General features: G+C 37.2%; 4 protein-coding genes and 2 non-coding genes across 9 annotated transcripts; 2 read left to right on the top strand and 4 right to left on the bottom strand.

The window, feature by feature from the left end:
• The first annotated feature begins 3,666 nt into the window (after positions 1–3,666).
• On the top strand, positions 3,667–23,546 carry LOC104589833 (ubiquitin receptor RAD23b-like). 4 transcript variants are annotated; one of them, XR_734026.3, is made up of 14 exons: positions 3,667–3,967; positions 4,368–4,529; positions 7,758–7,796; positions 7,886–7,956; positions 8,057–8,101; positions 18,077–18,257; positions 18,334–18,489; positions 18,571–18,633; positions 20,862–20,909; positions 20,986–21,095; positions 21,989–22,067; positions 22,157–22,276; positions 22,596–22,643; positions 23,158–23,546. XR_734026.3 is itself a non-coding variant. In XM_010248269.3 (13 exons), the coding sequence occupies exons 1-12, from the start codon at positions 3,902–3,904 to the stop codon at positions 22,271–22,273; spliced, it is 1,137 nt and encodes a 378-aa protein (XP_010246571.1). In that variant the 5' UTR covers positions 3,667–3,901; the 3' UTR covers positions 22,274–22,276; positions 23,158–23,546. The 4 variants fall into 4 exon arrangements, 2 of the variants coding, with proteins under 2 accessions (XP_010246571.1, XP_088754757.1); XR_016082714.1 differs by having other exon boundaries at positions 3,670–3,967; positions 7,758–7,814; XM_010248269.3 differs by lacking the exon at positions 22,596–22,643.
• Positions 23,547–37,011: 13,465 nt separating this feature from the next.
• On the bottom strand, positions 37,012–39,202 carry LOC104589834 (Tetratricopeptide repeat (TPR)-like superfamily protein). Its single transcript, XM_010248270.3, has one exon. The coding sequence runs from the start codon at positions 38,820–38,822 to the stop codon at positions 37,284–37,286; it is 1,539 nt and encodes a 512-aa protein (XP_010246572.1). The 5' UTR covers positions 38,823–39,202; the 3' UTR covers positions 37,012–37,283.
• Positions 39,203–43,187: 3,985 nt separating this feature from the next.
• Positions 43,188–43,260, bottom strand: TRNAK-CUU (transfer RNA lysine (anticodon CUU)). Its single transcript has one exon. It is a non-coding gene; the product is annotated as a tRNA-Lys (tRNA).
• Positions 43,261–44,954: 1,694 nt separating this feature from the next.
• Positions 44,955–47,364, bottom strand: LOC104589835 (peroxidase 46-like). Its single transcript, XM_010248271.3, has 4 exons — positions 46,492–47,364; positions 46,212–46,391; positions 45,962–46,127; positions 44,955–45,523 (listed from the first exon to the last, which is right to left on the bottom strand). Exons 1-4 carry the CDS (start codon positions 46,741–46,743, stop codon positions 45,108–45,110), a joined length of 1,014 nt encoding a protein of 337 aa, XP_010246573.1. The 5' UTR covers positions 46,744–47,364; the 3' UTR covers positions 44,955–45,107.
• Positions 47,365–48,512: 1,148 nt separating this feature from the next.
• On the bottom strand, positions 48,513–48,599 carry LOC148802088 (small nucleolar RNA snoR14). Its single transcript, XR_016083321.1, has one exon. It is a non-coding gene; the product is annotated as a small nucleolar RNA snoR14 (small nucleolar RNA).
• A 4,756-nt stretch (positions 48,600–53,355) lies between these two features.
• LOC104589837 (protein TIC 55, chloroplastic-like) lies at positions 53,356–56,307 on the top strand. Its single transcript, XM_010248273.3, has 3 exons — positions 53,356–54,098; positions 54,890–54,992; positions 55,108–56,307. Exons 1-3 carry the CDS (start codon positions 53,635–53,637, stop codon positions 56,224–56,226), a joined length of 1,686 nt encoding a protein of 561 aa, XP_010246575.1. The 5' UTR covers positions 53,356–53,634; the 3' UTR covers positions 56,227–56,307.
• The last annotated feature ends 1,521 nt before the right edge of the window (positions 56,308–57,828 follow it).

Genomic DNA, 57,828 nt, shown 5'->3' with positions numbered 1-57,828 from the left:
TTTTTTTAGAAAGGCTCTTTTCATAGAGGTCGACCATGGACAGAGGAGACCTACAAAATAAAAAATATAATGTTCAAAGAAGAAGATGATAAGTTACCATTGACGGAACCCTAGGAGTGACATCTCTCCTCTTGCTCAATTGATACAACGAATAAGCTTGTTTACTTCTTTATCGCATAGACCTGTTTGTATCCAAACAATGGATACATAAATGAACTATCTTTATCGCATAAACCTGTCAGGAAAAAAACAAAATTTTTGCTATCTAAACCGATGCATTTGTGTATGGCAAACAAATGCTCACAAATCCAAACCGAGGTACATAAATGCCCCAATTCGGTGTGTGTATCGCAAACAAATGGAGCCTAACTCTTATCTCTTAAGAGGAATCTTACAACTTTAAGAGGAAAATGGGTGCTCATTTCCTTTTATTTATTATCTCTTAAAGAGGAATTTTATAACTTTTTGTTTTTCAGTGATACCCCCAAAACACAAACAAAAATTCTAATATATGGGGTTAAAATGGACATTTAATAAATTTCAAAATTCAGAACAATATTCTCTACTTTAGAGTTTAAAGGGAAGAAAAGTTCACTAATACCAATATTCTTCTTAATGCCAAAGTAAACAAACATGCCCTTATTTGAACCAATATTTTAAACCTAAAGTCAACCTAGAATCCATTTAGCCATGTATGGTTTAATTTGGTCAATGACCTATTAATTTGGATGATTGAACCACTGATGGTTTAATCATTAACCCACCAACCACCACCGAAGAGAAAAATGTTTTCCTTTATAGTTTCTACATTATTTTTTCAAAACATGAACTTGGAATCCAAATCTACTAGCCCAGTTATATTAATTCACCTATCCCAAAAACCAATGTGATTTTATTTTTGTGTGTGACCTAGGTACTTCAGAAAAATCAGGTGGGAAGGTGATTGTTTCCCAAAAATTGTTCAAAATGATCAATGAAGAAAAAGATTCATGGGGAATCCATGATTCTAAGTCGAAAAACCCTCAATCCAATTAGAGAGGTCCTATTAATTTTTAGTTTCTAAACTAAATTCATTTCTTTCTTCTTATTTTTTAACCATTAATCCTCTTCTACTTTGAGCTGAATGTAATGAGGGAAAATGTTACCATTTTAAAGCTGATTTGAACTATATATGAAATGGGAATTTCCATGAAAGGCTCTTTTATTAAGTGTTCCTTAAATATCTATCCTAGAAGGCTTTCTACCTTGTTGGACTCTTTTCCCTATTATCTGTCTCCCCGGTGGACAAGTAACTTTTCCACCTTGGGGGGGGGGGGGGGGGGGGGGGGGAGTTGCCAAACACTTGGATGGGACAAATTGCCTCTTTTAACAATGAATTTTTATAGTTAAAATTGTCATTATTTTACTTGGCAGTTACGCATGTAAGTGTTTCCTATGAAATACTTACCTACGTGAATAAATTACCGAAAAGCAAATGGGGCCTAAGTAATTTCCCCTATAAAAAACATTATTATAAAAGTGTAATTTGACTCATTTGTTGAACATGCACAACACACATAATCCAACCCTTTATTTAAGCCATAAATGCATAATTTATTCATAAATGCTCAAGTTACAAGATAAAAGAATTCGAACAATGCAAAGAAGATACACACTAAAAACAAACTTTATGAGCAAAAGAGCACCAAGAGAAAAGAGAAAATGACTTAAGAATTCTCTACAATTGGCACAAAAAACTAAGAGACGCCCAAGCCTTTCTTCATATCATTGTATAAGTTATCCATCTAATACATATATTGAATAGGGATAAGTTTAGCCTAACTTTGCTTCATACTCCTGACCTAGCCCAAATCAGACATAATCGAACTTATAAGTAGGCCTTGGTGCATAAATGCCCAAATCCTTTTTTTTTTTGGCAAACACCGAAATAAAATGCATTCCTGCTAGAAGAGTTTAAGGATTTAGTAACATCATCCAATCCATCAAAAAGGAAGGGGGACCACTAATCCACTCTCCCATAGTAGAAAAAGAAAGACTAGCTAGCCAATGATCAATTGCATTTTTCAAACTTGCTTAGACATTGAATTACAAAGATCAAATGAATTAACTAAGAAATAGAAGCCATGATGAATGTCATGAATCTCCCCATGCAAGGCATAATTCTTGCACCTTAGGCTATGTTTGGTTTGAAGGGAAAAGGTAGGGAAACCTTTACAATTCCCTTCATTTATTTCATGGTTAAAAAAATCTCAGGTAACTGATTCTATTTCACCCCAAAACAACTTTTTGACCTCAAATCATTGATTTGGTCAGTGACTCGTTGATCCGAGTGGTCAAATCGTTAAACCATCCACTCATACAACAGTTTTTGGCCATTTCTTATTTTTTATTTTAATTTATTAAGTTAAGAATGAGCTATTCATTCGAACCAAACAATCAGACTGTTCAACTTGAGAATCGGCCCCTATAACGGTTCCTTGTGCAGTCCAGTTTTAAAAACCCCGCTTTCCCTACCTTTTTCCTTCAATGTTTCAATAATCCTTTGCAGTTTGAAAATACATTTGCACACCGAATAGAGATCTTACCTGCAATGTATAGACCAAAAAGGATACAAAACCTTCAAGACTTTGAAAAATACTAGCAATGCTATGAGATCTATACAAGACTTTGAAAAATTTTTAATGCTAGTTGCTAACTTGACATGTGCCAACCTGACATAAATGTCTTTTGTTGATAATATAGGACAAGCTCAAATTTCCAAATATGGAAGTTACTATATCCTTTTTGTACTCTCATTATTATTTCATTCATTCTTTCCTTACCTCATCACATTACATGGCTATCATGAGACTAACCAAAGCATGGAGTGATTTACATGAAAAGACCCACCAATCAAAATAACCGCCATTGGATGAATGGAAGAGGATGATACCAATAAGACCACCTGTGACAATCTCCATAACATCATCATCTAAACCCCTCCCAACTACATGGGATTTACATGAATCCTGTCCATTAAGTTTTATTTTGTACCATATCCATCCTTAAATTATGGGCACTTAGGTTAAGTTTGGGAGTCCTTAAAGATAAGTGTTTTTTCAAATAATCACTTATTTTGGATAGTGACTATACCAATAAATATTTATTTACATTTGGGAAATAAGCTCGAATTTGAGAAACCCAAATTTTGGGCTTATTTTTAAGTACTTATTTCCTTTTTGGCTTATCTTGGCCCTATTTAAAATAAGTGTTTTTTCACCAAATGTTCATAAGTACTTTTTAGAAAAAATACTTGTTTTAAACCTTATTTTTCAAATAAACACTCCCAAATTTGACTTAAATCATTTCTTATTACTTCCACCATTTTGGATCTACCCCTAAGCTCTTGTAGCCCTTCAACTTGTAATAAATAATTTCTTATTTCTCATTTCTCATTACTACATGGCAATAACTTATAAATTTAAGGAGGGATGTTTTATTATGTTGGCATCTCATCTCCAAACATTAGAACAGCGTTTAGGAAGAAAGTTCCAAACAAGGCAGCCCCTAGTAATTTTCGCTACTTGGCCTGTTGGCCAAGTGATCGATCGTTACTTCGTTAGGGACCGTTTATGAAATTGTCAGAAGCTAAGAAGATATATTGAGCGTCGCATGTTGCATATGTCCGTATATGGCAAGCGGAATATCCCATGTGTGTGTGAACTGTGAACTATATATAGCTTTCATTGCACTTCTTCACTATCTTTTCTTTCTCCGACCATTTCTCCAATCTCTCTCTTTCTCTCTCTCGATCTCTGAGATACTCTAGGGTTTCCTTTCTAGGGTTTTTGCTTTTCTGGCCTTTTCTTCTCACATAGTCACATTCCTCGAAATTGATATTGGCTTCTGCAAATTAGTCGAGATGAAGCTGACTGTAAAGACATTGAAAGGAACCCACTTTGAAATCCGGGTTCAGCCCGGCGATACGGTGAGTCTTCCTCCCTCTGTTTATCTCTGTACTCTATAATCGCTTTTCTCACTTGGCTTCGCTTGTTGATGGATTTTGAGGGCTAATGTCAATGGAATGCACTAATACTTAAATTTATTGAACGAATTTGCTGAAACAAAGAGAGAATTTTGTTGGTAATGCGAGGTTGTTTTCTTGGGACAAATCAAATATGGATTTTGAAAAGAAAAGGCTAGGTACGGATGACTAGAGCAAGTATATGTTAAAAGGAAAATAAGGAATCTTGATTCATTTCCTTAACCAATGGTATATGCATTATATGGTTATAGAACTTTTCATGTTTTTGTTGAAATCGAGCTTAACGACATTGTATAATAATTTACATGTAAATAGTTTAATTTTTGTGGCATCTTTTTCTTAGGTTATGGCGGTAAAGAAGAATATTGAAGATGTGCAAGGAAAAGACAGCTACCCATGTGGGCAACAGTTATTGATTCATAATGGGAAGGTGTTGAAAGATGAAACTACATTGGAACAGAACAAAGTCAGTGAGGATGGTTTTCTTGTTGTCATGCTTAGCAAGGTACTAGTTTTTTTTTTTCACCTTAAAGTGTTATAACAACAATATGATTTTGCAGTAATTCTATGTCCAGCCTTTGTATTTTTATTAGTCATGTTTGTAGTCAAGAATATGTTTTTTTTTAGAATATTTTATGATAAAAGAGGTGGAGATCATTGGCCTCAACAATAAGGGTGGTAGCCTGTTGGATTTCCATGATCACGAGAAGAGTTTTTAGAGCTGTGATCGTTGATTCTGTCATTATAGGTTAGCAATACGTTTCTACCTGCACTGTCCCTAGAAAGCTGGTTATGCATGAATGGGTTCCTTCTCCCTGAGGGAGTGGAGGAGTCCTCAATGGACTAATGTGACATACTTGGGCATGATTGTGAAAGGACAATTATAAGGTTCAAAATATTTTCCGTGCTACAAGGGGTTAAAAACGAGCTTCTCCTCAGGTCTATGGAGACTTGAAGTGGAAGGGGATTCTTTTGTAGTTATTTGTTAAATGAGATTACTTATTGATGTCCACATACTATAACACGCTTTACAGGAGGGGAAAGGTTGATGTCAAGTGGCAGTGGTGTTGAATGTTTTGCTTGTTTTGTAGGTCATCCAACATCCTAACTGAAGTTTAGTTGGAGGAGGTAGAGGAAACCTTTTATTTGTGGGGATGGGTATGACAGAGTAACACTACTGAAGTTTAGTCAGATTCAGATTTTCATAGGGATAGGGTCCAGTATGTCAATCCCTACCTATAGTTCAGCATGAGGACAGAAGCTGCAAATGAATGTAAATTACACAAAAGTCTGTTTTGGTTTGAGGCTACGGGAGCAGTAATTGTGTCTAGGGTCCTTATAACGTGACATGTGTTGGTTAATATCATAATAAGAAGATCATAACTAACCATTTGAGGAGCCCACCCAAGAAAGTGTCCACATGAAAAATGAATTATCCGAAAACTGCCAATTATCTATGCATGCATTATTTTGCTTAGCTGTCTGTGACTTTTGATAGAATTGTTCTTTGTCATTTAAATACTGGCAATGAAAAAACAGTTGGGATTACATGTTAAACTGATTTTCCCCAGGTAGCCTTCACGAAAGACTAATCAAATGATATGTTCAAATCGTCCAAATGTGGCAAGTGGCAAGTTACATCTGTTTTGTACTTTTATGAGTTAGATTTAATAAATTTATCTTACCTTTTCAAAAAAAAAAATTGTAGAGGCCTTGTATCCCCATAACCAAGCCTTTTTCAGTATTGATAATCTGGCGTACATCTTTTCTTTCTTTATTGGGCTTGTTATGCTTTTATTTTTATTGTTATGTCTTATTAGGAGGCTGTTAGAGTATTCCTTTATTGGGTCCATGGGCCATATTTCTTTATTGTTTTATTGTTACTGCCCCACTAAGGGTACAGATGTAATTTTATCTTTTATTTCAGCTTTAATATAAAACATAGTGGGAACTTTCTACCGCCCATGACTTGGAGTTATTTTCTCTCCACACTTACATTCTTTCTTCTCACTGCCTCATCTCTTGCTGTAGTTCTCTCCTTTCAATCTTTATTTTCTGCATCAAATTTAGACTTTTTTATTTTTGAAATTAATCGTGTTCCAGCTAATGCCTGCATGCCTTATTGAGTTCCATTTGGAGCATTCCTAGCATGTTACAAGAAGTGTTGTCCCAAGCACCTAAGTTTGGCATGGTATCTGGTCCTGGCATAGCTAGGCTTATTAGTTTCTAGCTGTCCTTATAACTGAAAAGTTATGCTATCTCTCCTCATTGTGGATGCTTTGGAAATTTGATTTCTTTAGGTGCTTGAGCAAGGTGGTGGAAATGGATGTTGCTTCCCCTCATTTTTGTCTCTTTTCCTCTTTATTTTGGATAAACGGGCTTTATTTTGTAGAATTTGGATTGTGGATTCTGATCCTCGAGTCAAGTGGTTGCTTCCCTCTATTTCCTTTACTGAGAAGAAAGGATAGGATGTTGACTGGAGGCCCATAGGATTATTGAGAGAGGTCATAAGCAATTGGGTAGATGATGGTCTAAGAGCATTAGAGCTATGGGCAGAGGTTAGAGAGGCTATGGCCTACTATCCCATTATTCTGCTGGGGGGGGAGGCGTCACAATTGCATTTAGCGTTTTATTTTTTTGAGTTGGCTGGTCCTGATTCTATATGAGTTGTTGGGAGGTCTTGAGAAGCACTTGCCCCTTCTTGTATTGAGATGTTGGTAGGAATTATTTGGGAAACCAATTTTTTTGGTTTGTCAGGTCCTATTGGGAGAGGCCTGCCCTATTGTAGGTAGTTGAGCTGTTGCCTTGCCCCTTAAACTTTTTTTTTTTGATTTCTTTTGAAGGGCTACACAACAAGGGGTAGCCCATCCCCCAACCCAGGTGCAGGCGGGATTCTATCCCAAGTCTCCGCTGCAACCAGCAGGAGACCTTACCAACCTGCTGGTTGGCACCTTGCTGTTGCCCCTCAACTTTGCTGGACAGGGATCTCTCTTGACATAGAGCAATTCAAGCATCATTATGAGCTGGGTTGAGTGGGCTTTGCTGGTAACTTTTGAGACATGAGTAAATTGAACATTGTTTAAAGAAGCATACTTTGGACATTTAAGATGATGAATATCATCTTGAATGGTGCATTGGTATTGAAGTCCTTCTTTATGGTAAACTTCTAGTAGTTTAGATATATGATACCTGGATGTGGATACAGACATGATGGGCCCAGATATGGGGAGTAGGGATATGACTCCATTTCCAAAAATATTGAATACAGATATGGGTATGGATACCCCATGTATTATGATCATATCATGTCTTTATTATCTAGTTTTTGAAGGTAAATGCCATTTGTCAAGACTTATGTTTTTCCAATTTTATTAAATTTATAACATGTGCAGATATTTTTAATAGTATAATTTGTTAAAACATACCACTTTACATATTTTAAAAGTGATAATGTTGTGGAGTACACCTAAAAGTATCCATGCAGTATCTGGTTTTATATTTAACATTGGTACACTAGGCATGCACAAGTATCCAGATATCAATAGATTCAAACAATAATTTAAAATGAAAGTATCTTATAATTAGATGAATCGTCTGTTACGATCATGTAAAATATATTTTGTTTGCCTGATATTTCAAGACAATGGTTTGGTAAGACATTATGCTTGGACCATATCAGAAAAAGCTTTTCCTTGCTGTATGTAAAGTTCTAATTCTCTTGTTATTTTGGCAGAGTAAAGCCATGGGATCATCTGGGGCCTCATCTACTCAGGTCTGTCTTGCGAAAGGGGTTTGTAATTTCTTTTCCTTGATTGCATTGTTTTATATATTATTATAAAGACTGAACCTACTTTTGAACAGCCTACAAAAAATGCCCCAGTAGCTGAACCATCTCCTCCTCCTGCTGCAGCTGAGGTTCCTTCAGAGGCACGGTAAGTTAATACCATGTGCATCCTTATGTAACATTGGATGTGGTAGTTTTCAGTTTTGACTTATTTGACTTGCATGCTCTTATGGGTTCTCATATTGCAGTGCCTCAACGAGCACTACATCTGCTTCAGAGAGAGCGACTTCTGAGTATGTCTTCTGTCTCAAATTCACAATCTTTCTCTTATCTTTTCAATGTTTTATTACTGACAAAGTTCTTTATGAATTCATGTGCCGAGTGACTGTGAAGAATCTAAGTTTTGTGTTATTGATCTGCAGACTGCACACTGAACAGCTTTCTATTCAATTGTTAAATATTTTACTTTGATAGTTTGTACTTGACATTTGAGAGTTGATTGTTATATTGCACATTGTATCGCTGATTGGCTTCTCTTGCTGCACTTTATTGTCATGGATTCTGCTTCAACATCAATAAATTAATTAGCAAACTGTTAGCCCTACCATTAGGTTCAGCTAAAAAGATCCTGTCCTGGGTTTCTAGTCTATTAGGGCCGTATCTTCTCATGATTGCTGTATTTGCTTGTAGCTTGTGGAATGAAAGGAAAAGAACTTCAGAGAACAAGTTAGGTTTCTCCAGCCAGTTGACTTGTTAAACCTTTTGCCATGGCCTATTACAAAGTAGCTTAACACTAAGGTCAATTGTTAAACCTTTTGCTAGGGCCATATCTTCTCATGATTGCTGTGTTTGCTTGCAGCTTGTGGAATGAAAGGAAAAGAACTTCAGAGAACAAGTTAGGTTTCTCCAGCCAGTTGAATTGATAAACCTTTTGCTATTGCCTATTACAAAGTAGCTTAACATTCAGGTGGTCAGAAGTGATGTGCATGTCAACTGTCATTGGAGCCTGAATGTGAGAAGACGTTGGGCCTCCTTTTGGCTTAAATAAGTCAAGTTTTCTTTAGTATATTTTTAGATAATTTACTCAATAAATGTATTTTCCTACTCATCCGAAAAGAAAATGTTCTTCTCATGATTGCTGTTTTTTTCTAAAGTACTGTTTTTTCTCTAACTTGTTCTCTAAAGTACTGTTTTTTCTCTAACTTGTTCTCTAAAGTACTGTTTTTTCTTATTAATAAATCTTTATTTTTATTTATTACCAAAAAAAAGAAAAATGTTCTTATTGGGGGCTCTGTAGTTGTGAGCTCCTGTCAGTGGTATGCTGTACGATTATTCCTCTCTATCAATAAATTTTACTTGATCTTTTCTCAGAAAAAAATATTTTTATTGTCATATGGTCCTAATTGGAACATTTCATAGTCAAGGATCAAAATATCAATATGATATTGGGCGTATTGTATCGGTATTGGTGACCATGGGGACACATGGATACAATGATACATACAGGTTTTGGTAAATGATACACACAGATTTTTAAAATTTTAGAAACCTGGGATGATAGACTACATCCCTCTAAAGCTGATAAAAAAGTATGGTATCAGTCAATTTGATACACACCAATACCCACTGATGGGTATCGGGCGTATCGATACTTTGATCTATAGCTTAAAAGCAAAACAAGAAGTAAATGGGGAAAAATGTTCTTATTGGGGGCTCTGTAGTTGTGAGCTCCTGTCAGTGGTATGTTGTACGATTATTCCTCTCTATCAATAAATTTTACTTGATCTTTTCTCAGAAAAAAATATTTTTATTGTCATATGGTCCTAATTGGAACATTTCATAGTCAAGGATCAAAATATCAATATGATATTGGGCGTATTGTATCGGTATTGGTGACCATGGGGACACATGGATACAATGATACATACAGGTTTTGGTAAATGATACACACAGATTTTTAAAATTTTAGAAACCTGGGATGATAGACTACATCCCTCTAAAGCTGATAAAAAAGTATGGTATCAGTCAATTTGATACACACCAATACCCACTGATGGGTATCGGGCGTATCGATACTTTGATCTATAGCTCAAAAGCAAAACAAGAAGTAAATGGGGAATAATGTTTGATTTTTTTTTTGGGTGGGATAACCAATGAAAACTGTATGCAACTATGCAACTTGTATAAGCAGGTTGCAAAAGTAAAGAGTGGGGTTATTCATCAAAAAACAAAAAAAGTAAAGAGTGGGGTTAGGTAACAAAGGCTAGCCTAACAATGGGGGCAATTTCATTGTTCATAACATCCTTTTATCATAACCAAAGTTTCAATGTTAACCATAAAAAGGCGTTTATATGGTTCATATATACATGTTTCAATGGGTAAAGCAACGACTAGTTGTTTTGGTCTCTCTAGTTGATATCGGTGCCTAGGCACTTAGTTTGTGTAAACTCCACTCCATACCAACTCACCACTGATTGGAGGAAAACTCAAAATAACTCCACTGCCTTCCTTTATATTATGCTTTTTTTTTCTTTTTTCTTTTTGATATCTTGTGAAAGGCTGCAAAACTGGGGAGCCCATCCCCCAACCCCCAACCCAGGTACAGGTGGGATTCGATCCCAAGTCTCCGCTTCATCCAGCAGGAGACCTTACCAACCAGCTGGTTGGCACCTTGCAGCTTTTTTTTTTTCTATTTTATATTATCATCATTTGACCATATTCTGTTAGCAAGCAAGACCCAACAGGATTTTTTCATGCCCAAGGCATAACGTGTTCTTGACCCATTGTCTCAGCTGACCCAAGATTCCAGAGAGTATATAGGCGAAAGGCATGTCAGCCAAGTAACTGAAAGAGGGTCTGGCTCGTGACATTCTGTTATTCTGTTGATTGGAGCAAGTAGCATTGATCTGTGGGAAATAAATCAAGGAAAATTCTCACTAGACTCTCCTCCTCCTTTGTTTTCTCTCTTCCCCCCTCTCTCTGGTAGGAGGCTGGGTTGAGCCTCGAAGCAACCTCTGAGTTATGCAGTGCCTAACAATTCCAGAAAATCTGATTGCCTTATTATGGGGTTGGCAGTTGAATGGTCTATCAAAAGAAGGGAAGGTTGTATGGGGAGTAGGACCTGCTATGGTGGTTTGGGCAGTATAGTCAGAAAAAAAAACAAGACTGTTTGAAAATAAATATAACACAGAAGAAAAGTTATTGAAAGGTTTATAGGGGTAGTTTGCATTTCTTGGGTAGGAACACACACTTTTCAGGAAAACTCATTTTGAGGTTAAATCTCACCTACCTTAGATAAATCCTTATTTGAGTGAACTAGTAAGCATGTACGTGCTTTGCATGTGGCAATTCTAGATGATGATAATGATACTAATAATGTATCTAAAAATTTTTATAAATATGTATTTTTTATTTTTTTGTTTATATATATATTTTTTTTATTATTAACCGGATGCAGATTGCAAAATGCAAATCTGATTACACAAACACCTCATCCAAATATGTGATAATCGGATCAAGTTGTGAAGTTTCAAGTACCATTGACAGACCTACTTGCTTGGCAAGATTCTTCTTTTTATAATGTTTTTATCTTTTTGGTATGTCTTTTTCTATTCATTTATTAAAGAAATGTATGATTTAAATAGAGGGAATTGAATGAGGAGAAAAGTACTAGTTCAATTTATAATTTAAACCTCACAATTAATAGGGACAATTAAAAAATGAGTATTTTAGTCAAAAGCTCCACAATCTTATTAATATTTTAATAGCAGTGTAAATATAGAATTGTAGATGTGTTCATTTTTTCTATAATTTTTGTATTCTGTGTGCAAAAATAAGGGAAAATTCCCAATTAGTATCTACTTTGAGCCTAGTGCCATTTTGGTCCTTGAACTTTAAAATGCGACAATTCGGTACTTGAATTTTCAAAAAACGTGCCAATCCAGTACTTGCTGTTAATCAACCGTTAACTAGCCATTAAGTGGCATTTGAAAAGACACAAATGCCCTTTGAGTGTCATCTAATTTTCTTTATCAACCATCCAAACATTGACAAAAAATGAATAGTCCCAAATCCTTGCCTCTTCTATTCAAGAAAGTTGGGGTCATGTCTCAGTGGGCATTTTGGTGGCCCAAACTTTCTTGAATGGAAGAGGTAAGGATTTGGTACTGTTCATTTTTTATCAATGTTTGGATGGTTGATAGAGAAAATTAGATGACATTTGAAAGGGCATTTGTGTCTTTTTAAATGCCACTTAACGGTTGGTTAATGGGCTGGTTAACGATAGGTACTAAATTGGATGTTTTGAAAGTTTGAGGACTGAATTTTCGTGTTTTAAAGTTCAGGGACTAATGTGGCACTAAGCCCAATGTACAAGGTACTAATCAGGAATTTCCCTTATTTTTGTTTAATACGATAATTATATAATATTATACATGTGCCTAAATGTATTTTTGCAAAATATATGTACTTTTTTTGTATTTTTATATTTTATTGATTTTTATTTTATCCCCAAAAGTTGAACTATTGATATTTGCCAAATAGTAAAATAATTTCATGTTTGGTGAGTTCTAAATTATGTATTTCATTTTCATTATCAATAAGAATAATTCTTGTTTATTACACTTTCTTTTTTTAATTTGATTAACAAAAATATCATAAATGTGTTTAATTTTTTCTACATTTTTGTAATTTTTATGTTTATTTCTATTTAAAAAATTTTATTACCTAACTATGACTTTATAGGTTGATCAATTTGATTTGGATCATTGAATTGCTTAGCCATCACTTTGATAAAGAATGGTTTTGTTTTTTAGTCAGTTTTAAAATATATGTGTTTACATTGTTAAAATATTGACATATATCTAATTAGTAGCATTTATTAATGAAAAATAATTTAAATATAAGATTCAATAAGAGAAAATGGGAGTTAATACCTCAAGTATAAGACTTAATGAGAGGGGATTAAATGAGGTGGAAAGTAGTAATTGAAGTTACATTTTCAACCCTTACAATTAGAGATGGACTAAATAGACAAATATGGGCATTTTAATTGCCATTAAAGCTGTAATAAAATGACTTTATACCTTTTTTCAAACAAAGAAATAGAGGGTAATTTTAATCCAAAAAAACTTCCACTTTGCATCCACACTTTTATATATAGTATAGATAAAATCGACAAATTTCCTTTTCTCAACTTGTAGCAGTGTTGGCAGCCGATTCTTTAGAGGATTTATCATCTTCATCCACTGGCACCTCCATCTCAATATATAAGGAAACTGGCTTCACTCGACATAGGTTGGATCACAAGAGGGTTCAGCTTGCAGAGCAAGTTTAGCCACTATTTCCCCATCTGTTATCAAACCCATTTGAGAATCCCCAACAAAATCGCTATCTTCTTGATCTCTGCTACTAGAAATAGCTGTTTGGTTATACTTTTTTTGCCGTCATCTCTAGCTCTACAATGTCTCTATAAGCACAAACTGATTATTCACCTTGGGTTGCCTTACTACCAGCTTCAAACTCCCTGTGTTCGGCCAGCTGATTTTTTTAATGAAAATCTTTGGTTACTTGATTTGTTGTACTGCTTCAAACTCACAATAGGTACTGTTGTACCTTATTTTTTGCTGCCAACTCTAGCTCTACAACGTCTCCATAATCACAAACTGATTATTCACCTTGGGTTGTCTTACTACCAGCTTCAAACTCCCTGTGTTTGGCCAGCTTTTTTTTTTTTTTTTATAATGAAAATCTTTGGTTACTTGATTTGTTGTACTGCTTCAAACTCACTATAGGTACTGTTATATCTTATTTTATTATTGAATAAATGGATTCTGTTTTTTGATGAATGAATGGGATTTTATTTAAAGAGGAGGCACAAGGTGTTACCTCCCCTTAAAGGTGGTTCCAAACCCAACTCTTTTCAAATTGCAGTTACAAATTAGCCAAAAACAGAGAATCCCTTGAAGCCCCTTGTTTAGCTAAAGAATCTGCCAAAGCATTTGCCGATCTACTAACCCACTGAAAGTTAACTGACATGGTTCTCGTAAGCCATTTGACTTTTTTGATGATGCCCCTATATCCCCAAACAACAGTTTCTGGGTCCGACATCCATCCCACTATCACCTTAGAGTCTCCTTCAACTATCAAATTAGTCACTCCAAGTTGGTTGGAAATCTGTAGTACTTGTACCACAGCTAATACCTCAGCCCTTGTAGAGTCTCCATAACCCACTGGACCTGAGAATAAGGACAAAATGTTGCCATCCTTATTTCTCAAGATTCCTCCTATACCCGAAGGTCCTGGATTGCCTTGACTGTTCCCATCAAAGTTCAACTTTACAACTCCTTCCAGAGGGGGTAACCAACTTGCTTGTGTTCTATTTTTCTTGGATGATGTGGGTTCTGTTAAATGGGTAACCAACTTGCCATAACCCACTTGGCCAGGACTGAATAAATGGGTTCTGTTAAAGGTCTATTTTATTCAGGCCTTATAATTTTTATTAATAATAGTCTCCTACCTGAAAGTATGAGTTGAAAGGAAGAAGTACAGGGCAATCCTTGATTTGATAGCTATAGTATTTAGAAACAGAATCTACACATTCAATCCTGGCCAAGTGTTCCCCATAAAAGACTATCAGTTGTTACTAGATCTGGCAATCTGATTCGGGTCAGGTCAGGTCAGATTGAGTGGGGATAAAACATTTTTGGGTTATTTCGGGTTGGGTCAGCAAAGACTAGACCCTAGCTCTAAATATTCAGGTAGGGGGTATCCATGGGTCAGACAGTTCAATGGTTCAACTTCCTGGGTCAGCTGTTTTTTGACTAAGTCAACGTTTTTTTTACCAAAAATACGGGTTTAATTGTCTGGCTCAAATGGTTTGGACGTTTAAACCAACCAGGTCAACATTGGCTTGAAAATGTTGGTATGAAAATAGGTGACCTAGCAGTGACGTGTGGCCCAACCTGACCCGACCCAGATTCTCCTCAGGTTGGGCCAGCTTAGGCTGACTTTTAGTTCGGGTCACTGCATAGGGGCTCTAACCCGTTTTTTCAGGTTGGGTCGGTGGTTGGGTCAGGTCTGGTTGGGTTCATGTGTTGGGTCGACTTTTTGCCAAGTCTAGTTGTTACCCCTGTTTTAGCTAGAGCATCAGCCAAGATATTTGCAGACTGTGGTATGCACTTGAGCATGCTGTTCAGTTCTAATTCTTTAGCCTGTCTTACAAATGGCCTGAAAATCCAAAGAATGTCCCCATCAGCTTGCATCGATGCTATGACTGTTTGACAATCTCCCTCCACTACCGCATCCTTCAACCTTGCATATAAATAAGGTTTAGTCCTTGAACAAAGGTTAGGATTTCTGCTTTTAGAGAGATGCCTGGCCCAAGCCGGCCTGAATCACCAAGACATGTTTCTGTTGTTGTCTCTAACAACCCCTCCAATTCCAGATTGCCCTGGGTTGCGTAGGCTGCACCCATGAAAATTGAGTTTTAGCCTTCCTGTGACCCCGTTTCAGGTAGGGGTGTCAATGGACTGGTTTTGGATTGGATCCTGTCCAAGCCAAAATCAATTTGGACAGGTTGGATGGACCAACAAGACATTGAATTGAACCAGTTCAGAGTTAATGGTCCAAAGTATTTATTGGATTGGATTGGACCTGGTCCATCCATAATGAATTTATATTGGATTGGGTTGGATTGAGCCAATATCTGGTTCATTTATAGAAGATAAGAATATAGGTGTCAATGGACCGGGTTTGGATTAGAATTAATCTGAATTAAAAAAATCTGAAGAGATTGGACAATCCAGACATTGAGTTGGACCAGTCCAAAATATTCATTGGATTGGACTGGACCTGGTCCATTTGTAATAGACTCACATTGAACTGGATTGGATTGGACCAAATCCAGTCCAATTGACACCCTTAGTCTCAGGTGCTGCCCATTCCACTTGTCTCTGCTGAATTCTAGGTTCTGGTCCTTTTGGTAATGGGTCAGTCATTTGGGCCCAGTGTTTTAAAAGCGAAAGGCGCACAAAAAGCGACAGTTTCCAAATGCCTGAGGCGCAAGGTGCAAGGTGAGGCGCACAAAATAAAAAAAACTAAAAAAATATAAAAAAACATGTAGAAATTCTAAGAAATCAGGAAAATATCAACTAGCAAAGTTAATTACTTAATTATTAGCTCCTATTTTTCTTGAACAATATTTCAGAAGAGAAGGGGGCAGAGCCCCTGTTTTACTGTAAAAACATTTCAGAAGAAAGACAATGAAAAAAAACAAGTAACAAGAGTGGGCGGAGCCCCTGTTTTTCTGTGAACAAGAAGAACTGAAGAAGAAGGAGGAGAAGAAGAAGAAGGAGAAGAAAAGAAGAAGAAGAATGGGTGGCCCCTGTTTTACTGTAAAAATATTTCATAAGAGAAGGGGGCGGAGCCCCTGTTTTACTGTAAAAACATTTCAGAAGAAAGACAATGAAAAAAAAAAACAAGTAACAAGAGTGGGCGTTTTTCTGTGAACAAGAAGAAGAACTGAAGGAGGAGAAGGAGAAGAAGGAGAAGAAAAGAAGAGGAAGGGGTGGGGGCAGAGCCCCTGTTTTACTGTAAAAAAATTTCAGAAGAAAGACAATGAAAAAAAACAAGTGGGCGGAGCCCCTGTTTTTCTGTGAACAAGAAGAAGAACTGAAGAAGAAGGAGGAGAAGAAGAAGAAGGAGAAGGAGAAGGAGAAGAGAAGAAGAAAAGAAGAAGAAGAAGAAGGGGGCGGGCAGAACCCATGTTTTCAGTGTAAAAAAAGAAGAAAAAAATACTGAAATACCTGATGCTGATTGCTGAAAGCCTGTTGGTCGTCCAACTAAGAGATGGCCTCTGATAGAACGTCGAAGGTGGCTGTTCGATTGAGAGATGGCCTGAACTTGTTGATCCAAGAAGAACGTAGGGGCTGAGGGCTTGAGACTTCGACTGATACTGGGAGTCTGAGAAGCCTTGCATGGCAAGTTTTTTTCTCTCGAGAGGGCCGTGACTTTCTTTTGAATTTGCTATTGGCACATAAAAGGAAATAATCTATACACATAGCCATTATAATCTATCTATAAAAGTCAATTTAAAAACAAATTAAAAAACAAAAGGCAACAAATATAGGCGCGCGCCTGGACCGCCTGGCGCCTGGTCTGAGGCGCACACCTTAGGCACAGAGGTGAGCGCCTTGACCCATGCGAGGTGCCTACTCTCGAAAACGCCTCGCCTTGCACCTCAGGTGTGCCTTTTAAAACACTGTTTGGGCCTACTTTAAAGCTCATTGTGACTCTTTTAAATAAGAACATATGATTGGGTCCACATGTGACTGGGCCAATAAAAAGACTTAAGTGGTCTCAACAAATCTCTTTTTCACTACTTAAAAATTAAAATATCCCCAAGCCTGTCCCTCCCTCACTTTGAAGTGGGGTCCTAGGTTTCATTCTTTTAAGAGAAGGGGAGGTTACAGAACCACCCAAAGTGCTATAAAGTCTCCTCTAAGGAGGCTGCTCACCTCTTTATTCTCTTCTACTTGCTCCTAGCATACCTACTATTTATTCCAAAGCAGCCCAACTACCAAAGAAGAGGAGATAGAAGGGATGAAAGCACCCCCAGAGCATGGAGAAGAGAAAGAAGGAAAGAAGAAGAAGAAACAGGAAGGAAAACAACAAGAAGAAATATCCATATGGTTGGAATATTCTCTATGAAACAACAATAAAAAATTTCTATTTACCAGTTCAAGAACAGTTCCAGCAAGGGAGGAAGGAAAAACCCAATTTAATTGAGTGAACTATGCTGCATGAAGATTTATTCAAAACTTTTATACCAATAGTCATGCTGGTAGAGTTGCACATAATTTATTTGATGAGTAACAAAAGTTCATTAATGTATAAAACTATATCTAGGGGTACACCTGATTGGTCCTAAATTTTAAGCTTGTAACTGGAATTAGATTTTAGCATGTTTATTTCATGCAGATGACTGCATGCTCGTACTTCCATGTCTGCATGCCAACACTTAAAATTCAGGCTTCTACATGTACGTTGGTTGGTTGACATATGCATGCTACATGGCTACCATTAGATAAAATGTTAGATCTTTTCCATCTTATCTATGTTTATTTACTTTTTTTGTACATGTACATTTGTTTGAGCTTTATATAAGTATACTAAATCATGCCCTCTCTCCAAATTTTTCTATTCAACCTTTCATAATTTAGGTTGTACGATAAGTTTGTCATATTGACAATTTGAAATCTTAATTCCAGGGTTCCTGCATCTGATGTCTATGGTCAAGCTGCATCCAATTTGGTTGCTGGTAATAATCTTGAGCAGATTACTCAACAGATAATGGATATGGGTGGTGGAAACTGGGACAAGGAGACTGTCACACGTGCACTTCGTGCAGCTTACAACAATCCAGAGCGAGCTGTGGATTATTTATATTCTGTATGTTCAATCTTTATGGTGTTTCACTTTATGCTTTTATTGGGTTTTAGTAATTGACTTTGGGCCTGTTCTTCAGGGTATTCCAGAAGCAACAGAGGTTGCTGTCCCAGTGGCTAGCTTCCCTTCTAATCAGGCATCTGGTGGGGCTAATCCCACAATTGACACTGGTGTAGCAGGGTCTGCACCTCTATCTGGAGCACCTAATTCTTCTCCTCTAAACTTGTTTCCTCAGGTGAGTGCTCTTTAACTGTCATTACTTGTGATTCATACATGTTCCTTTATAAGAACTTTATTTTGAAATAAATTATACCAGGAGACACTTAATCCCAGTGCTGCTGCTGGTGGATCGCTTGATTTCCTTAGAAACAGCCAGCAGGTGCGGTTACTATTCTATGAAGCCTTATGTTGGATTGGAAAATCAATTATTCCTGACTTGTATACATTTACGTAATATTTGGTCCTACATATTTTTACAATTAAAATGCAAATAATATTTCATTTAGAAGCAAATGAAAATGGTGGCAATTCATAATTGGATGTTTAAAACTTCATAAAAAAAGAAAGAAAGACTTGCAGAATCCTACATAGATAGAGTACAAGGTTGGTAAGGTATCTGGCTGGTTGTAGCAGAGACTTCATGAAAATGGTGGCATTTGCTGATCTCTCCACCCATTGTGTACTAACAGACATATTCCTTGTCAGCCACTTAAATTTTTTGACTTCATTTCTGTAGCACCATATGGTTTCCTCGGGGTTCTGCAACTGCCCCACCACCACCTTGGAGTCCCCTTCTATAACAAGCTGTCCTACTCCTAATTGATTTGCAAGTAGCATTCCTTGTATGGAAATATTATAAAAATTATACATTTTTGGAAACATTGTGAAATATGTAAAAATATAAATAGCTATTCTATGCAATGATATAAGATGCATAGGTAGACCCTTTTAAATTATTAATTTATTATCTTGTTCCAAATCATCAAAAAAGAAAAAAAAAACTAAGAAACTAAGGTTAATAGGTAAAATAATACACTAAGGTGTTGTCCTGTAAACTTTAAGAGTCATAAGAAGTGCAATAAATCAATCAGATAACTTTTTATACAATAAAAACTAAGATTTATCTTCAGGTTTGAAAAGAATTTCGAGTTGGCTCATAGCAGTATTCATGTCCATTAGGTGGGCAAAAACACTGCTACTACACATATCTAAAATGTTGTTGCAAACTAATGTTATAATACTTTCTCTTGTACTCCACATAGCAGTAGTAGTTTTCATCGAGTACCTGTGGAAATGGAAATATAAGGAAATATATGGACATTTTAAACCATGGATATAATTGTCTCTTTTCTTCGCCTATAAGATGCAAACTTGAGGAGAAAGTTTCAAAATGTACCTGTGTCTCAAGTGTTAATTTTCATAATATCCAATCCCAGCAAAAATGCCCGAAGTTTCTGGAGTGGCAGGGTTAAAACAAGTAGTTTTGGTTGGCAAGGCGCTGGGGGGATTAGCAAAATGTGCAATCCATCAAAGAAAAAAAAAAAAAAGCAAAATGTGCAATCTACACCAGAAGAATCAGAAAACGAATGATCCTTCATACCACTAAAGGGCCATTACCCAATATTTGTCCTCTCTGTCCGGGGTCTTGCGAGAGGCGACTGGATGCAGGTCTAACCTATATTTTTAAACACAGTAACACATAGTGGCTGCTCTCATACTCTCACACTGTCAACTTGAGATTTTACCATTTCACCAACCAATGGCCACTATCATCCTTAAAAGTTAAAACCACAATAATATGTTGTAACATTTTGAAACATTGACAGTTTCTTCAAAAAAATGTGCAATCTACACCAAAAAAAAAAAAAAAAATTCCAAGTAATCTGATGAAGCATTGACAGTTTCTTCAAAATTTCAGATGAACCAATCTAAAGCATTGCCAGTTCTTCTAATATGTTGTAACAGAGAAAGAAGCTATTTTGCATGGAGCCGTGTTCCTTCAGTTGTTAATATCAACTTTTAGTTGATGCAGTTGCTGGCTTTATTATATGTCCTTATCTAAAGTATTAAACCATGCTGAGTCATGAACTTTAATTGTGAGTTCCAAGTGTTCCACTGCAAGTTGATGGTAATGATAATATCTTGAAGTTATAGAAGAAATAATTTTTAGGGTGACTAAGCTTATTTTGGCAGGCATGCAATCCAACTTCTCTTGTACTCTATATTGTTATTTTGATTTTATAATTTGGTAAAGGATGAAAGATTTAACATCTTCTCTTAACCCTGTGTTGCTTGCAATCGAGTACAGATGCTGCAAGACTATTTGCACTAGAAAACAAAACTGAATATCTACCTTTTATGGTCATTGCATGTGCTTAGACACTAACAATAATATATATATATATATATATATTCTTTTTTACTGTTTTTTAGGTTTCCTTTGTATACTTGTTTCTTTTTTATAGCATTTGCTTTATATACTTGGTGTTGTTTGCAATCTGGTTGACATGCAAAACTTTTGTTCTCTTGATGCACGCACATTTCATTAGTTAAGATTTATACCACTACTGATCTTGAATTGTATTTCTTTTATTTGAGTGCTTCTAGTTCCAAGCATTGCGTTCAATGGTTCAAGCCAATCCACAAATTCTACAGGTCTGTATGTTTTCCTGAAGGGGTTGCTTTCTTACTATTTCAGAATTCTAGAGCTAAGCTGCTTCTTCTGTTACAGCCAATGCTCCAGGAGCTAAGCAAGCAAAATCCTCAACTTCTGAGACTAATTCAGGAGCACCATGCTGAGTTCCTTCAGCTAATTAATGAACCTCTTGAAGGTTCTGAAGGGTGAGTAATTCAGACACATTTGACTATTAGTAAATATAAGAAATTTGGTTCTGCTGCTTGTCCTATGATACATTGTTCTGCTTCACATCTCTGCTCCATACTGTAATTACTCTTCACCAAATTACCACAATGATTAATTCTTTTGCTTTTGACGCTGTCTGTTTATCATGAAGCTTTTGCTTATTATGATTATTGCAAATTTCTGATATATTTTAAGATAGCTTGAACTTCCCTGCTCCATCTTTTTCTTTCTGTTGGCCAAAAGTATGGTGCTCCTTACAGAAAACTGAAAACTGATGGTGGTCCACTTGAGATGGATGTGCTTTGCCATGTCTAAGTTGTTCTTGTGGCAAGAGTAGACACTGCCACAACTGGCCAACTGAAACTAAAGAATGTGAAAAAACCAAATTTTCTGATAAATTCTTCTTTCCATATTTAGTTTGCTGTCTAGTGGGGCATGAGAGGAACACTTTATGCTGGATTCTAGTCATGGATGGTCTTCAGATTAAACATCTGCGGAAATATACTTGTTTTATGCTTAAATTCTAGGCAGCTATCTACCTGACTGAATTTCCAATATGAAAGATGAGAGCATAAAAGATAGCTTGCTCTATAAATTTGGCCTGCCATTTGGTAAAGCCTATTTTAGCTTAATAGCTCTGTTGAATCATGAATGTGGGGCATCTTTTGAAGGCTGGCATTATTCGTTCCTTTTGATTCGAGCTATATGTCCAATTGGGTTGCTCTTCTTAATTTGGTGTCTATGACTATGTACTATGAATTCTTGGGCTACATTAGCATCTTTTCCCCGTGGGTGCCTTAGTTTGTAAACCCTATGATACCTTGTTTAAAATCTGCTGATTGAAGAAAAATATGTAATTATTTGGTTTCAGAGATCTTTTTGATCAGCCTGAGCAAGATATGCCCCATGCTATCAGTGTGACACCAGCCGAACAAGAGGCTATTGAACGCGTATGGTTCTCCATTATTCTTTGTTCGTGCCTCCTTTTTCCCTGTGTTTCTTTCTTAATGATTCCCTCACACGTTTATTTCTCTTCCAGCTTGAAGCAATGGGGTTTGATAGAGCCCTTGTCATTGAAGCATTTTTAGCTTGTGACCGTAATGAGGAATTAGCAGTCAATTACTTGCTGGAGAATGCTGGTGATTTTGAAGACTGAAAGGTAACCTTAGGTGCTCTACTCTCTAAAACTGTACTAATTAGCCAGATGTGGTATGTACATTCTTGCTTTTTTTCTTAGTTACTGAGACATTTTGATCTGTTTCTATGCTCTTAAGCAGTAGTCAGTTAGATTGGTTTACTTTTTTATTTTATATGCATTTGTAGTTTTGGTATAATGCGATCCTTTATTGGATTGAACTATTCCTACAATTTTTAATGGGAGAATTAAGATGAGGATTTCCTTGTACTGGTTATGAGGTACTTGTCTTCAATCGTTAAAACTGATCCTTGTTGGTTTGGTCTATTTCTATTTTATTCAGGTTGTAGTTCCTTAGTAGAAAAGTCAGAATTGAACTATGGAATCTGAGGTACCTTCTATGAGTATGAAATCCTATAAATGCATTCTGGCTACTATTACTTACTGTTTAGAGGATAGTGTACATTAGATCTTCTGAGGAAGAGCATTTTTTTATTATATGGTCTAAAACTCGATGATGGGCTGAGGTGATAGCTATAGCACCAACAACAATGGTTATTTATTTGGTTAACAATCTGGACCTCACTAGATGGGTTACTGCTTACTATATAGCCTATGCCAAGTAGATGGTCTGAATCATCCTAAGGAATAGCCATATCCCTTTAGATCAACACAAAATTGGCCGTTAGATGACTTACCCCTTTCTGTAGCGGTGCTCTTTTATGACACAATATGGCTTGACACACCTCTTAATTATCTGGTGTTTGTTTTCTTTGTGAGGAGTGGCAGCCAGCTCCAATGGACATTTGACATTTGCTGTCTGAGTGGAACAGTTTTAGGCAGTTGATCATTTATTGTGATACCTATGTGGATATCACCATATGACATCTTATTGTGTTGTTCAGCCTCAGGAATGAAGTAGGGTGTGGTGGATCATATCAGATAGCTTTCAGGGGATATGACCATGGTGTCGAGAGTTTTTTGTGGAAGCGGCACAATATTCCCCCTTCACAAAATTCGGAAGCATTTAGCACATTGGTCCTGCAATTCCGGGTTTTATTTGGATGGTGATTTCACTTGGGTACCTTCTGATCCATTAACGTGAGAGCCTTCTGAGTCTGCATGGGGAAAGCTTATTTGGATGCTGCAGTGGAACCGTACAATGCGTTTAAATTTATCCTTGATTCTTTCGTGGTGTTCATGCGTGTCCTATGACATGGGGAATTGCCACTCTCTCTGATAATACTGATAAGACGTGATTTTTTTCTTGTGTTTTTTCTCCTTTGGCATCTAATCTGTGGCTCACAATATTTGTCATACATATTATAGGCTGCGTTTGGTTGGACGCAAAATAAAACTAAAGGAAAATGAAGGGGATTGATTAGGGCACTTTACATCCCTTGTGAAAAGACAAAAAGATAGCCGTCTTTTCAAAGCATCACTCTTTTCTATATTCACTTGGGGAGTCCCCCTTCGTAAAAAGAAAGGGATGTTCTCTAATCACAAGTTAACAACTCAAAATGAATCCTTGGAAAATAATATTTGTTTTCTAACCAGTCTAAAAGTTTGAAATATCAATATGATGAGATACGTTTGATATAGGGCATATTGTATTTGGTATCCAGAGGGACAGGTATGATATACACAGGTGGAATGGTTTGATGTTGCACCATTCCTTCCGTATGATTTGGATGAATCCACGTTCTTTGCACCCATGGATGCACTGGACGAGTGCACAAACGCCCACGTTGGCGTGTTTAAAACCAAATTTGGAATTTGGTTTGCTGGAATTCTCCCAAAAAACAGTCGTTTGGACTACAAACAGACAAGACCCGTCATTGCCAGGAAATACTACAATAGTCTTGCAAAATGACGGTAGACTCATCACTCATCTTGTAATCCGCACAATACCAAACCATCAAATCCATCGCTGAAGGTGCCCAATCCGCCTCTTTCGCTTCTATGCTTGACTCCGGCAACTTTGTTCTTTTATACTTCAAGCGGGGAGGTCGTATGGCAAAGCTTTGACAATCCGACGGACACTCTTTTACCTGGTCAGCGTCTGAAAGCTGGAACAGAACTCTTCTCTAGCGTCTTAGAAACCGACCACTCGGGAGGAAGATTTTGGCTCAAGGTGCAGCAGGATGGAAATCTGGTGCAGTACGCCAGTACCCCGTAGACACCCCAGACACGGCCCCTTACGCTTGCTTATTGGGCGGGCTTCAGGTACTAATGGCTATCAACATTGATGGCCATCTCTACTTTCTCAATGGAACCAGTTTCAACGTAAAGAATGTAACTAACGGTGGATTTGCCACCGGAAGGACGACGAGTACGGTTTACCGCATGACAATCGATGTCGATGGGCTTTTCCGGGTCTATTCGACCAATTTGGATGTAAATAGCAGTGATTGGTCAATGGAATAGAATTCAACGAATGATTTTTGTGATGTCAAGGGGGTATGCGGCATGAATGCATATTGTATTCTCATGGATCGAAAAGCTGATTGTAGATGTCTACCTGGTTTCGATTTCATTGACAGAAATCAACGTACTTGGGGCTACGCGAGGAAACTTAGTGCAGAGAATACTTGTGGAAGTGAGAACCAAAACATCGAGTACAGCGTGTTCTCTTTGGACCATACCACATGGGAAGATGATCCGTATGCTATTTCATCGCCCATCACCGGTGAAGAAGAATGCAAAAACGCCTGTTTGGAGGACTACAACTGTGAAGCTGCAGTTTTTAACAATGAAGATTGTAGAAAACAGAAGCTTCCGTTGAGATATGGGCGAAAGAATCTTGGTGATATGCTAATTTGTTTATTTTTATTTTTTTTGAAATTTAGATTTAAATGTCAAATTGCAAGTCTCACGAGCTGAGAGTTTTATGAAAAAGCTTTGAAAAGCTTGAAATAAATAATGCCATGTGAATGTTAAATTGAAAAATAAAAGAATGATAGTTAAAATCTTTATTTTGTAAAACAATATATATATATACTTAACTGATGTATTATCTGTGTTGATAATCATAGAAATCATTTCTGCAATTCTTTTTCTAGATACCATGTAGTATTTCATACTAAGGTTCAGTTTGAAAGGAATACAAATATAAATATGTGATATGTCAGTGCAAATAGAGGTTTAGAAATACAAAATACAAGGCTTTCTATTGTATTTACTCTCTTTCAAAACTGAGTTCAAATACATACAATGCTTTAAATTTTCAAAACTCAGTTTGGAAAGAGTACAAATACATACAAAATAAAATGTTTTGCAAAATAATACAAATTATTCTCCATCGTAATTTTGTAATATTTGCATCATTATTTTTTTTTTTCATGAGCCTAATACCCAATCCGCCCTCCTGAACCGGGGTACAAGCCTTTTTCCAACTTACTAGGTGCACTGTTTTTTATCCCTCTTATTTCCCCAAAAGATTTTTTTTTTGGTATTTATCAATTTGATCTAGATTATTCTTTGAGAATTTAAAGCAATTAGAAAGAGATATTCTTTGATATATTTTTTCTTTATAATCTTTGTTCCTCATTTTATGTAATAGAAGGTCAAATCCATACATGAACTTTAAATATGAGAGAATTTGAAAATTGGTGCTTAAGGCAATGCTAGGTTAAAATTCTGCTTCAAAGAATCACAAAGGCTGTGTTTGGTTTGAAAGAAAAGGTAGGGTAACCTATACCAACCGAAAAAAAAAAAAAGATTTAAGGCAAATCAATTCTTGAAATGAGATTTGTGCTTAGAAAAGGAATTAGTTCTAAAAGTTTTCATAAATGCATACTTAAAAGTGATTTTATTTCTGCAACATTAAAAGTGATTCTTAGAATCACAAAATTCATCAGCATTAATTTTCAAAAGCATTCCAAATGCAATATCTACTGTTTCAATCTTGGGAGCCTTATGTTCTAGTACATGTTCCAATTCATTGTTTTACTTTTAATTGGAACTCTATATAAAGCTTTCAGACAGGAAGGATTCTCCTTCGTACATGGGAAATTGAGGCTAATATAGGGATTTCACATGTTTTGGGATCTACTACTCGCGATATTTCTGAGTTTGGTTTTCTATTTAATTTAGAAGATTAAATCAGGTTTAATTTTACACAATTAGAAAATCTTTATGGTTAATCTTTTATTTTTGTGGCAAGAAAGGCTCGTTAACCAGTACATGAAGACAGTTAACTAGGGGTGCAAGTTGGGCGGGATGGGCCAACAATTCATCCAACTGGTGCAGTTGGATTGGACCTGGGCTAATGCCAGGTTTGGCAGCCTGGCGGCCTGGTCCTGGCGTGAGCTGGCAGCTTGGCACAGGCACGAGCTGGCAGCCTGGCACTGGTGCGACCTGGCCCTGGCGGGACCTGGCAGCCTGGTGCAGGCACGAGATGGCAGCCTGGCACAGGCGCGACCTGGCGGCCTGACCCTGGCGCGAGCTGACAAACTGTTACAGGCACGAATTGGCAGTCTGGCACAAGCGCGACCTGGTGGCCTGGCCTTGGTGCGACCTGGCCCTGGCGCGAGCTGGCAGCCTGGCACAGGCACGAGCTGGCAGCCTGGCACATGCACGAGCTGGCAGCCTGGCACAGGCACGAGCTGGCAGCCTGGCACATGCACGAGCTGGCAGCCTGGCACATGCACGACCTGGCGGCCTGGCGGCCTGGCACAGGCACCGACCTGGCAACCTGTGAGACGTTCTCACCGACAAATTCGGCATGCATATCCTAACTCTCCCACAATCCTTGGAAGTTGGCCCACGTGCCAAACGATCCGGAGGGTGGTCAATGTGCATGGTGGTTACCTCCAGGAATCTCGAACCACTTAGACAACCTCGCAGAAATCTCGGATATGGTGCATGAAGGCCACACCAAACAATGCCTATATAAAGGCACCAACCCCAAAGGCAAGTAGGCATATTCTAGCTCTCATACTTTATGATTTTTTAGCTCGCAGTCTACTATGAGAGTACTGACTTAAGCATTAGAGCGACTTCGCTGGGTTAGCCACCCCGGGTCCTCTGACATTTGGTTCCTTGCAGGTCTCTAAAGAGCAAGGAAGCTCGTCAATCTAGCTCGTCACCAGGCAGCTCGACACCTGGTTAGTTCGGCACCTGCTCGGCACCTCACAGGCAGCTCGACACCCGGTCAGGTCAGCCCGACACCTCACCACCAAGCAGCTCATCAAGGTAGCTCACCACAAGGCAGTTCGCCACTAGATAGCTCACCACCAAGCAGCTCATCAAGGTAGCTCACCACAAGGCAGTTCGCCACCAGGTAGTTCACCACCAAGCAACTCATCAAGGTAGCTCACCACCAAGCAGCTCATCAAGATAATTCGCCACCAGGCAGTTTGCCACTAGGTAGCTCATCACCAGCCAGTTTGCCACCAGGTAGCTCATCACCAGGCAGTTCGCCACTAGGTAGCTCGCCACCAGATAGCTCGCCACTAGGGAGCTCCACTTCAGCCTCTGAGTCACAGGCCACTTGGGAGCAGACGTCACTGACGAGGTACTTAGCCAAAAAATCGATACTCCACCAAAAATCGATTCATCAGCTTCTATTCATCAGTATTGATAATTTTCCTTCTATTCATCAATGGTTTGCAAGGAGAATGAAGGTATTGATATTTTGAACATAGTGTTTTGTAGGGTTTAAAAAGAAACACTTTTATTCTTATTTGTTTAACTATTCAAGAGTTAAAACCGAATCAATCTTGTAATTCATTGTTCGATCCAATTGGGTTGATTTTTGGTGAAAAATCCACAAAATCTTGATGATGACAGGAAGCAGCCATGAAACCTGTATAATAGCTTGGTTGGTCCCCTTAATCCATCAAAATGGAGTAATTTGTTCTTGCCTTAGCTATATAAAAGTATTTGATTTATATTATAGGAACTTTGTTTCCATATATACTGCTTAGTTTTCAATTGCTTGTATTGCCAATCGATCAGAAAAATTTTTACAATACTTTGTAATGAAGGGTGATTTGGCACGACCTAGTAAGAAGAGGACACGTAGACGCGATCTGCTCGAGGGGTGACAACTCAGCCAAACGAACCCATTTCGCAACATTTGGAGCTCGAGTATCCAGCCACCTTGGCCTAAAAAACCACCTCGGCGTAGAGACACCTCGATACCCATTCCAGTTAAAGAATCGAAGTGTCAGTTCGGAGCTAAAGAGCCGAAACGCCACATAATCGACTCCAAAGGCCTCCCCTACGGGCCCCGAATTTCTCGGGATCACGATGAGACTCATCCTAGCTCCGCCCAAATCGGAGGTAAACGATAAACCTTATCAACATATTGCTCTCCTTCAAAAACGGAACAAACCTTATCTGAACAGCCCGAAGATCCCGGAGCTCTTTCGTAAGGCCCACGACTACTCCATTATATAAGGACATGAAACCTCAAGGCAAAGGTACGCGTGATTTTTTTACTCACTAGCATTCAAGCACTCAAGTATTCAGCTCGCATCCACAGTATAATACTGACTTAAGCATCGGAGTGACCTCGCCGGATTATCTATCTCGGGTTCTCTAATCCACTATTTTGTAAATTGGTCCAGCTCGCCGCACAATTGGAGTTCGGATCGTCTTCCAACTAAGAGTATTTAGATCATGCACCATCACTTTGTCTTATTAGATTTCAACTTTCAATTTCAATTCAAGTGGCACTACAATTTCAATGACATCTTTTGATCAAGGCCCAACCTGACTTTTTTCCCACTTGTACATGGCTAAATTGCTTTGATTAAAAACAGAGGATATAGATGAGGAGATGTAAAAAAACTCTAGTCAAAACAAAACCAAACCCAAAAAATGAAATCATCATCAAAGACTTAATTACAAAGGCATTGAGGAGTCACTTTGCAAACAATCTCTCCCCACCCCAGATTTAGCCAAAAAATAGGCCACTCTATTCAGCTCTCTAAGAATTCATCAAAAATGACAAAGAAACGAGGACAACAGGTCTTTGATCAATTCCCTTTTGATCAAAGCCCATGCTGAGGATATCTACCTCAGTCTGTAGTCTATTTGTGGTTCTATGTTTGGTACAGAGCAAACAGAAATTTCACTTCTATTGAATACAAAAATTGAATTACATCCAAGAGTCAAAGTCCATCTAACAGGTTGAATGGACATGGGCCACTTTAATTGCTAAAGTATGGTTTCTCTTGCAAAATGTTTAGAGAATCGGATCCAGCATCAACCTGGAAAAGTGAGAGGTTATATTAATATAATTATATTTTTCTATAATATGCACAATTATATGATATATACATAATAATATTAATTATATGCGTATATTCAAAATACATAATTACATTCTTCTATTTTATTTTAGTTTCGATTTTTTATATTAAAAATTAAGATTTGAAGCTAGAAAAGACTTTTTTGGCAAAAATTGTGGGACAAGACTTTAAAGGCTCTTTGAGGACACATAAATCTCGAAAAGTTATCCAAAATAAAAAAAAAAGAATCAACCTAATCGATCATTCGAGTGCAAAATTATAGCCTCTAAAACTTTAATATTTATTTGTCAAAAAAAATTCAAAAATAGAACTGATTCACTGGCTTTCCGATTCAATGATTCAAGTCAGTAGTTTTGGCTGGTTTTGGGGTATGACCGAACTAGCCAGGGGCCCAGGTCACAATTCAACCCGTCCGCACGACCGCTGATCCAGTCCGGTTTTATAAACACAGCTTGCAAATTGCAATCATGAATATCAATAGGTTATGATCTCACCAAATCCAATTAACATAATAGGCCTTTGAAAGTTCTAGCTAGTAGAAACACTGCAAGCAAGTGTGTTTTTTCAAACGTTCATTATCTTTCTGAGATGGTGAAGTTTTTGACTGATATAACACACTTGGATTTCAAACAAACCATCACCCGGTTAAACCACTAATCACTAACCCCACTGCTATAAATGGACAAATTAGAACGTTTTCTCTCCAATTAGGGCAAAGTCCTTCCCTTCAACAACCTTACCAAACCACGGGACAGGGCCTATAAACATGAGGCCGGATTTCCTGCACTCATTTGGTATGTGCCGAGGTGCATTTCCAATGAGATTGGAACACGTTATAGTGTGCATGGATGCCCCAGCTCATTTGTGTGATAAAACTAAACGGCGTGGTTGTCCCGTTATATTTTCATAAATTTTTGAAATTTAAAAAGGTGAAAAAAAGGAAATGTTCCTTTTCTCCTTCCCTCTCTTATTTTCCCTTATTTATTAATATTGCAACTAGTTGGAAACATGCAATGACCTCCCAACCGAAGAGAGCACTAGTACCATGACTCTCCATCTCTCTCTCTCTCTCTCTCTCTCTCTCCTTCTCCTTATCCTCCTTGCGGGAAGACCAAATCAGTCTGCCATGCTCTGTTTTTTTCTTCATTGTCGCCCAAATCTATAGGCTCCATTTGGTTTGTGGGAAGATTTGGGTGGGATGGGATGGGATGGGAAAATGTAAAAATTTAACTTTCCATTGTTTGGTTTTACATGGGAAAATAGTAGGAAAATTACCCAACACAAAACAGAGATCTCGGAGGTTCAATTTGCTCTCATTGCCAATGGCTGCCTACCAAGGATCGTCATCAACGGTGTTACCTCGTGCAAAAATGGAATCGCCAGCTGTGGCGATTCCCAGCATATGCATGAGGGAGGATGAAGACGAAACCATGCATATGCTTTACCAACAATGGTAGATATGGGTTCTTGAAACCATCTGTTGCCGGTTTCCTTATGCATAAGGTAGAAGGGCAGCAACAGATCTGGGTTCCTGAAATCATCAAGTTCAAACCGTCTTCATCCTCATGCATATTCTTTACCAACAGTGGCAGATCTGGGTTCCTGAAACCATTTGTTGCCGGTTTCCTTATGCAGAAGGTAGAAGGGCAGCGGCAATTACCAATAGCGGCGATGGCGGTAGAAGGTAGAAGGGAAGCGGCGATTACCAATAGCGGCGGTGGCTGTAGAAGGTAGAAGGGTAGTGGCGATTACCAGCAGGTAGCAGCGGTGGTGGCGATTACCAGTAGCAATGAGTATGAAGACAAAACTTGAGTTTTCTCGAGTTTTTCCACCAGGGTCGCGCTATTTTGGTGCGACCCCGATTACACAATTTTGGGATCTCGCATCCCACTTTTTTCTCATCCCATTCCCCTGTTTCCCTTGAAACAAACGAGAGAAAAAGGAATATTTTTGGAATATCCCCTTTTTCTCATCCCCATCCCACAAACCAAACTGACCCTATGCCACAACTTGTACCCTTGTTCAAGCTTGACTGAAGCAAACTTGAAATATCTTGGCATTCAACTCTTCCATCACCAAAGTCATTGAAGCCCATGGAATCCATCCCAGTTACCAAGTTTTCTTCTCAATGTTAGATGATCTCATATGTTTTGAATCAGGTGTTCCATGGTCGATAGTAGACTTCATAAAATAAACCCTTAAATTAACTAAGCTCATGGTCGACGGTTTCAGCTGTGGTAAGAAGTCAGAGGACCTAGATTCCCCCCAATCTTGTGGTGAAAAAGTCAAAGGACCGACACCAGGATTTTATTTGATATTGGATATATTAGAGAAGTATATGTTGAAATGAAGGATTTAGAGATGCTTCCTATCTTTGAACTGGCAACAAATCCATGATGTCATCATGATTTGGGAGTAGACCTAGCAATTGGGTTGGGTGGGTTGGGTCAAGAGACTTTGGGTCGATTTTGGGTTGGGTCGACAAATGCCAGACCCTAACCCTAAATGTTTGGGTTAGGGTTAACCCATGGGTCAAGTTGGGTCACCCCTAAAATAACTAAAATTTTAGAAAAAATAAAGAACAAATACATGAAAAGTGTCACAATTAAATAAATTATCCTAAAAATTCTAAACATAAAATAAAAAACTTGAACATTTAATGATTCAAAGAGCAAACAATAAAGAATAAAGACTAAATAGTAAAGATTAAAGAGTGGGAACTTCTAATAATACATAAATAGCCCCAATTAGACCTGCCAATTGGATCATCAGGTTGATCCATGACCCAACCCAACCCAACCCAATTTTTCTAGGTTAGGTCAGGTCGGGTCATTCACAAATTCAGGTAGCTAAACATGAGACCCTAGCCCTATTTTTTGGTTTGGGTTTGGTTGGGTTTGCAGGTTGAATCAACTTTTTGCCATGTCTACTAGAGAGTCTTCGTTTTGGAAATTTCCAATGTGCAGAGACTTCAAAATCTGGATATTATTCACTTATATTTTATAATCTTGAGTTTGAAATATTAACAAATTAAATAACGATGTGTATTTGGCATGCTTCTATTCAATGCCCTCAATGGATCTTCCTACCCCATTGTGTCCACCTCCCAGAAAACCAATGGCTAGTGATCAGCCTGGCGAGTTTCGCCGGCAATACTTGCATGACTAATGATATCGTAAATGAAGGCCTCCACGTCAATAGTACCCTTCCTTTCAACATCACTACCGCAACAACACCATTATTTACTTCAACTGCTCCAACATTTTGCTGCCATCACCATTGGATTGTTTGTCCACAGGATTCTGCCACACCTACAAAAACAATACTGCTGTAGTTTTAAGACTGGAGGATCCACCACCTCTTATATGATCAGGGTTTGGGATGCAGGGCTTACATTTTCCTTTTTCACTTTTTTAAATTTCAAAGATTTATGAAGATATAATGGGACAAGCATGCCATTTAGTTTTGTCACACAAGTGAACCGGGTCATCCATGTGAATTATGTCTTCCAATCTCATTGGAAGTGCACCTTAGCACATACCAAATGAGTGTAGGTAATCTGGTCTCTACTAACACTTTGTTTTATTTTATATTAATAACAATAGTAATCAATAATTAGGGGTGTCAATGGACCAGTTTTGGATTCGACCTTGTCCAAATCAAAATCAATTTGGATGGATTGAAGAGACCAATAAGATACATTTTTGAATTCGACTATTCCAATCCAAAGTATTTATTGGATTGAATTGGACCTGATCCATCCATAATGGGTTTATATTGGATTGGGTTGGTTGAACCAATATATCTGGTCCATTGATAGAAAATAAGAATACAAGTGTCAATGGACCGTGCTTGGTTAGAACTAATCTAAATTAAGACCGATTTGAAAAGATTAAATGGTTCAGACATTGAATTGGACCACTCCAAAATGGTCTAAAGTATTCATTGGATTGAATTGTTCCTTATCTATCTGTAATGAATCATATTGGACCAAAAATCAGAATCTGGTCCAATTGACACCCACTGTCAGCATTACCCTAAACATACAACATTGTAGCTAATAATAAATTTTGGAACACGGAGTGTTTTTTATGCAGGTTTAAGGGTTTCGTCTTTTGTAATTCGGAGGGAAGCAATTCAAGATTTATCTGAGGTTATTTCATAGGCATTCATAGATTTGATGACGCATGTTGAAATCAATATTTATCAATGGCTAGAAATTACACCTTAAGGATATATCAAGGTCTATTGAATAGTTATGTTATTTTTATAAGCCTATACTGAATAGATATGTTGATATCTTTTGTTTTTATAACTTGTTGAAGACAAATCTTTTCAGTCCACACAGCTTGGTACCTTGGACTACATTTCATTACATTACTTGGTATATGATGGCATGTTTTAATGGTGGTGGATGGTGTTACTTTGAAAAATATGGTAGTTTGGACTACATTTCATTACATTACCAACGCATATTGTTTGCTTTAACTTTGAAAAATATGCTTTGAAAGTCAAAATTGCCAAACAAGCTTCAAAGCCAGAAGTCTGAAGTAAAAAGCCCAAATTTGACCTTTTATTTTGGGCTTTAAATGGCTTGAGAGCCAAAGCTTATCCAAATGCCACCTAAATTTCACAGGGCACTTTTTGACTGTTAGTCTATTTGCAGAGAAAATGAAATTTTGGCTCAGTTTGGAAAGAGTATAAATACAAATATGTACGGTACAAATACATATAAAATATAAGGTTTTGAACTGTACATATTTATATTTGTACTCCTTCCAAACAGAGCCAAATTCAGTACAAATGCATAAGATGTAAATCATAAGAATGCAAATTCCAGTTCACTTTTGCTTCATCTTTTTTACTTTATTACATTTCAGGCTTTATTTTTCTTCATCTACAGTGATGACAAACAAAACAAAGTAAAACCTGAAATAAAAGTAAATCAAAATTTGCACTCCCATTTGATCGGTTTGGAAAAGGTACAAATACAAATTTGCATAATATAAATACATACAAAATAATACAAAATATAAGTCTTTGCACTCTACATATTTGTATTTGTACTCCTTCCAAATTGAAACAAATGAAAAGAAATTACAATGCAACAGTGTAATTTGCATTGTCAACAACTGACAACCAGCACACCATCTCCTTCTACAAGATCCAACCACCAAAAAAGATAACCTAGAACAGATCGAAAGGAAACATCCTTCAATGCATTCCTAACCTTTATTGTCAATATCAAGGTTTTAAAAGGTTTAAGGCATAGTTGAGGTATAGTGGCCCAAAAAGGTGAGGTGTAAGCCTCAAAGTTTAAGGAAAAAATAATTAAAGTTTGTAAATTGTTGTAGTAATAGTAGTCGTCGTCGTCATTTTACTTTTCTATTTAGCCTAAAATTTGCACTCTCATCCATGATGCTCGAGGCTTAAGCCTTTTTACACCTCAGGCTATGCCTCACACATTGGTGTTTGAGGCTTACACCTCATTTTGATAAGCCTCACAATAAGGTGAAGCTTAAGCCTTGGGGAAAATCAATGCCACCTCGGTAGACTTAAGCCTTAACATGTACACTTCGTGCCTCGAGGCTTAAAGCCTTTTAAAACAATAGTTAACATCTATACTTAAAAAATATGAGAAAATAGATAATTTGCTACATGATATCGAATCACAATATGATCTTAAATGGCACTAAGTATTAATGAAACATAACTTGTTTACATCATTGCTTAAATTTCACAAAAACACAAAAGCATACAAGGAATACTATCATAATTATATAAGTTAGCTAATGATCAAAGTAGTTGCATATAATAGTCTCCAACCACTCAATTTTAACAGAGTAAGTTGATCTATCACAAAAGCTCCTCCACATTTGCTGATGATGCATATTGTCAGTAAATATAATGTGTTTTAACATACAGTGGATTTCTTTTTGTGAATACCATATCTCTTAATTTTTGCATGCAATCATTTACGCTTGGTTCCTCGATGACTTGTAATAAATTTTCAGAACATTCGATGAATGTTTCTCCATAACAATTAAACATTCTAATTTTTACAGCCCAACATATGAAAAGCAATGCTAGGAAGCGGATGTATTTTTCCCAATCCATTGGTAGTTGAAATGTATAGTCATATAAAAAAATCCCACCAACTGAAAGACCTTTTTCTGACAATAAGTCATGATACGTTAAAAAACAATATATAATAGGTTGGTTAAGCAATAATATTCATGACAAAGTAATTTTAGACTATTCATAAGTTACAAATAAAAAAGGAAAAAAAAATATTGAGCTGACGCTTGAGACTGTAGCTAAAACCAATGACAAAATATTCTCACTATCCAAAAAGTCTTTTCACTATCTATTGTAACCATGCGAGTTGCACATTTATGGACACATTTCCATGTAACTTCATCCACTCCCTCCTATATTTTACATCCTTGACAAATAGCATAGATGTTGAAATATACATTTGGTGTGTTTCAGAAACTCCTAAATCAAGCAATGCCTTTATACATTCCAGACTATAAGTTGTGCTTCAACTTCATTTGGATGTGGAGCTATTTGGGTTGGCGTAGGCACTATGGGTTGTGGTGGAGGTGCCTCCAAAATCTCCATGATGCTATTGATAGAATTATTAATGCTTTAAAGTTCTTTAACCACTTCCGCTCCCTTGGACTTTTTCCGTCTAATGGAAGACAGATCGGGCATAAAATTGATTAACTTGCCGTTGTCATCATTAGATTCATTTGCTCCCTCCCTACTTGATATTTCATGCCAAATTTGGAACCACTAATAAAACATGCTTTACTAATAGAAGTACACTTCAAATTGGGCAACAAATTTCCTTGCACTAACCCTTCCACCCTAGGACCCCGACAATTTTGTTTGGTGACAGTCATTAACCCATTGGAGCCCTAAATGTCTAAATTTCTTTACGTGGGAGTGATTTTGTGTTTGTAGACGACACAAGGAGTCAAGAAAATTTTTAATGGGTATTGATATGAAAAAAATCGAATAATAAATATTCATTACCTTCAAGTAATCATCCCATTGTTCATTAGACCAAGTCATTGAAACAATGACAAGGTCAAAACCTTCACTTGTCATGGATTAAGGAAGACCATTCTTAATAATGTTTCCTCAAATAATCATATTCATTTTTTAGCTGGAGTTGCTCTAAAAACACCCTAGTAACTTCTTGTATCTTTTGAGCTACATGTAACTAAGACTCCTTTCTAAGTGACATATCCAATTGGCTGACAATGTTGACCTCATTTATAAAAGTATCTAAGAATGCTTTTACTATTCAAGACTCCTTTCTAGTATCACTGCAATATGATATTATGGTTGGAATACAATGATGAATATTTTTGAAATTTTCATGTTTTGGATGAGTTTTTTGTTTATATATATACATGCATGCATGTATGTATGTATGAATGAAACTTTTTTAAAATTTTGGCTAAAATTCATCCATCCAATATCATGTGGGTGGCAGTTGTCCGGAAAATCCACTATCTTAAAATCATGCAGAAATTCATAGCATGGTTATGATTCTTTTTTCCATTTTAGGAAAACAATATATGACATGGAAAAGGCAAAAGCTAGAAGTGGGGGCAATACCAATTCCTAAAGAGCCTTCCCTCAACTTTCTATTTCTCTAATTTTCTGTCAAACCAAGCATAGCCTTGGAAAAGACGGGAATTACAAACATTGGCAAAATGCCTCATTCAAAATCTTCTCTGTAATCCCACAATGCATCAATTTACAGTAGTTGAAGCCGAAAGACCTAAAGCATGCCCCCTTGATGAAGGCAAAACCATTTGTAACCTCTTTATCATTTGATCAAGTTTCCTCAACTTGTCAGCCTCACCTGCTTGCACCAAAGACCTTTCCAACATGAGGAATACTCCTTCACTCAGATGCCTTCCTCTCTCCAGCACTTGCTCAGAACACATGTAAGCTTCCTTCACCCTTCCTCGGGAGCACAGGCCTGCCACCAACAAATCCAACGCATGCCCGTGGGGACAGCAACCTCTTTCTACCAGATACTCCCACAGTTCCAATCCCAAATCAAGTCGTTGATTCTCACAGAAGAATTTCATCAACATCACCACTGTTTGCATCTTGGGCACAAAATTTCTCTCAGCCATCTTCCTATAGAGCTTATGAACACCCTTAATGCCATCTGACCTCTTCAATCCTAAGAACAACGTATGATAAGTAACGTTATCATGCCTGACATGCATCTTTTCCATTTCATCCATCAACCTGACTGCAGACTTCACATCTCTTCCTCTGACGAAAGAAGCCATAAGAGCATTGTAAGCCCCAATATCAGGTTTCAAATTTCTCTGTGAAATTTCATCGAACAATTGCCGGGCTCGTGACAGGTTCTGAGCAATCCCTGCACCATGTATCAAAGTGGTAATTGTTTCTAACGTTGGAAAGCAATTTGATTGTTCCATCTCTTCGAGAAGCCTTAAACCATCACCCAAGCAACCCTTCTTACAGTAAGCATCAATCCTGATATTATACGTTACAACATTCGGCGTAAACCCTCTGCGAATCATCTCATGGTAGAACAGTTCAACAGCAGTAACATCGCCAGACTCCTTGAACCCCAAAAGCAAGATATTTAAAGTCTTGGTATTGGGAGAAAACCTTGAATACATCTTCCCAAATACAGCCCGAGCCTCCTTCATCTGCCTCTGTGTGCAAAACGCTCGAAGGAGTACATTAAACTCGTCTACACCAAACACTCTCCCCACAAAAATTTCTTTCTCCATCCTATCAAAGGCTTCAAGGGTATCTTCAAAGGATCCAAACTTGGCCAATTTCGATAGTACAATGCTCATAGACTTGAGGGTGAGCAAGGAAGGATATTTCTGTTTCATCTCTTCCATTAGCTCCCAAGCTTTATCGAAATGCCGCATTCTAGTAAGGATGTGGAGGGTCTTCTCGAATGCGTCGGGACTCGGACAGAAGGATTGAGAGTGATGGAGAGAGAACTTGAAGAATTCAAAGGCTTTGAGGCCATTGGAGTGGCCGGAGAAGAGTCGGCCGAGGACTTGTTCGACGAGGGTGGTGGAGAGGAGAGAAGGTGGGATGTGGCGGAAGAGGAGGGGATGAAATGGATGATCATTGATGAGTCTAGTGATTCGGTCGATTTCGGAATCGATTTCGGGGATGGGAGGAGATAATTGGGAAGAATCGGAAGAGATGGAGAATACTGAGGTGAGGTTCTGTGGGATTTGGATGAACCGTTTGGGTTTCTTTGGCCTTATTGCAAGCTTCATTCACATAATAAAACTATTAAAAATATGAAAAATAAATTTTGATTTTTTTTACCTCAAACTTCCTCCTTCAACTCTGTTGCCGCCTGAGATTTCTGCTACAATCCACGCCGGTGAACTGACTCTGGTTGCAATAAAGCTTCACCGTAATTGCAGTCGAGGCCGGATAACAGTAATCGAGCAGATGAATGCAAAGTACAGCATTAAGAAGAAAAGGAACTGAGAGGTTAGAGAATAGACAGGACTCAAAGATTGATGTGAAGAAAGCAAGAACACTGAAGACTCGAACAGGCTTGTTTTCGGTGAGGGTTTTAGTCTTATTGGGTTTGTCAAATTTGGGCTTTCACATTAAAATTAGCATTTTACGTAATGTTAGGGTTATTCTTGGTTTCGCCTTTAACCCAGCTCAACCAAAGGAAAAGCGGGATTTAACGAGGGAGTGGGGAATTAGAAGCATTGACAAGGTTGTATTTGGTTTGAATATTGTAAAAGGTAGGGAAATGTGTATAAGGTTAATAAAGTTATTAGAGAGAGTAATAATAGATTTTATCAGAAAAAATTAAATGAAGATATAGATCCATGAGGTGAAATTAAAGCAAAATAAATCCTATGACATTTCGAATTGGACCAAGCTAATGTCTAAAAAGAATAATTATTTTTTATTTTTAAAATTTTATTCATGTAATTATTTTTAAATGGATATTAAATAATAAAACTTGTAAACTAAGTACATGTTTAGAGATTGTTAGACAAGTTTGTATTGATTCTTTATTAAATTTTATTATTTTAAATTATAAAAATATTATAATATTAAATTTTTACTACTTTTTATTAATTGTAGTCACTATATATTGGGCTTACAACTTGGGCTGGGTTAATCTGAAAAGATTGGATTTGGTTTAGGGTTAGAGTTGAGGCTTTGGCTAAACCTATGCAAGTAAAGTACTCACATATATGTATGCATGTAGCATTTATGTATATGTGCAACTCTGCATCCATAAACACACGTATGTATGTATATACACCCCAATCCAACCCCAAAACTTCAGATTAGATTAGGGTTGACGTTAAATTGACCTAATCCAGTCTCATTTGCATATCTATTATATATCAATTTATATTATTTTAAATTATTTTACAAGGATCCTAATTTGCATCCATTTTTTTATTCTTATTGGTTAGTTAGGAAAATTTGTGTTGATTTATTATTTTTATTTATAAATTAATGTTTTTATAAGATCAATTTAATTAATTATATAAATTGTGAATTTATTAGAAAAAATTAGGGTAAATTACAAATACCTCCTTTGTTAGGGTTCTGTTAGTTAACTTTGAAAAAAATTCTTATTCAGCTGTTTAACTTTTTTAATTCTTAAATTGCAATTTTCTTATTTATTTGAATGATTTATGATTTGATTAGTTTTCTAAATATAATATTGGAGTCCCCTTAGATGTTTTAAGTTCTAAAGATCCTTGTAGATTTTTTGTTATATTCAATATTGAAATGATATGGTAGAGATTTCTTTTTGATAAATATAAACTTAAGGTTTCGTTTGTTTTTTCTTAATTTCTTGGAGAAAGGAGTGGATTATTTTTATATTTTATGATGAAAAGAGACATTCATGCCAACAAAATGAAACAAGAATTTAATGAAACTTGTTTTTTTCTATGCCAATGAAATGATTCTTATTATTTTAGTTGGTTTCATTTGGAGAAAATGGAGGTATTATTGGGTCAATTAGGGTTTAATAGAAACGGATGAGGAAAATAAAATAAAGAAAGCTCGTGTAGGTATTTTGGTAATTTAATGCATTATGCTATCATCTGACCTAATGGCCATGCCGCCATGGGGATATTTGTTGTGAACTGAAAATTCAGTGGGTCTTTGTTGCAAATAAAATTCAGGGGTAATTGTCATTGACCCCATAGTATAGGTTGATCTTTGTCGCAAATGAAAGTTAAAGGGGGTAATTGTAGGAATGGCAATGGGGCGGGGCACCCCCTCCTCATCCCCTCCTCGATGGGGCGGGTTCGGGGCAGAGCATCCACTCCCCATTAGGGATAGGGAATCCCCGAATTTTCCCTACTCCAAGGCAACTACTTAAAAATTATCTATTTTATGGATAATTTATACATAGGATATAGGAATTTGGGGGTATTTTAGAAATTGAATTATAATATTTTAGGGGTAATTCGAAAATAGAATTATGGGATCCTATGATTTTAAGAATTTAGGGAAAAACTTAAAGATATTTTAAATATCAATACTAAACCTAGAGATATTTTACTAATTTACTTTCGAGCTCAGGGCGGGTTCGGGGAATTATATACAAAACCGTCCCCGCCCTGTCACCGGTTCGAGGAAAAAATATTTTCCCCATCCCTGTAAAATTCAGGGCGGGGGTGGGGGCCCGATTTTACGGGGGAAATTGCCATCCCTAAGTAATTGTCATCGACCCCATAGTACAAGGCGGTTTTGTAATTTACCCAAAAAATCAAGACATAATAGAGATCTGATTTTGACTTTTATATTTTAATAATTAAATTAAAAAATAAATACTTGTTATATGTGAGTAATGAGAGGATTCTTGGTCTTCCTCTTTCTTTTATAAAATAAATGTGCATGTGCCTTGTACATGGCAATTTTAGATTTAGATGATGGTGATAATGATGGTAGTAATTTTTGCCTAAAATTTTCTACAATTTTTTGTATTATATATATATAACTTTTATTTATAACAATCTTTTTTTTTAATATGATGAACATATAATGTTATAAGTGTTCCCAAATGTTTTCTACAAAATTTCAGTATCTTTTTCATAATTTTTGTGTTTTTATCTTTTTAATTTTTTTATTCAATTATGACATCAAGGGTTGACACATTTGACACGAAAATGTTGAACTAGGAACAACAACGTAATGAAAGGTTATAAAAACTGGATAAGACATGGAATTGTTCTGGCCACCAGTTTTTAGGTCGAATGGTTCAATCGTTTGGTTCGAATGGATGACCTATTTTGACTTAAAAATAAATAAAACAAAAAATGGCCAAAACCGTTGTCCAAGTCGATGGGTTGATGGTTCAATTGCTCGGGTTAGTGGGTCATTGACCAAATCAATGGTTTTTGGCCCATAAGGGCTTTTTGGTTGAAATAGAACCAATCACTTGATCGGTTCTCAGGTCAATAGGTCTGACCGTCCGATTCAATCTGGTTTTCAAAACCATGGCATAATTGGATACGAGGAGCCAGTCATGATCCCTATCCTCACAAAAAACCCCATCCCCATCCTTGGTTCCCATCCCTACCAATGGGGATAGGGATTTCCTCATCCTTGTTTCCATGGGTTCCTATTCTCTGCCATTTTATTTTATAATGCCAAATTCACTTTTTTTTTATTTCTACATCATTCATTTTTTTCTAAAATAAAAGTTACAATTTACAATCCCATCAAAATAGATACAAATATATTCAACCATATTTTTAAAAATATTAACACAAATCCATTGATTAGTCATAAGAAAAACACAAATGCCATCAAGAAAAATGATTTTAGGAGTTTTTTTTAATAATCAAACAAAATGGTTTTAGGAGGCTATGATTTAAGAAGAGGTTTGTGGTAATTGGGAATGTTAGATGGTATTTTGAAATTGAGGTGATGTTGAAAAATGCAAAATTCCTTAAAAAAAAAGAAAAAAAAACAAGGATAGGAATGGGAATGGGGCAGGGCCCCCCTCCCCCTCCCCTACCGCCATAGGATTATGTCATTCTAGAGGTTGTAGAAATTTGGAAAAAATTCAGAGATATTTTAGAAATTAATGTTAAATCTAAGGGTATTTTAATAATTTGTCACCAGAGCCGGGGAATGATATACAAACCCATCCCAAAGAAATCTAGTTCCCTTTTGAAAAAAGGGAATCAAAGATTCTTCTTGTTCCTATATAATTCTCATGTATGTGAATGCGAATCTATATTCGTGTTTCTTCGTAAACAATCTGCTCATTTACGATCAACATCTTCTAGAGCCCTTCTTGAGCGAACCCATTTCTATGGAAAAATAGAACATTTTGGAGTAGTGTTTCGTAATGATTTTCAAACCATCCTATGGTTGGTCATGCATTATGTTAGATATCAAGGAAAATCCATACTGCTTCAAAAGGACTCCTCTTTTGATGAATAAATGGAAATATCACCTTGTAAATTTCTGGCTCCATAGGGCAGGCCTTGGTTTTATGGGAAAAATTACAATCCCTAACTATGAAATATATCTACAGGTGTTAATACTTAAAAAGGTAAAAGGTAAGGTTGGAGAAGAAGCGCCCCAAAAATAAAATAAAATACTTTTTGAATGTTGTGCAAAAATAAATCCGCCCACCGTGGGGCTCGAACCCACGACCACAAGGTTAAGAGCCTTGCGCTCTACCTACTGAGCTAGACGGGCTTTTGATAATGTGTTTCCTTGATCCTAATTTATCTAGCGACTAGCGGCTAGCGCCCTAACTCATCCTAATTAAGAAAGGTCTTTTTGTAGATAATTCATTGCTAACATCATCATATTCCTAACAGGATAGACCATAAGTACCGATGTCAATGGACAAAGTTAAATGGTAAACCTGGACTTCACCAACGCTCAGGTTCAGGTCAGGTCTAGTGTAGGATTGGGTTAGGGTTTTGATTTTTTTTTTTTTTTTTTTTTTTTAATTTAAGTTGGGTTCATGTTTTGGTTCATCTGCCCTATTAAGTCATGATACCAATCCCTTACATTATATGGGGTATTCGTATAAGTTGTTGACTCCTAACTCCATTGTCTTAAACTTTAGGATTTCTTTCCATGTTTATTTTGATTTTAGTAATGAAGAAATTGACATCTTAAAATCACATTCCAACATCAATTAATGGTTAATTTTTAGGTTTTTAAAATTTATCATAAAAAATATAATTGAGCGAGTGTGAGTTGAGTTGGGTTGGTATGGGGTTTAAACTTTAAACCCTATAGGGCATGGGCGGGTTCAGAAATTACATATTATTTAATTAGTCAAATCGGGTTGAGTTAAAGTGGGAACATTGGAGGATCAAGTTAAGGTTGAGACAAACCCATACCAAACCAACCTCATTGACATCCCTAATCATAAGGCTTTATTTTTACAGTGTCAATCTGAACTAGATACAAATTTTACACCTGATTTGGTTTTGTGTTCGTTTGCTTGTAAGGTTAAGTTGTAATTGGCAATGCAAGTTTTGCGTACTAAAAACTAACCAAAATTTGCACCACCTTCCTCCTGCATCAATTCGATCTCTCACATATCAAGTGGGGATTACATCAGCTTGCTTCTCACCTCACTCTCAAGAGCCAATAACCCTCTCATACAAGATGGAGACTACATTCTTTTACTCCTTATATTACTTCTCACAAACAAATAAGAAAAAAATCAAATATGAAGCAAAAGTAAGCCAGAATTTACATTCGACCTATTTGCAATTTCATGCATTTACACAAGATTTGATTGCCCTTCGAATCTGAACCAGATATAAATTTTGCATCTAATTGTTGTAGCTATGATTTACACTTCTATCTGATGCAAAATTTGTAATTTTTATCTCATTTGCAGTTGTTTAGCGGTGTAAATTTTAATCTAAAAAATTGATGCAAAATTGACACTACCTTTCTCTTACTTCAATTCTATCTCATATAAAATGAGGACCATATCATATATCTTGCTTTTTATAATCAATCCTAAACAAATAATCCCCACCTCCATTCTCTTTCATAAGAGTTGGAACCGCACCACTTTAATTTACTTTTCACAAACAAATGAGACACAACATCAAACCTGAGGTAAAATTGAACCAGAATTTAACTCCTGTTTGCACTTACACGCATTTACAACAGTGCAAGCAGCCAAAAATAGTGTTCTAATTAGGGGCTTAATGAGGACTCTCTTTTTTCTGTTTGTATATATGATTCATTCTATTCATTTGAGAAGAAGTTGATCAGAAGCAGACTAGTAGAATCCATCTATTGACATAATTGAAAAAATGAAAACTAGAACAGTTATAATCTCCATTTATTTGCAGGTTAGATAAGATCAGGAAAAAAAAGTCAATTAGAAATTGAAGGGAAAGATGTTGAGCATGTACGTGAAAGGATTCTTGCAATAAGCTTCGCAGTGTTCCATCCAAAGCATACAGACTCAGTTTATTTAAATAACCTAATCGACACAAATAAACAATGCTACACAGACCAAACAATATGCATGGAGAATTTGTAGCAAGCAAGAATTTGCTTCTTCACCCATTAATTGCTCTACATGAAGTACGTATTTCTCCTTCCTCACCTGTCTTCACGCCTACACTACAAAGCTTTTGAAACGATTGTGTCCATTGTTGAAAGAAAATCTCTTGGCTACGGGAGAGCTCCTCTACTTTTGCCTTTGTTCTTCCATCAACAAACAACACTGAATCTGACTGGAAGAGCCCCTTGTGGGATATGAGGTTCCTGTAATACTGGTTGTCGAACAAGAGGGACGTTTCTGGGTCATTGTTGACAGTTACAGACTCGCTAGCCCCTATAGGGCACTGCTTTATCAGTTCTCTTGCATAAATTTTGTCTAAAGATGCATCAATGGATGTCATGGTCCCATTCGAGTCTTCTTGGAACCGATCACTGAATGTACTACAATGTGCTGATCCTATTGTGTGAGCTCCTGTGAGATTAACAACAAACCCAGAATGTAATTATTATTCTAAATCATACTGCTACCAACTAGACAATCTTAACTGTTTGATGATAAGACGTGGGCCTTCTGAGTTTTAGAGGGAATATTGCTTTGGGGCCTTCTGATAATGGCTGATGTGTGTTTGAATGGAATATTTCTTAGGGGAATATTGTAATCAACCCAACTTCAGATTCAGCCATTAGAGAGTTTACAACCTCCATGCTAACTCATTCACTTGATCAGCCATTAATTTCAACTTTTATCAAATAATCCCTCCATGCAATGGCAAAATCTCAGGTTGATATGAATAAGAATCTGGCAATGGCAGAATCTGGATTTGCTCCATCCAAGAGGCAAGCCATTAATTGATCCTCTAGATTAATTGAATCATTAAGTAAATGCAGATGGGTTGTATATTTTTGATACCTGAAAGAGTAACAAGGTCATCTAGAGACAACCCTTTAGAGGAGAACAACTCAAGCATCTCATCCAAGGTGAAACTAGTGTCCACCATGTTTGGCCTCACATTAGACACTGAAGACACTCTTCCATCTCTTCTACCTGTTGGAATATTAACTGATGGTCCTCCAGCCTGTGTATATAAAATACATAACCCTCTGGTCACGCTCTTGCTATGTGTGTGTTAGAGAGAGAGAGAGAGAGAGAGAGAGGTTACAAATTCAACAGCATCTCTAGCAGCTAAAGCAAGGATATCTGAACAAGAAATAGTTCCAGGACAGAAGAGTTCAAGCAAGTCTTTGGCAGAATCGACTACTGAGAATCCTCCAAGCGATGCATTGGCTGGATCACTCCTTTCTGTCTGATTTCCTTCTAGTAGCACGGAAGCATCGCAACCCTATAAAGTTAAAAGCAGAACACAAAGAAGCAGAGTTATAAAAACGGTTACTTTTGGTAACTGATGGGTTTTTCGTTTGGACAGGTTTTGATTCACTGACCTCCACCATGCAGTCATGGAACAGTAAACGCAGGAGTTTTCCAGGGACTGTTGGATCCAAGGCCGAAGCCGACCTCACTGTGTTTCTCACCATGAGTTCTGCTGTTGGGCATGAAGCTGCATAGAAGTTGAAGAAGAGCCTAGACTCGGAGGAAGCAGCCAATACCCCGATCTGGAAGAGAAGCGCCAGGGTAACAAGTATAAAAAGGTTGTAGAGATCAAGAGAAACTGGAGATATTCGTTTTGGCTCCATACACAGAAGGTTTGATCAAAGAATCCGAGCAAAAGATCAGAGCTAATGTACACTGTGTTTCTCTTACTTGCTCAATAGTCAATACTGTTGCTTGTACACACTACTCGGAGAGAGAAAGAGAGAACTGGAGTAATGGCTACCGCCTTTTCTTAAAGCAGCATTTATTAGTTTCAGTGACTGCAAGAGGTAGATGGGCTAGCACTTGTTTTCCCAGCGAAGGACTAGAAACCATTTAATTTCTTTTTGAACAAAAAGAAATATGGAGATTTCTCTTCATCTTAATTTCTTATCGGATCAGCTACCAACACATGGTCCCAATAAAATCCCAACCAGTATGGGAACATCTCCCCATGAATGACGAAGGGAGATGTTTTCAATGTACGGTTGCAGTGCCCTGTTGGAGACAATATTGTCGAGGCTCAGTTGGAAGGAGTAAACCATATTACATTTACCATGCCTTGTCATCACTATAGAGTATAGACTGGCCAGTAGTTGCAAATCCTTAGCCCAGCTCGAACATGTTTAGAGCATTTTTCTTTTAACAAACTGGGCTAAAGAGGCCCAACTGAGACCGACTAATCAATCCAAACAGGGCCAGGAGGCCAGGGCCTGAGCCCAACCTCAATGTGTCTGAGGCCATGGCCAGCATTCACACTAATATAAATAAAATTTGTATTGCAATAAACCTTAATGTGTCTAAGGCCATGGCCAGCATTGGACAAAGACCCCCTTTCGTTAGCCTTCCGTCACAATCTGCCATTGCAATATTTTTTAATTCCCATACTACCCTTGAAAGAAAAACACTGTTCATCTTCAATCTCACGATACAGCAACAGCAGCCGCAGTAACTGTTACAGCGGCAGACTTCAGAAGTCCTCCCTCTCTCTCCCGATTTCTCTCCTCCCCTTTTTTTCTCCATCTCCTCTGTTTTCCGATGTTACAGTAGCAGAGGTAGCAATAGAAGGAATCTTATCCAAAACTGGTTGGTACTTGTATCTCCTGCTTAGCCTTTGGCGGAGTGGCAAAATTCATCTGGTCCTCTCAACTGAATCGCTGCATTGTCGTAAACCTTGGCTACTTCCTCGGCGGTGTCGTAAGTTCCCAGCCACAAGCGTACACTCGTGCGGGGTCTCTAATCTCAGCAGCCCATTTTCCCCATGGTCGTTGCCGTACTCCGCGGAACTTTTGTCGTTTGATGAAGAGAGATTTAAGGGGCGCTGGTTAGACTGAATGTTTTCTCCTCCGGCTGATTTTTTCCGCCCGTTCTGAACGGATTTACTTCTCCAACCACCATTCGCGTTATCGTTATCTGTAGAGCAAGATTCAATACTGAGCCTCCCTAGCACAGTGGAGCCACCACGTTTTCCTGGGCGACGGTGGAGCCAGCTTCTTTGGTTGTGGTTGTGCCTCTGAGCCTCCCTAGCTCTCCTGGGTTGATTGATGCGAGGCCGATTATAACTAGAGTTTGTTCATATAAATATGCATGCGCCTATAACTAAACACTCTTGAAGTTGAGCATGACAAACTGTGAATGCAGCTGGACGAGTAGGGCTACTGAATGAACAATTTTGTAGAACCAAGAATGACACTAGAAAATCTCGAAATACTCCTAAAAGGATACAGAGAACAATAAATCCAAAATACGAAAAAAAGGGAAAGCTGCAAATCAAAGAAAATCAAACCCCAAATAAATAAATTAAAAGAAAAAGAAACAAAACCTCCAATGGCGTGTTGAAAATGAATTCAAGGTGTTGGTTGTTGTGGAGAAAACAAACAAAACCTGTTGGGATTCATGATTAACATCACACTAATAATTTCAGTGGATTGATAGACCATGAGTTTCATCGTCACCTCGTCTTCCCCAACATCCATCAACACACCATTAACTAGTGTTTTGAAATAAGGAAACTAAAGAGAGTGGAGAACAATCAGAAGGTAACCGCTATGAAGGTTAGAGTGAGGGAGAACATTTATTTGACTAAAGCAATTGCCAAAGTTTATTATGAAGGTTAGAGTAGCCACTATGTTTTCCTGGCGCATGATTTTTTTCTTTTATTTGGAAACTTCTAGCAAAACGTTCTCTCTCATTCTAACCTTCACTCAACTTCTACAATTGACTGAAGCAATTGCCGAATGGCACCAGCTTCTGCTATGAAGGTTCTCCGCTCTCTCCGGTCACGATGCCAGCTTCTGAAACGAAACAATGTTTTTCTTCTAAGGGTAGTATGGAGATTAAAAAATATTGCAAGGGCAGGTTTTGATGAAAGGCTAATGGAAGGGGGTCTTTGTCTCACTGTCATAGTATAGGGGGGGTCTTTGTCACATACCCCATAGTACAGGGGGGGTCTTTGTAATTTACCCAAATTTATATTCAATTCAAATTTGCTCTACAAAAAAACAGAGACTAAGGTGGCATTTGATAACACTAAAGTCTGATGTTGAAAAGTCAAAAAGCTATTTTTTAGGTCTAAAGTTTGAAAAGTAATAAGAGTGTTCTTTTTTTGCTTTTCAGAACTTATGAAAAAATAAGTGTGTTTGAGTTGGGCAATAATTCAATGTTTAAAATTACAAATTTTACCATTTTGCCCCATGAATACCCACATTTCCCCCTTTTTATAATAAACGAACTTTAATTTAATGCCATACTGTGTTTCCTCTTGGTTCCTACCGGGATTAAAGTATCGGTATCGGATATTATATCCGACAGTTTGGGTAAAGTAGGAAAATGCATACAAATTCCATAAATATATTAATACTACAAAATTTAATGTTAAAATAACCACAAGTAGTGTATAAATATAAAAAAAAATGTATATTTTAATGGTATATATGAAGAAATGCATTGCAATTATTATAATAGGATGCACAAATCATACAAATTTGTTGATAATAAATTAAACAAGAGTCTAAGACATATTATATAGATTTTTACAAAGTAATACATACACAACCATTATTATTTTATTTTCTATTAAAGTCAATTGGAAAAAATAAGCATATGCAACATTTGAATTATTATATTAATTATTTTATATATATCTTGTTTTTAATTTTTAATATTAATTAAAAGGTCAACTAAAAATTTAATTCTCAAATGTTTGGTAAGTAATATTTCTATTTTTGTAAACAATAAATATGTTATTATAAAATGTAAATTAAAGTATCAAATAATAATTTACAAAAATATATGATCTTAAAATATAACAAATCTATTAAAAGTTCGAAGATACATATCATATGTAAATTCATAATTTCTAATTACTAAAATAATTATTCCACTATTGATATTTTTGTTTCTTTAAATTATCGATTTTTTGATATAAATGTAGATTAGTGGATTTGATAGATTCAATTTATAATATATTCTCAAATAATTTGTAAATAATATTTTATTTTTATAAATAATAAATACATTGTTATTTAATACAAATCAAAATATTAAATAATAATTTATAAAATTTTTAAGATACATATCATGTGCAAATTTATAAATTTTATGCACTAAAATAATTATTAGTTTCCAAAGAAAAAGGATTAAAATGATTATTCTATTATTAACACTTTTATTTGTATAAATTTCTTAAGATTAAAACTCATTTTTGATATAAATGTGGATTTGATAGATTATTTTTTCTATTAGTTTATAATATTTTAATTTTAAATATTATTCTTTTTAATTTATAGTTGGGGAGGCTTAATATAATATATTTTATATTTATTTGAATTGGTTATAAACAATAAATAATAAAAATTAATATATTTCATTTATTATCATAAAATGAGTGTTGGCTTAGTCATTAATGGTGTATTTAATTGTTGGGCATGGTTGTCTTGTGTTCAAATCACGTTAGCCTTTAATTTTTATAGCGTGTTGTTTGATAGTTCTTGATATAACTTTGGAGTGCTAATTATAGAATTGTATTATATAATACGCACCAATACAATGGCATACATTAGTAGAAGGATATAATTCCAATCATAACGTATTTTGTACATCGGTACCTTTCGATACTAATACAATATGCCATCGTACCAATGCCTTCCTACTAGTAATCTTAGCTTTTATACCTATCAAATAGCCACACCAAATCAAACAATTTAAGAATATAAATGAATAAATAAATAAATATGTTAATTAGAAATCTTAAAATTCAAACAATATCAGATTTCTCAAATGATCTTTAATTTAAACCAAGAGATAGATTCAACAAATACAAACACTGTATTTCAATTTTAAGTAATGCTAGAATCCTAAAAAATGAAGAAAAAATGTAAATTAATAGAGGAAAGGGAGAGGGCATTATACTTTTTTTTTTTTTGATATTTGGTGATGTGGGTGAATCCCCATAGGGACAATTTGAGTATCACAGTAGCACATATAATTTTGCCTAAAACAATTGTTGATTAATTAGGCATCCACTGCCAAAAATTGTCTAGCTCTATAATTTTGACTTGACAGCAGTGATTGATTAAGTATCCGAGAGAGCTTTCTGAGAAAGAGCTAGGTAGAAAATAATGGACCTCACAGGATCAAACCTGTGTAACCCTAGACTCTGTGTGGTAAATTTCGTGGACCTCACATGCTTGCCGTTAAACTCGTCGTTACCTCTATCAGATGATAAACTTTTCACTAGGGGTTCATCCTTCCTGTAATCTTATAGCTTCTTTCTCATAATGGTTAATAAGATATTAACGTAATCATCCCTTCACCTAATAAGGGCAATTTTTTGCTCGGAATATCAATAAAAAGTAATATTTTTATAAAATAACTAAAATAAAATAATTTTTTTAGTAAAATATCAAAAAAGGACAGGAATACTGTTCATCATCTTCTCTGACTCTTTATTCATGCGAAGAAAGTGTGCGATGGTTCCACTCTACTTTTATGTTTCATGGAGTATTCGTCTTAGTTGTTTCTGCATAAATCCATAAGGAAGAAAAGATGTTAATTAGTCAATTTTCATCTGTCGTTGCGAGCCATAGCTACCCAAATGAATGGTCAGAATAAATTCAGTGGATGGTTTGGTGGTGCCATTGACTTGTTTCTGCTGACTCATAGTTCTGAGCTCTATGCTATGGATCAAGAGGGTTCAAATGAGAGATGTCATGGCCGCAGCTTGAACTTCAATGCACCGCTTCTATCAACAAGGCGTCTTGCCGCAGCTGGTTCCATCAATGCATATGCAAATGCAGATCCCTGTGGAATTGCTCGCGATATAAGTAAAAGGATCCCATTTTCATGGGAGAGATCTCTTGGAATGCCCAAAGACGACATTGAGAAAAGCGACCTCCTTGCTGAGAGCCCACCACCTCCCAAGCTTCCATCGGGTCGATGGTGTCCTCCGACGAAGTGGCCTGCGATGATGACGATGATTTACCGACGACAACAACGATGATGAAGATGATAATTCAACGGACTGTGATGACGATACCGACACCAACGACGATGAGGTTTTGTCATCAGATGTAATAGACGACAATTTCTCGTTATCAGAGTCCATAGATATTGTTGATAGCGTGAACCTTGGGGTGCGTGGATTGGAGCATGAAGGTTTAGAGATGGTGGAATCTAGAGGAAATCACTCACCGAGTTTCATAATACGTCGTTTTCTCCCGGTAGCAGATGCCTTGGCTTCTTCTTACTCAATTTCTTCAAAGAAGAAAATGCATAAGAGGGTTCCTTCTTCTTCTGCCTACCATTTCTCAAGTGATGATGATGATGATGAGTTGATCAGTGATATTCAAGTCCCAGAAACAGAAAGATTTATTCATCCCCAAAATACACTGGCATGATAGTATACACCTGCCAAGGCGTGTGGGCTTGCACCTTTCTTCCCTTGGCGCATGAAGCACACACTTTGCGGATTGAAGAGACCTATCGGCATGGCTTGCCCAGTTCCAAATTTGATGGCAATTCCAGACGAACATGAAATGCTTTGACCCAAGGAAGGTGGTGGTATGGTTGATTCATCATTCATGCCAGAATATAATCCAGAAAGAATTTATTGCACATAAAGTAGAGTGGAACCATCTCACACATTTCTTCGCATGAATGCAGAGTCAAAGAAGACGATGAACAATATTCCTGTCTTTTTTATGATATTTTTCTAAAAAATTATCTTATTTTAATTATTTTATAAAAATATTATTTTTTATTGATATTTAGGACAAAAAGTTGCATTTTTCTGCAAGAAACCCAAAAAAAACAATGGATACTACCGAGTCTACGAATTAAATTAAAGATTGATGGCTGCATTTTAAAAAAAAGGTAAAACTTATTTGCGTATTGTAGCTTCGAATCATCTAGGTCTTTTGTTAGAAGTAGGTCAAGTACGAAAGATGTTCCCAATCTATGGTACGATGTGTGTGTGAGTCAGGCGCATCATATGAGGAGCAGATCCGGTCTCCGCCCCACAACGTCTCATAACACATCTCCCGATAATAATATCAGAACGGGTGACGTATAATCATCGGGATATTCCTAATACACGGCAGAGATGTGTTGTGGAACGTTGTTGGGCAGCGCCTTGTGGGGGCGGAGATGTGAACTCCTTAACAAGATAATATCAACTTTTTATTTCAAATGCTGATGTATTTGCATTTCACTTGGATGGCGTCTGAAAAAATCTCAGCAGATTTACTTTGGGCAAATGGACAAATGAGTTGCTTGTACGTCCAAGACACTATAATCTGCAAGGCAGCTAGGCTCGGTGACGGTCCATCCCAGTCTTTGATTCTCCGCATGCTCAACCTGTTTTTTGTCTTTTCTTCTTCCAATTTTGCATGTCTGACTGATTTACCAAAAGAAAATTTTGCAAAGTTTTCTTTCTTCTAAGTTTGTGTGGTCAGGACTGAAGTGTATCACAAGTAGTTGATAACTTCAACACAAAAATGGCTCTGCTGCACCACCCTTTCATCTCCAATAATTCCTTGGCAAGAACACTCCCCTTCTCACCGCTCCCCCACAATCTCACCACTGCAACAAGAAAAACCTCAAGAGCAACTGTTTCTGTTGCAGAGCTGCTGATCCCGAAAACAAGACTAAAGCAAGGAAGAAGGGGATCCATATTTTGCTCCGCAGTAGCAGAGGTTGGAGGAGGAGCGCTTGTTGATGAGAAGGAAGGTGGAGGATCAGAAGATGATCGTGTTTTTCTGGGGCATACTCTTGTGGAAGAAGAGAAAGGACAAGTGGGTCGCGTTGAGTATGACTGGAGAGAAGAGTGGTATCCTCTCTACCTTACTCGGAACATCCCTGATGATGCTCCTTTGGGTCTCACTGTCTTCGATAAGCAGCTCGTGTTGTATAAAGATGGAAGCGGCGTTCTTAGGTGCTACGAAGATCGTTGTCCTCATAGGTAAAACCCCAGATAGTGATTCTTTTTTCTGTTATTTCCCCCCTTTTATCGTTTTAGTCCTGATGGTTTGCTTCTGTTTGTAGATTTGTCACCGAATTATGAACCTGGGTTGCTGTAAGATTAGGGTGTAGAGTAGGAATTGATGATTTTTTACCTGATTATTTAAGGTTCTTCGTTTTAATCCTGACCTAATTCTCTCTAACCCCTACCTCTTTTACTCCGTATCACATTGTTCTGGGTTTTGCCAAGAAGTCAAACCGTGGAAAAAGTAAGTCAATTAGATTGAGAATTAAGTAGTACCCGGGGGGATTTGGAGTTGTCACAAAGCCTATTACCACTGTGTTTTCCTTCTTATTGTTTGGGGATAAAGTTAAAATCAAGTGAAATTAGATATGGAAGCCTGATCAATAGCTGATTAAAATTGGAAAAAGAATATAACCTGAAGATTCTTTCTCAGTATCAACCAAGAAAAAGAAAATTGAAATTAAAAGAAAACAATTTAAATATCAGGAAATCTTTAAAATAAATAATCTTTTGGGCCTTCGCTGATATCTGTTTTCCATGTAGATGGAAGTTGGGTCTCCCTTCTGAATGATTTTTTATGTGCAATATAATATGATGTGGTGATGAACTGTTGTCTACTGTTAGGGAAGTTGGGCTACATTTTTTTTTCCTTGTCCAGTGAGCTTCTGCTTACCCTTGTCATGTACCCCTTTTAAGGCATCACTTCTGAAGTTTTAATTCATGGCCATGGAAGCTCTGATCTTGAATGTCTTCCAAAATTTGTTCAGATTAGCGAAATTGTCAGAAGGTCAGTTGGTTGATGGAAAACTAGAATGCCTCTACCATGGTTGGCAATTTGAAGGTGATGGTAAATGTGTGAGGATTCCTCAGGTCTGTCTTACTTCTTCCCCCATTTTGTCTTGACTCTTGTTCCATTTATTTTCAACAACTTGGAAAGAAACTGATCAGTATCATTCTTTCTGAACTCAAATTTGCCTTACTACAGCTCCCGAAAGGAGCACAAATTCCTCGATCTGCTTGTACCAAGACTTATGAGGTGAGGGACTCTCAAGGAGTTGTATGGGTATGGATGTCAGATAAGAACCCACCAAACCCTGATAAGCTCCCATGGTTTGAGAACTTTGCTAGGCCAGGATTCCAGGACAACTCCACCATCCATGAGCTTCCATATGACCATTCAATACTCCTTGAGAACCTCATGGATCCAGCCCATGTACCAATCTCACACGACAGAACTGATTGGAGTGCGAAAAGAGAAGATGCCCAAGCACTGGTTTTCAAGGTTACTGAACGAACTGATCGTGGATTTGCAGGCGAATGGAGTAAAGAAAGTGAGCAAGACAACCCAAGTTCCTTACGTTTTGATGCACCCTGTGTTCTCCAAAACAACCGTGTGATTGTCAACAACAAGGGGGAGAAACACTACTTATCTGGCCTCTTCCTTTGTCGACCAGCAGGACAAGGGAAATCCATGCTCATTGTAAGGTTTGGAAGTACTGTAGGATCCTTCCTACCAAAAGTGATTCCAAAATGGTACATACACCAGAATGCATGTAAGGTTTTTGAGCAAGATATGGGCTTCCTCTCATCTCAAAATGAGGTTCTTATGAAGGAGAAGGTCCCAACAAAGGAGTTATACATTAACCTAAGATCCTCAGACACTTGGGTTGCAGAGTACAGGAAGTGGATGGACAAGGTTGGGCATGGGATGCCTTATCATTTTGGTCACAGAACAATCTCACTGCCTAGGGAGCCTGCTGTGGTGGAACATGCACCAGCTGGGCTGATTGCCGGAGCATCGGCTTCCTTGCCGGCAAAGGGTGGCCTGGGAACAACACATGCTCCTAATCCGGCTAATCGATATTTCCGACATGTGGTCCATTGCAAGGACTGCAGGAGTGCCATCCAAGCTTTTGAAGCCTGGAAAAATGCCCTTTCTATCATGGCTCTTGCTTCAACTGCTTTGGCCATTCTGGTGTCAGGGAGACAATGGAAGGCTCTTCTTTTGGTTTCCACAGCATTGTTCTTGGCAGGAGTACAAGCATGCTCCTCTGTAATTGCAATCAACACAACAAATTTCATTAGGCATCACAGGAGATTGTGAAAGAAAGGAAGAGATTACTGTATATAACATGTAGGGGTATGAAGACAGTACAATAAAGAATATTTTAAGGTTCTGAGTTCAGATGTTGTGCGAGTATACAAAACCATGGTTTTAAAAACAACCATTTTGGACATCGGTTTTTGGGTTGATGGTTCGACCATCCGGTTTGAATGGATGGCCCATTCTGATAAAAAATAATTAAAAATAAAAAACAACCAAAACCGTTGAATGGGTTGATGGTTCGATTGCCCGAATCAATGGGTCATTGACTAACTCAACGGTTTATGGCCAGGGACTAGGTTTGGGATAAAACCGAAACGATTGCCTAGATGGTTCTTGGGTCGAACAGTCTGATTGTCTGGGTCAACGATGGTTCGAAAACCATGTACAAAACATATTTAAGCAATGCTACTTATGCTGCATTTGGCATTCCTTATTTTAAGGACTTACCTCCTTTTTACAATGAAAATGCCCATATGAACAATGAGTTTTTAACTACAAAAAGGAGATAAATCCCTAAAATAAAAAATGCCAAATGCAGCCTTAGTTATATACACCAATTTCAATCTATTCCACAAGGTTTAAAGTACCAATTTGATCATAAAGGATCGGTCCCAACTATATGGGATGTTGGGAGGGGTGGATTGGATATGGTCCTAACCGCGCTTGAAACCAATGCAAAACATCATCGATGTAAATATGTAGGGTTTCTAGCATATAAGGGCAACTTTTGGCGTTTAATATCAATAAAAGTAATATATTTAAAAAAAAAATTCAAAAATTGGTTAACTTTTTAAAAATAATATCAATAAAGGGCACTCAGCTTCCCTTCTAGGGCTTCAAGTTCATACGTTCCTTCCCCGAGTACCCGCTTTACTCGGTAGGGTCATTCCCAATTTGGCCCAAGCTTACCAACACCGGGCTCAGGTACCATGACTTTACGAAGAACTAGGTCTCCGACGCGGAAGTTCCGCTTCTTGACCCTGGCGTTATAGTATCGAGCTACTCTCAGCTGGTAGGCCGCGGACCTAATGTATGCGAGGTCCCGTACCTCACCAAGTAGGTCTAGGTTGGTGCGTAGTTCATCCTTGTTTGCTTCGTCGTCGTATGCTTCTAGGCGTAGCGTAGGGACCTCAATCTCGACTGGGATCACTACCTCCGTGCTGTAAGTGAGGTTGAAAGGGGTCTGTGAAGGAATGGTAGCATCCATCGTATGGACGCCAAAAAGATTGCGAAATGGGTGGGCGAATTTCAAAAATTTCCTACCTTTCCTCCAACTGGGAAACGTATTCCTTGATTTTAGAATACAATATTCAAGCATCCTACTTGAACCATAACCGAACCAGATCTGAACCAAAAGACAAGGGAAGGATTATACTTGATCCAGAGAAGTAATATCTCCAAAAGTTGGTGTTCACGCCCAAAGAAGACACCAAGATCCGCTCCTGCTGAAGATGACACAACAACTGTGGAACGGAACCAACTGAGTGCGTCCCACGCACCGAATCCTTCACAAGAATCCTCTAGAAAACAATGAGCACCGAACTGAATCTGCCTTTCAGTAAAAGCTGATATCAAGAACTCTTTCTTGATCTTTCCCTC

This window comes from Nelumbo nucifera, chromosome 2 (assembly GCF_055504915.1).
Source record: "Nelumbo nucifera cultivar China Antique chromosome 2, China Antique-T2T, whole genome shotgun sequence".
NCBI lineage: Eukaryota > Viridiplantae > Streptophyta > Magnoliopsida > Proteales > Nelumbonaceae > Nelumbo > Nelumbo nucifera.
This window is presented reverse-complemented; position numbering and strand designations above follow the sequence as displayed.

Bases quoted from the DNA above. Each gene is read 5' to 3' on its own strand.
- LOC104589833 (XM_088898631.1), top strand. From the start codon at position 3,902: ATGAAGCTGACTGTAAAGACATTGAAAGGAACCCACTTTGAAATCCGG. The intron at 8,102-18,076 runs GTATGTCTTCTG...TCTTAATTCCAG, and splicing joins TCAGAGAGAGCGACTTCTGA to GGTTCCTGCATCTGATGTCT. The intron at 22,068-22,156 runs GTATGGTTCTCC...TTTCTCTTCCAG, and splicing joins AACAAGAGGCTATTGAACGC to CTTGAAGCAATGGGGTTTGA.
- LOC104589837 (XM_010248273.3), top strand. From the start codon at position 53,635: ATGGCTCTGCTGCACCACCCTTTCATCTCCAATAATTCCTTGGCAAGA. The intron at 54,099-54,889 runs GTAAAACCCCAG...AAATTTGTTCAG, and splicing joins GAAGATCGTTGTCCTCATAG to ATTAGCGAAATTGTCAGAAG. The intron at 54,993-55,107 runs GTCTGTCTTACT...GCCTTACTACAG, and splicing joins AATGTGTGAGGATTCCTCAG to CTCCCGAAAGGAGCACAAAT.
- LOC104589835 (XM_010248271.3), bottom strand. From the start codon at position 46,743: ATGGAGCCAAAACGAATATCTCCAGTTTCTCTTGATCTCTACAACCTT. The intron at 46,392-46,491 runs GTCAGTGAATCA...TTAACTTTATAG, and splicing joins TCCATGACTGCATGGTGGAG to GGTTGCGATGCTTCCGTGCT. The intron at 46,128-46,211 runs GTAACCTCTCTC...TTATATACACAG, and splicing joins CTAGAGATGCTGTTGAATTT to GCTGGAGGACCATCAGTTAA.
- LOC104589834 (XM_010248270.3), bottom strand. From the start codon at position 38,822: ATGAAGCTTGCAATAAGGCCAAAGAAACCCAAACGGTTCATCCAAATC.